Consider the following 72,089-nt stretch of genomic DNA (forward strand, 5'->3'; position numbering starts at 1 on the left):
GTTCTTTCATCATTCATTCGCTCCACATGACCGAACCATCGCAAAAGACCTTTCTTAATTTTGTCGATAATGCTTAACTCAGCCTTGCATTCTGCTCTAATTTCGACATTAGGGCACCTATCATACATTGTTTTTCCGCACATTCGCCTGAGGGATCGCATTTCAACAGCATTCAGTCTACTTTCGTCCCTTTTTTTCCAACTCCATGCTTCGCTTCCATACATTAGGGTTGGTACCAGAACTCCATTATGAACTGCTAATTTAGCCTCTTGCGATAGACACTTATTTGCTACGACAGACTTTAAGGCACCATTAACTCTGTTACCGGCACTAACCCTCCTTTCAATATCCTTGTCCATATTTCCATCTCTAGTAAACATACTACCCAGATATACAAATTCTTCGACCTGTTTCAAACTATCTCCATTTACTACAATCTTACATTCAGTCATAGTTACATTTCTTTCAAAGACCATGACGTTCGACTTGTGCACATTCATTAGCAAATCACTCTCCTTGCACACTTCGTAAACCTTTGTAACCAAGGATTGCAGTTCCTCTTCGCTGTCAGCTAGGAGGACTGCGTCATCGGCGTACAGAAGTAGTAATGAAATAAAAACTACCTAGAGGTAATTACTTAAATTCTAGGAAACCTCAAAACATGTTTTGTAACTTACTGTTTAAAAGTTATGAAAGGCCAAATATTAATTTATCCTCGGAGTTCTATTCACCCCATTTTAAGGTTAAATAATTCTAAAGAAACTGCGTAATAAAATGGTTTTATGAAACTGTGACTAGTATTATATATTTGCCTGAAAATTAAAACTGGTTTTAATTACTCAAAAATTGTTTTACGAATGAACGAAAGTAATTAAACCATACTATTAAATGAAATGTTAGTTAATACTTGTTTATAACCACTCACCGGCTTTTTTATCTACCGGTTTCGAGACGAGCCCATCTCACCGTCAGTACAATGATGAATTTTGAGTTGTCCTATTATAATTGTGAAAGATATAAACATGTCTAAACGGACTTTGTTATTATACATGTGAGGGTCAAAGTCCATTGATCGATAATACTCACACGTGCAAAATGATTTTACATGAAATCTAGGGCAACGACCCAAGAAGCAACTCAGTATTTATTATAGCACCAGCAACTCAGTATATTTAATGAATTATCGAATACAATAATATTATGTTCTACAAGACTAACACAGTATTACAAACAGGACATCAACTTTTCAAAGACATTGAATGACATATGCAAAGCAACGTTCTGCGCTGATATTCTAAACGCTCTCGCGGCGTAAAAAACACTTTTATCTCGCGTATTTTGTCTGTAAACACGGGAGATAAAAGCTTTTTCTACAGCCACGAGCGCGTTTGGAATAGCATCCTTGGGCTTTGATTACAATGGGAAGTTAAAAGAGTTATCTTCGACTTTCTTTAAAGGGAAAACAATATTTGTGTACGAAAATGAGTAAATTTGCATGAACATTTAAAGTATCTTCATCGGTAACCTATAATAAAACATGTTAAGAAGAAAATTTGTATATATATTCTGCTTTTCATACAGAAAACCTGATTTTACTTTGTAGACAAAAATTGTTAATTGGGGCCTTGAAGTACATTAATTTCATTCAGCTATGAAGACATGAAAAACAAAGAAACATGCCCCATAAAATGACCAAAGGGTGTGGTATCGTCAGTTCAACTCATCGTCGCCGTTACTCTTGCGCTACATAACAAAGCGCTACATCTTTTTTGCCATGTAATAAATACGCATCTAACATCCAACATAGTCCCTTCTGTCAATCTCCAACTGCAGCCTACCGCATCTCCTAAGCTCCTAAGCTTCAACCCCCTTACAACCAGCGACATTCTAGATATACATATATTGTATAAACTATTTGTAACTTCCTGTTGGCCAACCGACCAAATAAATAAATAAAATACTTTTGGTAAAAGGTTCATCAATTACTATGCAATTAAAACCTGCAATTTGCTTCCACTGTTCATTACAAAGGTAAGTTAATAGGTCTTGACTAGAATAATCCCAGTTTATTAAGCCACATAACTCAATGTATGTATAGAGGCATTCAAATTTATTTGCTACCTACTGGGTCTTAGTTAAAATGTTGCAATGCCTACCGCGGGTACCAATTTTTGTCCCGGCCGCAGAATAACAACTGAACTGGTCATATGTGCATGTGTTTTTAATATTTTCACCATGATCGCGACTAAGTTATTTTTGCGATCCTTCTTTATTCAATGCCGTTCTTTAATTATAAATATCCGTGTTTTTAATTATGTTTATTGTGTTAGTTATATTTGCGGTGTTACTTTAGTTTTAAGTCATTTAAGTTTGTATATTTGTGTAAGCTTATTTGTGTAAATTATTTGTGTAAATAATTACTTTTGAACAAAATAAAAAAAAACAGAGGCATTGAGGGATCCTGAGGGGTAGGGACGACGTGTTGGCCTCTGTCAATTCATTCTTCTCCCCCTTCCTTAATAGTTTGTATTCTTGAGGAATATTCAGAATAACTTTCTTCTATGTGCAACTAACAGAGAGTCTCCTACGACTCTATTACAGCTGCGGGTGGATGGTGGGCTTAAGGCTCCCCCTCAATATGATTTTTCTCAAGCCTTGATGTTCTGTGTAATAATTCACCACTGTAACTGGGCCTCCTGGCCTGTTGTGGTGCAAATTGAAAATAATAAAAATACGGTTGAATTTCTGTCCTTGTCTACAAATGTTGAGACAAAGTCCTGGTATTGTAAAATAAATATAAATAATTAATGTGTATTTTTACACAATTTTTTTTTTATGTCTTCTAGAAAGATTCCGGAAACCAGCTTGTATGTCTATGGATACATTTGCGGGCGCCTATAGACCTCTTATTGCACCGAGAGTACCATTTTCTATTACGTTACCACTCCAGATGTCGTCCTTGCAAAAATAAAAGTGTTTCAGTTTTCTACAGGATGTTTCAATTTTAGGTCACGGATTTATAAATGTAATTTTAAAATTATTATTGAAAATTAATAGTGCACTTTGCAAAAAACACTTCTTGCAAAGTGCTTTCATAAAACATTGACTTAATAGGGAAATACCACTTTTTGAAAAACATTTTTAAAGTAATAAAGGTCTATAAAATACAGTCGAGTGAAAAAAATTTTTTGCTAATAATTAGTGCCAAAAAAAATATTTTGAAATTTGTTTATGTCATTATTTATTTATTTATCAATTAACGGACATTGTCCATGTTATCAATTTATAGGGTTAAAATATAACAATAAAAGAATAGTTAAAAACATTTAAAAAAAGAAAGGAAAGATTGACAAACATACGGGACATCATGACAAAATCTGGACTCTTTATTTAGTGCTCGTTTAAATCGTTGTAAACTTAAACCAAAAAAATCCGGATCTTGTCTTGTGTTAACAATGCGACAAAGACGGGTGATTGGAGAATTGAGGCCATAGTTTGTTCTATGCTGATCGATGAACAGTACTTCATTGTTTCTCAACCTACGAGTCGGGATATTGAATTTTACTTGTCCCAGTAATTATGAAATATCGATTGTACTATTTATTTATTTTATTTATTTAACTTTTTTTACATTACTTTATTTGTACATTGGCGGGCTTATTGCCAAATGGAAATTTCTTCCAACCAACCAATAGAATAAAAGTTTTATTTTTAAAATTCAAGTTACAGAACATACTCAATAGAAAAAAACATTAACAAGCTAAAGATATACAAAAATAGAAATAAACGTATTAGTTTATTAATTACCTTAAATTGCAACTATTACTCAATGGGAAAAAGGAAAAAGAGGAAAAAATAAAGGAGGATAGATTAAAGAAGAGAAAGGAGATGTTAAGACGTGATTTAAACAGAGATAATGTAGTAACATCTTTGATGCTGGATGGGAGATGATTCCACAGTCAAGCCGCATGGACACTATATGAGTTAGAGAAGAAAGAGGAATTGTGGATGGGTATTAAGAGAGTGCCTTGAGAATAAGAACAAAGAGGTTAACCATGAACTTATAAGCGTTAAAATTTTTCACTCGGGTATATAAGAGCCTTAGGACTATAAAGTACATTGAACAGAAGTGAGAGGGAGTGATAGTCTCTCCGCTGTCTAATTTTGAGCCATTTCAGTTACCTACGATAATCAGAAATGTGGTCATATTTTCTTAGACCAAAAATGTACCTTATGCATGTATTCTGAAGTTGTTCAAGTTTATCGAGTTGCTCACAGCTTAAATCAGTCATGAAAACATCAGCGTAATCTAAAATGGGTAGTAGTTATGCTTGTACAAGGGTTATTACTATTAAGTATGTCGAACATATATATGGAATCAATATAAGTTCTACGTTTTTGTAGACTAGAAATATTAAACATTGACTTCATATCAACAAAAGAAAAAATAATTACCTCTCTCTAGTTCAAGCATCCACGCTACTTTTCAAAACAAGCGATGTTGGACTGTTTCAATGTGATTTATGCGATTGACATAGAAGACTATTGACATGGAGACTAGACAACGTAGGCATATTCTAGAAGAGGGCGAACAGTTGAGCAATAAAAAGTTTTAATTGTACAGACAATAGTAAAATCAGAGGATATTCTGTTAATGAAGCCAAGTAATTTCAGTGATTTATTTACTCTACTATATATAGTCATTGTATATCAGTTTAAAATCCAAAACAACTTTAAAATCTCTTATGGACTTAACAACATCAATTTTGAGGTTTTCTATTAGGTATTCGAAGGAAATTGTTTGTTTTGTTCTTTGAAATGATATTATTTTGTATTTTTTAAATCTTTAGTTCTAATTTATTGACTTAACACCATTGGTTAAAAGAGTTCATGTCTGATTGAAGAAGAAAACAGTATAATAGAGTTTGAATTGTTTTGTGAATTTTGTTGTCGTCCGCGAAGAGCCAAATTGACAAATAGTTATTTATCAGAACATTTTGTTTCCTACCAGTAAGATACAAATTAATAAATTAAAGTAATGTATCTCTTATTCCCAAGGCATGTAATTTAGGTATGAGAATTTTATAGTTTTATGACGAATCTTGACGTCGCAACTACCAAGGACAAACATTTTGCGTTTTTCTAGGGGCGAATTTTTATTAAATTTATTTTTTGTATTTATTAATGCAAAAATTTCTCCGCAATATGCATATTGATTTTGAAAACACAATTAATTATTCTAAATCCATTGCATATATTTTTATCGGTATTCTTAGTATGTGATATTTCCCTGTTAACCAAAATGAATATAATATAATAATTCATTTCAACAAATCAACGCCATTAGAATATAGGTTTTTGTAAACATACATATAAAATTAAATATTTACAAAAAAATACTTTATCATGCATATTTCCAAAAAAAAACAATTCTTTAAAAAAAACATTTTTTTTCTCTTTCCACCACGGTGGTTTCGTAGTAAAACCTAACATCCACAATTCTGTTTATTTTATTTTTTTGATTTATAAAAAGGTATTACAAAAAAAAAAAATATAGCGTATCCTGAACTTTATGAGGCCAAGAGCTGTGATGAGTTTTTTTTTTTATAAGATTTTTTTATTATTTATTTTAAATGTTCATTTGTTTGACCTTTTTATTTGTATTGGTTACAGATATTACATTTTATTGTTATTGATACTCTTAACGATTAATATTTTTGTTTTTTTTTATTACGTTAATTTTGTGTTATTATTTTTTTACTGCTTCTATTTTAATTTTAAAAAAGGTTTATTGAACAGATGTCGAAAATAAAAAAATAAAAAAAAAAAAAATTATTCTTTTTATTAAAATACAAATCATTATTTTATTCAGTTTAAAAAAAAAAATATCAATGTTATTTAAATGAACTTGAAGAAAACTTAGAATTTAAGAACAATATCACAGAACAGAATGCTTTTATTTCTTAATAAAAACCTCATTTTGAGTTTTTTCTTTAGTAACTTTCTTGTTCAATTTATAATCTTAAAATCATTCAAACAGATCATACTTAAATATTTCGTTTTTATATGAGTACAAATATACATAAGGTTAGTCTACATTTCCAGAGATATAATCTGCTGGTGAAAATGTGTTTTTTTACAATTTTATATTTATTATTAGAAATACCTTTGAAAATATTTTTATCTATTTAGTCCATATTATTTTTTTTGGCATACCGCTTTTAAAATGCCAAAACCGAATGACGTTTAAACTTTTTATCAGACTGCAGTCTAAACATCCTGTAGGTTTTAAGTTGATAGACAAATATAAATGGTATCACTTACACGTGTCCTCGTTTTCTATGGCGAGTAGAAAAGTGAAAATGTGATAGTTACAAACTATTATTGTATTACATTACCACTACCGGGCAATTTCCCTCCACTTGCTCTGCTCTAATGCAGACCTGTCTTAAAATGACAATCTAAAAGAAAATATCATATCGTTATGCGGGATTATTTTTACTTGTTGATAAATTTAATTTTGATCGTGTTATTCTTCCTAACACTCTACAGTAGACAGTCCAAGGGTATTTAACACGATGGACCGTGGAACTAAGTTTACAGAACATTTTTGGTAACATAAAATTCTAATAAGTTATTGGATACTCAAATGGGAAGAAATTGCTTTGACCAAATTTGCGTAACCTAACGAAAGTTGTGTATTGATTGTGATTTAACCATATGGCATTGTTTTAAAGAAAGAACTGCATCTTAAAATTACGTATTATTTTAGAATGTAATGAAATTTTGCAGCACAATATAATTAAATGATAATGAACAAAATTATTTAGTTATATGCGGACCTTTGTGTGAAAATCGGACATACGTCATTAAAAAAAAAATTTAAAAAAATATTTATGAAAGAAAAACCGATTTTCTTAATAGAAAACTAAAATAATTTAATTATAAAATAATAACGATTGTATAAATTTACGCTTACGTAAGTATAAAATATAAACAGATTTTAAATATTTAGTAAAACATTTAATAAATTTATGATTTGGACAACAGTTTTTATTATAAACATAAAAAAAACGTAAATTCTTCCATTTGTATTACTTTTTACTGAAATTATTTTGATTTAAACTCTTTTAATCCAATAATTATATAAAATTCTAATTTGCAACTCCTGCTTGCTTTTATAAATTTGTTTAGTCCGCCTAGATGTGAGGTGTGATTATAATCAGGACATCTAAAATGATAATTAATATACAGGTCAATGATAATTAGACAAGAGGTAATATTAGGATAAACATGTATTATAATGTTTGTACTATTTAAGACAAAAAAAAAACATTAAAACTCATGGCGTATTTTGCTATTCGTGATGTTAACCACGATTTTGATAGTAGTAATGATGTATTGTGCAAAAAACTTCGCAATTTATTTTGATTAAAAAAATATTAAAAAGTAATAGTCGCATGTTTCTGACCATGCAATTTATATAAATCAGAATACTGTCAGATCAGAAAATCGATTTGGTAAGTCAAAACCTTAAATCCAGTGAAATCCATGACAGCTAGAACACTGTCACAGCATAAGTCTTCGTGCTCGTGACAGTTACCCGAGCCAGTGTAAGCTTAGACAGTTTCACATCCCTAACCCGAAGTATGGGAAAATCTACCTGCTCTTCTGTAGTTTAGCCTCTTGGAAAAGCTTTGTCTATGCTGAAAAATATTGCCTGCAGTATTGACAAATTGTCTAACCTATTTGATATCGTTATTTCCATATGGAAAAGTTCACTATTTATTTATGAATAAAATAAAAGAAAAATGACGTAAAGGTGTGCAAAAACTGTCCGGATAAGAGAAAAAATACTTTTTATTGATATGTAGGTATCTAGGTACTTGTTAATGATTGAATTCCAAAACTCAACATTTCTAATATTTTTAAATTTATTTTTTATTTTTTATCAATAAATTTCATAAAAGGTACATGTTTAAAAAAAAATCCATACATATCTACTTTTACACATTTAGTAAATGTTATCACTGTGACTCTCCAAAAAAGAGACTAAATATTGATTTTAATTAGGTATATGGTTGAATTCCTAAACACAATTTAATTCGTTTTCAAATAAAAAATTCTTTTTTGCAAATGTCAAACTCTGCGCTACTTATTAACAGTGGTGCATTCTGTGTTAGAGTCCGTTTTTCAAAAATGTATCACATGTCTGTTAAAATTATTTAAGCATAACTATAAATCCATTGAAAATGAGTTAATATGTAGAACTTATTAAATTGTAAGGAATTTAATCAATTCAGTATTCCTTAAAAAAAATTATGTTTGTAAACGTTAAAAATTTTTTTTCTCTTCAAAAGAATTTAAATACATTTTATGTACTTAATATTACTAACTCACTACCGTTGAAATTTACAGTATTGTAATGATTTTATATTTTAAATAGTTGAAAATTGACTGCTGTTTAAATATTTTTGTTAATTTGTAAAAGAGGAAAAGAAATGTCAAAATAAATATACGTTTAATATAAATACATAAAAATTTCAAAAGTGATAGAAAACATTTTAGATAAGGAAATGTGGTAGTCACAAGCCCTGTAAATGCCAAGACTTCGATATTCCCTTCTCAAAATGTTTTCCATCTCTTTTGTAATTTAAGTGGTAATTTTTTTATGAAACAGTCACAATACATGAAAAACACCATGAATTAGTTTGTTTGATGTGCTTCCACAGAGCTTCTAAAGGTCTCAATTTGCGCATGCGTAGACTTGTGAATTCAGCACTGAACGTCCTCCTAACAGAAATAAACAGTTTAATACAGTTCCTTATTTCAGAGATAGACAAAGAGCAGTGAGTTTTTCTTCCATTTGAGCACAATTGCGCAGGAAAAAGGTTGTGTATGGGCTTGTCGCGTATTTTTAGAAGTTATTAATGAATGAAAACCGAACCCATCCCAGACCAGTCTAATACGATTGAAAAAAACTATTTAAAACGTTTGTTATGGTTAGTTACCATATGGATAATTTTGTAATAAAAAAAAATGGTACCGATTATTTAAGAGTCAAATTATTGGGAAAGCATTAGTTCTATGCAATTTATGGACCACGCACTCCTTATTAATACACCAAATGCAAAGTATTCTCAATTATCCGTAACACGAAGATAATGTGTCAGATCAGCGACTGGATTACCAATAATGTAATTTGAGAAAAAAGTTTGCATAAGTAGGAGTAAAATAAAGGTTATCGCAGGGGTAAAATAAAGGCTGGCCCAGCGCCACCCGCGGCTGACCAAACGCCATATTTGGACAAGTGCCAAAATGGCCGTACGACTTCCCGTAATCTATAGGCGTCTAAATTATCCGACCGCAAGCTGGATTTTGTTATTCCAAATTAGAATAGCGCTTAAATTCTGGGATTTGGACGGAACATTCAAAAAGGTAAAAAAAACGGCTGGTTTTTGTGTCAAATAGATTTAAAAAATCAGTCATGTAAAACAAAGACAATATCCGAAATCAGCTTTCCATATAATTCTCAAACTCACAGTAAAAAGAGACAATGAAAGCGGCAGAATTCTACTAAATTCAATGTATTCATATTTATTTATTTCAAAATGAAAAATACAGTTTGAAATATTTTTTTTTGATTTATTTCAACAATATGCACAGTGAAATTACATACCGATACCACATCATATACATACAACTTGCATATATCTTGATACAAGTTTACATACGTAGATAGATGCAACAAATAACAAATATTAAATTTACGTAGAAAATTGTACTGTACTATTAGATATTACAAATAAAAAAAAACTCTAATGTGTTCATTGCAAATTAGTAATAGCTTACAAAGTCTCACCAAATAGAACAGTAAAAAAGAGGTGGATAAGACCCTGTCACCAAGAGTATACTGTACTTTATCTGCATCACCAAAGTGACCAAATCTTTTAACTAGTTCAAATTGCACCTATAGCTCATTCGGCTCATTTAGGTCATCATATCTCCGCATCTTCGTATCATCTGTAACTTCGTATCATTTGTTTATTTGTATCTTTTGTATCTTCTTGTCATTCGTGTTTTTGGTTCGTTAAGTTTTTTGGTTTACTTGAGCGGTGTGTACGAGCTGTGAGAGAGAACACGGATGAAACAAATAATTAAATAAGCTTCAGCTTGTTTGTCAAAAAGATTTTCTCTTGTCGATTAAAAAAAAAGTTCTTTATCCATTATAGTATTAAATACCTGTAGACTACATAAAAATTATTATATTTACAAAAAGATCGTTAATACTGTAATACATTTTTTTATGGAACAAATCGGCAAGGTTCATTTCCTTTGCAGTAGCCAAATAGATAATTATTTATTTTTTGTTATACGGCACAAGTGGCTTTTACATTATAATGAAATCAGTTACACAAAAATAAAAACAATATTAAAACATGGATATGTAAAATTAAAATAACAAGAAAAATATTTTTTCAACTCTTTTATCTGTTAACTTTTGTTAAATAAGGGGGTTTTGGCCTCATGGAGTTACGAATAGGTTATTATTCGTTTTTAATGTACGAGTATCTTTAATGTAATTGAACTTGATTAAAAAAAACGTTTACATTTTCTATTTTTCATACATGAAACTGAACTTTTATTGATAAAATTGTAAACAGAATTAGGATCCTGGGCTCTGATCACAATGGGAAGTTAACAGAGTTATCTTCGACTGTCTATAAAGAAAAACCGATATATGTGTACAAAAATGAGTATATTCATTTATCAAGGAAATCATACAGTCTTTATACAAGGTACAAAAAAACAATTAAAAAAGTAAGACCAATTACAGATTTCACACTAATTTATTAGGAATGCAGGAGGAGAGGAAAAAAATAATTAAATTCTAAAAAAATAAAAATATGAATATAAAATAAAAATAAAATAAAAGGGAGAAGACATTGTATAGCTCCAACTTTACTTTCCTCCCTATCTCTTTGCTTCCATGAACATTTATATTTCTTTGTAAAAATTCACAACCAACAATTATTAATTAGATGCAGGTACAGATTCGTGTCAGATTAGATGCAGATGTACATATGAATAAGTATAAAATTAAAAGTTGAAATTAAAATTAAAAGTTTTAAATAAAATTTAAAGTAAAAAGTCAAAAGTCAAGCAGGAGATAAATTTAAAATGCCTTCTACAGATCTGATAAAAATATGGTATTTACAATGTAATATGTCAATGTTACTAAAACTGTCTATATAGGTCATCTGTATTCTTCGAAGAGTGCTATTTTTCATATAATTAGTCATTGAGTTAGGAATGTCGAAGAGTAAAGATTGACGAGTTCTACGGACAGGGACTCGATATGAAATGCCTCTAACGATTTCTGGGCTATCAATTTGGTTATAAACAATTTTGTAGAAAAAGCTCATATCCAACATGGTACGCCGAGTTGCGAGATTTTGAACCTTGTGAAAATTAGCGGACTCAGTCCTACTTAAAAATGAGACATTATTTTTGAAATCTAATTGTCTAAGAAAATAGTTTTAAATATGTTCAATACGATTTTTGTAAGTATTGTATTGAGGATTCCAAATCGGCGAACCAAACTCTAGGAAACTACGTACATATGAAAAAAAAAAATCTTAATGCGTCAGTTCTTGTGAAAGGTTTGGTTGATCGTATGACAAACCCTAACATTTTGTAAGCTTTTTCTACAGTATTTTCTATATGTTTGTTAAATGTAAGTTTACTACCAAGTACAACACCAAGGTCACGGACTTCCGTAGAAGAATTTCAAGTTAACTCGTTGATTTTATATGAATAATTTATTTTTTTAGAACAAATGCGGTAAAAAAATTTTTGCTGACTTTTGTTTTATTTGTTTACATGAACATCTTAAGTATCTTTGTCGGTTAGGTCTAATTGAACATGTTTCGGAGAAAAAACTGTATGCATGTTCTGCTTTTCATACAGAAAAATTAATTTTACTTTGAAGATAAAATTGAAGATAAATGTTAACTTCTTATTGTAATCGGGGCCCTGGTTGTATTTTTTTACCTACTAGGGAACGCCTGAAAATACATTAAAATATTTTAAACTTTTTCTTGTGCAATGTTTTGATTCTGTCTAAATATTTATAGATAGGCTGGATTTTACTTCCTCGGGACATATTGAGATCGAAATTGCTTAGAAATAACGACATTTGTAAAATATTAAACATTTTATCATTGAATATCGCCATGAATTTTTTTGAATCTAGCAAAAATAGAAATAATAGTTTTATTAGAAATTTTATTACGGGATTTAGAATGTAGTCTCTTAGTGGGCCAAAGGTTTTGTAATGTAGGAAACATTTATGGAAAGGATTTTATTTACGAAATAGGATTTTATGCCTTCTGCTAGTGGCTACAAGGATTGTTTTTCCAAGCCTTCCGGATAAACGAGTTTAAGGAGGTGATAAAATGGACGCAATTTATAGAATATCTGCCGTAGGTAAATACGTACGTACTGAGCTGCAAATTGTTCAGAACGATAAAAATGCAAGTCGTGTTTAGATATTAATAAAAAAATCAACAATGCATATTTTACTTAATCAAGTACGTCTATACGAGTATATTAAAAATAATATGTTCCCAGAAGGAACTTTGATGGTCTGAATTTCAATTTTATTGTTGTTTAAGAGATTCTACCAAATCATTTTTATTATCATCAGTGTATGTTCAGAATGTGTAGATAAGTCAATTTGTGGCACAACTTGGAGTTTTTTAGGAGAGATTTTTCCGTTTTTCGTATATCTCTTTGCCATTAATAGCCATACCATTTGGTTATTATTAAAAAAATAGGTTAAAAATCATAAAGTTTTTTTCATAAGATTTCTCAATAACAATACTTATTTGCAGGACACGCATTTTAATAAGCACATACGCTGATTAGGACAAACATTTTTTTTTCAACTGTTTCTCAAACAACATAAATAATTTTCATGATCTAATCAGTGCATGTTTGTCCTTATCAGTGCGTGTGCTTATTAAAATGCATGTCGTGATGGTTTTATATTTTTGTGAAACAACTATGGTAAAGCTGTATAGTGGGTTTCGCATGTTGGTTTAATTAGTGTTCTGGCAAAGAGACGGGTACGTTTCGAAACCGGTAGACAAAGAAAAGTCGGTAAGTGGTTTTTTACAAATATTTAAAAACATTTAGTAAAATGTTTGACCACAAAGTTAATGCTTTCAATATTAATAGTATTTTATACCGTTGAAATAAAAAAAATAGTACCTAAAAGTATCAGACAATGATTCTTACACATTGATATTGCATTTTAATCGTGACTCTTAAAATATTTACGTATTTTAAGGTATTTATCTTTATTTAATTACATGGTTTATAATCCAACTTTTTTTCTATTAAGTGTTAGAATGGTGAATGTTACACAGTGTGTTCAGTAATGACAGGTTATAAGCCACGTAAATGCCTAGATTTCTATAATTTCTTATCTTAAATGTTCTTCATCGCCATTGTAAGATGTTAAAAATTGTTTTTTTGACCAACAAACGCCTTTGCCTAACCAGTAAGCAGACATTTCATATGATATGTACCTAAATATTGAATTATGTAGCAATTTCAGTACAAAATATTTCTTTAAATTCAATACATTCAACTAAAATTCGAAAATTTAACTTGTAGCAAATAAAAAACAGCGTAAAAAATCGCTACATACAGCTTTAAATTCACAGTAAACTGGCATAGATAGTTAGTTTTTTTAAATTTACTACGCGTTTTGCACGATGTTGACACAACAGCGCTCATTTTTCAAAACATAATTTCTAAGTATCGTTTGATGAAGCATTATCTTTATAGCGTTTCATCCGCTTTCCCTTTTTACTTTCTTTATTATTTACTTGAACCTTGCGTACATACGGCTTAGAAATGTGGGCACCGCTATAAATTTTTATATCGGCCAATTCCTTAGAATGAAATGAATCTTCGAAAGGGATGGCAAAGAGCTTTAATGAGTTTTTCTTACTCTTCCAAAGAATTTTAATACATTTTATGCACTTAATATTACTAACTTACTACTGTAGTAATTTACATTATTATAATGATTTCATATTTTAAATAGTAAGGATTCTGACTGCTGTTAAAATATTTATGTTCATTTGTAAAATAGGAAAATAAATGTATAAATAAATAAACGTTTAATAATAATACATACAAATTATAACATAGATGGAGAACATTTTAGAGAAGGGAATATGGTAGTCAGAAGCCCTGTAAATGCCTAGACTTAACCTAACCTAACCTAACCCGAACGGATTATTACAGTTATTTTACAAAAAATAATATATCATTTTCAATTCATACTCTGTTTTTGATAATAATATTTTTTGCGCCTTTTATAAAGTCTTTTGTTTAAATTTGTAAGGTAGTTTATTGTATGATTTTAGTCCCTGATTTATTAGTTTCGATTGTTCTTGTCTTGTTTTGAAATGTTGTTTGTGATATTGTTCTGATATTCTTGAATTATATCCATGTTTATTACCATTTTATCGAAGTTTTAGTTCTTTGTCCATAATGATATTACTGGCTGACTTATGTATAAATTTCAAAGATTCTAGTTGAAAAAGATCATTATCGTTCTTTAGTTGGCGTTAATCTAAATGACTCCCAATGCGGTGAAATCTAGTGTTTTGTCTACAAACATTTAGAGAGTCTCAAAATATTGTCTTAATAAATAAGACGTAGGATTAGATTTTTGATTTTCGTAGTTGTTTTTATTTTTTTTTACTTAATTTTTAATTTTTAAGAGTTGGTTATTTTGAAATGTTTTATTTTAAAACTGTTGAGAATTCCTGAGTTTTTAGCATAGTAAAGTTTGTATTATACCAAGAGCATTCAATATACATTGCAACAATACACAAAAATTAAGAATTCATGATTGTTGCTATTTCTAATTTACTTTGTTTTGTATTTTTTTCTTTGTTCGCGTTTTTCTAGCAACGTATTTTTATTAATTTTTTTTAATTACCTATGTACAAAAATATTCCTCCATAATATCCATACTGATTTTGAAAATATAATTATCCTAACTCAATTTGATATATTTTTATCGGTATTCGTAGTATGTAATATTTTCTATTGAATCCTTTAATTTTTACTGCGCGTAAGAAAACGTTTTTTGTATCCAATTCCTGTTAGGCTGAAGTTTTTTGAAGAAATTGATTAATCGTTGATATGATGTGTTTGCAAGTAAGCTGTTTGCTATTTGGTCGCTATTTTTAGCCATAATCACAAAAATTAGGATTTCGTGCTTTGCGTTTTACATGCATTCCCCCTTCCAACTCTTTCTTGAACCTCCACGCTGTCAGGTGGCGCGACATAAGAACTGTGTTGTTCAACGTGTTACACCGAGAGCGTCGCGATATTTTATAGCGTTCTCTCGCAAAAATGTAAAGATGTTTGGATTTCGTAGAAAACTAGAATTATTACGGAACAGTTTTATAAACGCTACCATGACAATCATAATGACCTCCGTGGTGAAGTGGTCAAGACGCTTGACACATATACGGAAGGTTCCGGGTTCGATTCCCAGTGTGAACACAAAAACGAAATCTGATTTTTCTCAAGTCTGGGTGTTTGCGATGAAATTCACCACTGTAATTAGGCCTCCTGGCCTGTTGTAGTGCAAAAAAAATAAATATATCTATATGGTTATGAATACATATCAGTGGCGAATGGTGATTTTAATTACAGGTAAGCTTTAAAAAACAACAACATATATTTGTACCTACATAGGAGGTACATAATGTATACTATGAATTGATATTTTTCTGTGGTTCTGTGTGATACAACAACTCTCATCCATGGAATCAACTCAAACAGTTTAACTTCGTGATATTTTATATTTTTTGGATTTATTATCCATTACTTAAATATATAACTCATTAAAAATTATATAAATAATACCACTATGAATTCAGTCAATATTAGGTATTTAATTGAAATGTCAACTAGCCGAACTGTTCTAGTAATTAATAGTGCTAAAAACGGCCGCGTCGAGCGCTTTATGTCCTGCAATATGACGCATGAAAGTAGTAGCCTTATGTCAAAAGTACCATCTAAAAGGAAAATAGTTCTTAAGAAATAATGTTGGAAATACTGTTTTCCAAATCAAGAATCTTCAAAAAAATTGTGTAATCTGCAAGTTTAATCTAGGAGAAAAAACCCGCACTGGGGTTAAGACATTCAAAATAAAGTATACTTATTTGTATGAAAAAATATGCTAGAATAATCGGAAAGTTTTTTAACTCACCTCAGGCGCTGGGCGCGTTTTATTAAAATTATAAATTTATATTAGGATAAAAATACAAACGGTGGAAATGATTTAAAATAAATGTTAATTATTTATTTGTTTTTCTGTAAATTAAGTTACAATAAAACATTATTATGGTTAGTCAAATACAATGGTAAGCTGCGCATAATCGCTTCTATACACGGTTTGCCCCTGGAGTATATATAAAAATGAAAATGGCTTTTTAAAAAAGCTGCATTTACAGTATTTTAACCTGTATAACTGGTACCTTCTCAAGAAGTTATATTAAAGTTTTTTCACAAAAGACTTTGAATTAATTCGCCGAAATAATTAATTAATTCGTAAAATAAATTAGACGTAGACAAAACATACCTTCAATGAGATTAATGATTTAAAGATTAACGAATTAATTAAATTAGATATAAATTTTTCGACATATTTTCTTATCGGTCATTGTAAATAAATGATGTCATTTTTCATGCAAACACTCGGCAATAAAAATAATCGATCATTTTTTTATCGTTGATGCATATCATATTATTAATTTAATTGTTAAGTGCTATTGCTACTGGCTAAAAAAATTCTCAGAAAATATTTTGATAAGCGTTAAATAATTACTTAAACGGAAACGGCTTTATGTTAAAACGTTTTGTTTTAATAACTAAGATAGACAATCTCTTAGTTCTTACCGTCAGGAATTATGTTTATCTACATATTTAGAATTACTCGTGTCACTATTTACATTATAAAATATTAAAAGAAAACTTTCTGAATTTTCTTTTTTTTTCAGTTATATTTATTCATATATATGTACATTATACAATGGAATATCTAAGTTCATACATATAGAATAACAAGGTACATAAATAACACATGGGGATACATTTATTTATTTTTATTTCACGTTTACATAACACCTGCGTCGAGGCATTCATTTACATGATTTAAAATATACTTATGGTGTCATAAAATAACACATATTCATGCTTATCCCCACAGTAAAATATATACATAAATTAAAGTAAGAAAAAAAAGAAGGAAAAGAAAACAAAATTATATTATTAGTACAGCTCACATACTAAACTACTGTGCAGACATTAGGTCAAGTAACAAACCACCGTCAGCTCCCGGTGGCCCAACATCCGCACAAATGCCAAATATACGAGTAAATGACATATTCATCGAGACACTGTGTGGATACAAATACAAAACAAGAAACGCAAAAATAATATAAACAAGTCTACTGCTTTAGTGGGGTGAACATTTCAAGACAGTTCTCGGGACCCAAATCAAGTAGCCATTTTTTTACAAATAACTTTTATTGCTCAAGATTTTTATGTACTTTTGAGGCAAGTGGTACATTGTTATTTTCTAGGAGCAAGGTATATTTGACTCTTTTGACCAAATGATATTGTCATTTTAGGTGCCATGTTTAACTGTTTAGTTTTAAGTCGCGTTTCAGAGCGAGTATTGTATCTTTATCCTTCTACTTTCCTTACCATCCCCTCTCCTCTCTTTAAAGTAGTATTAATATATTTTTTTTGTATATCTTTGTTTTTCTTTTTTGTACAAAATTGTAAGATTCAATATGTCCATGTACGAGACTGAACGGTTTGGGTAGGTAGGAAGAAATTGCCTAAAGGCAATTTGCCCGCCCTTATATGTATATAAATATTGTATATGTATATCAAGTGTCAAATAAATAAAATAAATATTGCAAAATTTATTTCCACCATGTTTATGAGTGTGAACAAGAAATGCCTTAGCATACAGCTGCCTGACGTTCAGAACACCTACTCGTTCATTATCTAGAGAAAAATGTGTTAAAAAAGTGAGATAATCTGGTCACGAAAAACTCCCTCAGAGATGTGAAAAATGTCAACGGCCAAAGACATCATGTTCAACATAGTGATAGTTCTTCCTACAGGCATAACCCATGCATTCCAAAATTATTGCCCCGCAAAATTTCAGAGTTGTCAACAATACCGCGCAACAATAAAAAAATGCTTAGTAAAATACACACTCCTTCTGGTCTTCAAACTGCTGTAACCAAGCATACATAAGCCATGGATAATATCCATAGAGAAACCGAAGAAATTTCCCCTGAACCTTCTCCACCATAAGATAGTACTTCAACTAACACCGTCTCCACATCATCGAGTCACTCTCAAGTCTACTTCGCGTCAACGAGTTGTAAAGAATTCTCAGTACTCGTGTATTACTAAAAACCCTGGCAGTACACAGGACAAATCTTAACATCTTCAATGAATTACTACAAACTGTTTCGATCTAATCTTAAAATGTCAGGAACCCACAAAAGTAATGCCCAAATCCTCAACCTTCGAAGCCTGCATCAGGTTCTGGTCATTCATTCTATAGCTGATATTGGTGCTGACGTTCAATTTCTGAGATGCTAAATGAAACTTATATAAAATGCGTTGTAAATCATTTTGATTGTGTCACTATGATTGCATCGTCTGCGAAACATGTGATTTGAACGACTTTATCTCTCTTAGTATTAGATTTGCTATTTATAGCGTGTTTATTTGTTTATTTTGTTTGTGTTAGAGACTGTTCAAGTTTTTTGGTTTTTATTTTGTTTTGATATCCTTAGTTATATAGATTTGTTTTGTTTTTTATTGTTATAAATATGTGCATTTAATTTTTTTAATCCGGTTTGCGTTCCGTAGTTCTGACATGAACTGCCGACAAATAGTCAGCAGCGGACGTCCAGGACTTCGAGAACCTAAAAGTTGGCGAGCGTGGTTAAGGCTCTGAGGAGGCATCCGCAGTATACAGCTCAGCCAATTTTATCGTCTCCGCTTGATGACAGTAGTTGTCTCTGGATTTTGCTTCATCCATATTCTATTTTTTTATTCCTTACATAGTCAAACCACAGCACACCCAAGATTCCTCTGAGATATCTATTCTCAAAACTCTTTTTTTTTCTTTTATGAGTAGAGAGGTACCATGATTAGCATCCACAGAGGAGAATAGGTGATATTCAGGCGTCATATAGGTGGCATTTGGTTTTTACTGAGTAAATATCCGATCTTCAGACAACCTTTATAATGCTGAATGCGGCGCCTGCTATTCTTAGGCGCACTACCAGCTCATTTGAAAACTGCCATTTTCCGTAACATTTTCTCCTAATAATTTGAAACTCTCGACCCTTTCAATGACTTGGTTTATCAGATTCAGGGGGTTTTTCAGAGAGTCCTTGAATCAAAATACTTAGTGTTTTTTTAAAAATATTTTAAACTTTGAATGAGCGAATACACAATGATTTTTATTTATTATTATCAATGCATATGTAGTTGTTGAAAAATCAAATAAACTCATTACTGATGGAAATCAGAGATACAAACAAATAATGATTGATTATGATTTTTATAAACAAGGAAGTGACTGATTTAAAATTGATTTATCGAAGAAAAAATAGTTTAATTATAAATGACAATATCAGATTTATATCGACAACATTAACAATCAGAATTGACAGTTTTGATTTTCGTAATTATTATTTTTTTTATATGTTTTAAAAGTATTATTTTCGAGTAAATGTCTGATAACCTTATCGTTGTGTCAAAATGCATTCAAATGACGCCAATAACGTTTTTTTGTTGAATTCCTTTATGTTGCAATTTCGTCTATATTTTTTTAGGTTTTCGCCGGGTTTTTTTTACCAAGATACAAATTTTCATAAGACTATTTTAATATTTTGAATAGTTTTGAAAAAAGAATCAATATCAAAATTATTTTAGAAAAATATCACACAAAATAATGTCAATAATATTTTAAGTTTGTCCAAATTTTTGTAGACAAGGAATGGATTGAACTCCCTTGGGAGCTGTTTATATCAACATATTACAACAGATATGAAGAACATATGAGAGAAGGTTATATTGAAGTCTAGGCATCTACAAGGCTTATGACCTGTCAATGGTTGGTTTAAGTGGCCACTTTTCACACTGTGTAACATTCATTATTCTGCGCATATTTGAACATCTATATTCGTTCAATTCTTTCACCTGTTGATGCTTACATATTGTGATATAAATGTCACACTTCAGTTGTCTACCGTTTTATTTTAATTTATTATAAATATTCAAAATAAAAATCAAAAAAATACGTATTTCATTTTTATATCATATTTCAGAAAAGGGTTAAAAAACACTTGGTATTTTTTTATTTTAATGAATTCGAGTCGTTAGGGCTTGACTAAATATGTAAAATGCACTTGATGCCGTTAATTTAAATTAAATTTTTCAAAGGTTTTTTTATTTTAATAACTTGAATTAGAAAAAAAATGCGTTTTAAAATTGCAAAATCGTATAATTTTCTTACTTTTTAGACAACAGCCTAAAATACACTGCAACAGTGAAAACAAGAAGAGATATATATTATTTTATTTGTAAATTCAATCAGATTAATTGAATATGTAAATTATCAGTTACGTTTTTTAAGTATATTTTACACAATTTGAATTTGCTATACGAAACAGAACTTACGATTTTCTTGTTATATTACTTTAATTTTTTTTATTTATTTAATTGGTTTTTAATTTATCCTTAAATTGTTAAAACTTTCTACCGAATCTGTTGTATAACATTTGGTTATTTTTTTTTTATAAATCTTGTATAATTTTTGGGTTCAATTTTTTAGAAACCTTGGGTAAATGGAAATTTATCTATTTATTTTTAAATATCAAGCCAACTATGTTGGTATTATAAATTTTTGTAAGAGGCAGATTTGCCATTTATATTAATAAAATAACAATGTTTGAGCTTGCAGACTGGCTGGATTTCCTCCCTAGGGAGCTATTCATATTTAAATTTCTTAAAACGAAGAGATAAAACATTTTTGAGAAGATAATATAGAAGTCTAGGCATTTACAAGGGTTATGACCTGTCATTGGCTGGTTTAAGTGGCCACTTTACACACTGATAAAGGTTTCAGCTCTTTTACTTCACAAAAGTCAACAGATGGAAGAGTTGAGGAAATGTGGGTGTTCAAACATGGGCAGAATCGTGAATGTTACACAGTATGTAAAATGGCCTCTTAAACCAGCCAATGACAAGTCATAAGCCCTGTAAATGCCTAGACTTCTATATTCCCTTCTCAAAAATGTTTTCCCCCTGTGTTGAAATGAATTTAAATTTAAAATAAAATAAAAAGAATTTTCAGAACCTTAAACAATACACTGATTTACATCCCATTCACACACGAATGTTTGCATGTGTATTCTTATTTGCTTTCTCTCCTAAGAGAAATATTTTACAACTTTAATACTGTTAAAGGCAAAGCAATATTGCCTAAATCCGATATATAACTGTAAAGTGAATGACGTGTCTATTTATTATACGTCAGTGCATAAATGTAATATTATTTCGCTTATCATAATTTAATGAGATTAGATTTTTGAAGTGGGTATGTAGGTTATTAAAATAATTACAAAAACAATCGCAAAACAAGAATATTTCAACAGATAAGAATGATGTCAAGATTGGTATCCATTATCAGATTGATCCATATTAATTTATTGTCATTATTCGCTGTTGAAAATTGACTAATGTTTCTTTTTATTACATTACATTAAACCAAGTAATTTATCATCGAAACAAATTGACAAAAATAGTTTTTTCTATCTTTATTCTATTCTATTTTAGTTATTTCCTATCCTATGACAGTAAATTTATTAAACTGTTAAATAGCGATGTTTGGCAAAGATTTGGTACGAAACTTCATTTTCTTCACACGTTATATATGCATTTTGTTTTATGATCGGGTAATGTGAGAACATTTTTTTATTTTTTAAAATTTATTTACAATTTTAAAAAACCCGTTAGGGTTCTATTAGAAATTTAATATTGCCTAGTCATTTTATGTCTCGTCTAGTCTAGTTAGTTCAGTCATCATGTGCTTTTTCAGATTGATTTTAAATTTGTCTCCAGTAAAAGTTTTCAAGTGGTAAGGTAGGTCGTTGTAGTGTTCAAGTCCATTATGTAGTATTTTTGACTGTCCTGTGTTTGTCTTTGCTTTTTCAATATGATAGTGTTGTTGTTGTCTGGTGTTATATTTGTGTATGTCAGCATTTTTGACTAATATTATGTCGTCGTCTTGTATGTTTCCCAGTGTTATTTTGTGCACAATTTTTAAGGTCTCAATTTTAGTCAAGTAGTTTATGTCAAACTGGCGTTTTTTTGTACAGTTCAGTCGTAGAGGTCAGGTAGGGTAGGTTGTATGTTAGTTTAAGAATTTTATTTTGTTGTCTTTGTATTCTTGTTATGTCTGTCTTGTTACCAGTTCCCCAGAAGGCGATCATGTAACTCAATTTACTTTTGACATAGGCTTCGTACATCATAATTTTTTCCTTTCTCGGTATAAAATCTTTAATTTTGTAGAAGAGGCTATGTAGTGATGCCATTACTTTAGTGAGTCCGTCTATGTGTTTAGTCCATTTTTATTGTCTGTCCATTGTGAAACCTAGATAAGTGACATGTTCTAGTTCTTTAAGAGTTTCGTTGTTTATTTTTATGTTCATGTTATGGTTCTTCTTTTGTGTTTCGAAATGTATTATATTGCATTTCTTGGCATTTAGTGTTAAGAAGTTTTTGTTTGTCCATTCTAATAGTTTTTGCACGTCATTGTTGATGGTTTTAGTCGTTTCAATGTCATTTTTGTTTTCATTTAAAATTCCTAAGTCGTCCGCATAGATTGTTTTATTTCCCATTATGTCACTGTGTATATAATTTTATTCAGTAAATGTCTAGCGCCTAATTGAAAAAACATTATCATTAAATGTGAGTATATATTTTTTTGAATACCGGTTTCAAAACTGACTGACGAGAGTATTTTTTTTTGACCAGTCGGTTTCCAGGTCGACTGGAAAATACTGCTTTTAGCAAACATCATCATTCCATGTCTGCTCCCTATTTGGAGCATATGGCGTCGGTTTTGTCAGCTGCCAGCTCCTGTGTATCTTCCCAGTCAGGTTCGCGTCCGGTAGTTCTGACACAAAATGCCAACGGACAGTTAACAGTGGACAAGTAAAGTAAAAGAACTTGTAAAGAAGGCAAGCGTGGTTAAGGCTCTTGGGAAACATCCGCAGTATATGGCCCAGCTAACCGTATCGCCTCCGCTTGATGACAGTTGTAACCGGAGTTTGCTGCGTCCGTTTTCTTATTACTTTATTCCTTACAAAGTTAAACCACCGCATCTCCAATATTCTTTTGAGACACATAATCTCAAAACTCAAAAATTTACTGTTTTGGGCAAGGTCACAAAGCTCAGCTTTGCCAAAAGGAAAATAAGAAGCAGAACCCTTCATGTATGGAACGATCGTTATTTAAGTGAACCTACCGAAAGTATAACTAAAATGTTTTTCCCTACCATTTTCCATGCCTATGATTTTAGGAGAATGCAGAATGCTGGCTACGAGCTCACGCAGATGCTTACGGGTCATGGTTAGTTTATGAGCTACCTGCATGCTTCAAGCTCTCCGAAATCGAAGACTGCCTATGCAACGATGAAACTCCTCAAGATGTCCCTCACCTGTTGATGCATTGCCCCCTTTTCAGCTTTCAAAGACAACAGCTGGAGGCGCGATGCAAAAACTTGGGTGAAGATCTATGCGACATCCCATCGGTGATAGGTAATAAAGAACTCACACGAGAGGTAGTATTATACATTATCAATATAGTGCAGGCTATTGGTAAAATAAACCAAAGTAGGGAAGAAAATGCTGAACACTCCTCTAGTGGAACGAAAGGCCTGTTGACTACTGCCAACAGTAATCTTCTAAATAATCCCCTCTTTCCTCCCTGCTGACAAGACTCAAAATAGAAGCTGAGCGGGTTATTCCTTTAAAATAAAAAACCCTTGCACGCGGAGTATCAATTTAGCCTATCTACAGTGACCTGAAGACCCCTGACTGAATCGTCAATTTTAACCACGTCATCGGCATACTCTAGGTAACAGAATTTTTGGAAGAAGGAGATGGATATATCCCGATCCAGTGGAATTGACTATTAAAATAAAGATACATTGATAACATAATAAAAATCTTTATTTGGCATTAAAAAAAAAAACAAATTTACAAAGCAAACAATGAAAAATACAATGCGCACAATTAAAAAAACATTTAAGTTTAATTAGGATAAGAAATGTTCTTTGTTTATTTTTTAATGATTGTTTTTGTTGCATCTACCTACGTAGGTAAACCCGTTTCAAGATAGATGCAAAATGTATGTGCGTGATTGTGGTGTGGTATCGGTGGGGCATCACACCCGTGGGCAAAACAGCAAGAAACGACAGCTAGGCGATCCATGATCGCTAGCTCAAGATACGCTCTAATTGCAGTACCAATGCAGCGCCCTATGCACCATTGGCCTTGTGGTGTATTGTTTAGTGCATTTGTCTACCATGCAAAAGGTCTCGAGTTCAAATCTTGACATGGTTGACATGAAATTTTAATTTAAAAAGGCGTTTTTACTCTACAATATTTCATCATCTTACCTTCATGTATCAAAAATGATCAAAGTACAATGTTATTGGTGTACCAATGCAGTGGCCTGTGCATCCTAGCGGAATGGAAGTGTTGACGATGATAGTAACATTTCATAATTTGTGTCAATTTTTTTTTATCCTGCTTTTAAATATTCGAAAACATTGGTTTGGTACCTGCTTAGTCCATGTCCGCTCGCATATTATGTCATGGTGTGCATAAATTGCCTTTAGTTTCTTTGTCTGTAGCTGAATTTTACGCGTTCTTCTAAGTCAAGTCCACCTTCTATAGTTCTGACGTGAATTTCCAACGATCTGTCAGTGTGCGTCCAGGACTCTGATGCCTTGTGAAGAAGGCAAGCTTGGTTAAGACTGTCAGCAGGCACTCGCAATATGTGATCTATTCAAATTAATCACTTGGCTTGATAAGTATAACTTTAGGTTATTTCGCATGACTACAACCTAAAGATAATCTTTACACGCGGATTTAACTAGGTACTTCCAATTATAAGCTACTTAAATATTTGTCATTAGAATGTCAATAAAATAAACGTTCTATCATATTATTGTTGAATGGGCTTGATTACACTCAGACATTGATCATTTGAAGATTTATAGAATTAGTGTTATAGTAAATAATACGGTGGTCTAAAAGATAAATATTTTTTTTTTTATTTTTGTTTTATATTTTAAATACATTCACCACCACTAGGGTTTTTAAAATACAAATTTGTTTCCATAATACATAACGAGGTTTAAAAACAATAATAGGTGGCATTTATACAAAGGTTTAAAAAGTAAGATAATAAAAACATTTAAAAAATGATCCAATAGAAGTCATTTAAAAGTACGCAATTTACTTCTTTTTAAAAAAAATAAAACCAAAAATAAAGAAATAAAAATTCACGGACATATTATGTATATTTATACAAATAAAGAAAGATTATTTCATCAATATGATAATTTAGTTGCAAAAAAGTGACTAATTTAAACATTGTTTTTATTTACTTATTATAATGTACTTGACATAATTTTTGATTTAATTAACGCAGGCGAAATATTGAATATATCAAAAAGACCACTTAATTTATTGACATTTAGATGTAATCGCACGAACCGAGAGAACTGAGGATAATTTGTTTGAAATGATTTTGTGTGGAAAGTACATCTAAGTCGGTTTTAAATGAAACCCTAAAATTTATAATAAAAATTTAATACAAAATGCAGGTATTATAACTTTTATTGTATATACGTTTTTTTCTGTAAATATTAAGTATAAAGAACTTCAGCCCTACGAGAAATGAGATACAATAAATGTTTACTTGCGCGCGGTAAAAATTGGAGCACTAAATTGTACGTCAAAGTTTCCTGAAAATGTATGGAAAACATAATACAAAATATTTTTATAAAAATGAACTTTTTCGAACAACGTCATTAGTTCACATGAATTAATCAATCATAAGAGAATTATGGAAGATTTCCGGCTTGCTTGCTGTCAATAGGCCAATGAGCCGAACTGATAAAAAATAAGCGAAAGAGAACCTCTGACGTCACACGCGAAATTATTTCAGAAATACAAAACTTAAAAAATCATAGCGCTGATAATACGATATACAAAATTTAAAAAAAAATAATTTGGATTAGTTTAATCGCCTATTAACAAATGGAAAAAGACCACTGAGCTTCCTCAATCTTCAGATCGGGTGTAGACAGAGGTATTAAGATTACTAAGTATATATATAACTGGTTTAACACGTACCCGTTTCTTCTTCAGGACACTAATTACAATCACATGAAAATACAACTATACACTGTCATCCAGGAGCGAGCGGTGATTTATTTTATGGGTAATCTTCAACAAAATGTTCATTCATTTGTACTTGCATATAAGTACATAATATATAAGTACCCAATATAATTAAAAATTGCTATTTTTTCTATAGTTCTGTGGAAATCAACTAATAAAAAAAAATATTATCAACTTCGCGATATACGTTGCTTTATTCTACACTATTTTAATGTAACACTTGTACAAAAGTTTATTGAAAAACATCTCAATGACAATCAGCAGATATTTCCACTGTGAATAAAATCTCACCACTGAGCACTGGCCAATTCCTTTTAAAACGAATAATGCCAAAAGGCCACTTCAAACGCCACATGTCCTTTGTGATACAAAATATGTCAACGGTATCAAAGAAAAATAGTCCTTTGGAAATAGTGTTCGAAATACTAGTTTCCAAATACTAAATCTTCAAATATTTTTTGTAATCTGTAAGCTTGTTTTAGTACTGAAAAAACGCGACTAGGTTAAAGATGTAAATGTAAAATATATGGTACCTTTTTGTATGTAGGAATAAGTTCAGGTAATCGGCTAGTTCTACCGTTCGGTGAGAACGGGCTGGCCGCTGTCAAATAAGTCAAATATAATGGTAAGCTGTGCATAATAACTTATTTGGACGATTTGCCCCTACTATCACTTAAACAGTGTCGAACAAAATTTGTATCTTAATAAATTTCCTTGCAAAAAGACGGGTACATCTCGAAACAGGCAAATATGGCCAAGTAGAAAAATAACGAAATGCTGATTATTCAACTCTTGTATAATGCCAGTAGTCCTAAATGGGTGCGAATTTCAGCACCATGCCAAAGTTCAGAACACCAAACTTCTGAGTTTTGATAGTAAGTGCTTGAGGAGAATATTGGACATAAGGTGGTTTGATTTTACAAATAACATTTTAGTCCGGGAATAGACGCAGCAGCCTCCTATAACAAGTGTCCTGAGGATGCGGCAGTGGACCTGGCTTGGGCATGTGCTGCGCATGTCTCAGGAGAACCTAAACCCAAGTTGCCTCTTCTTTAAACCTGTGGGCTCACGCCGTCCTGGAAGGCCGTCGATGAAGATCTTTCGACTTTATTTGACGGAATTAAGGAGCACTGGATTGACATGGGATGAAGCGAGAGTGTTATTGTTTTTTTTTTAACCACAACAGGCCAGGAGGCCCCATTACAGTGGTGAGTTACATCACAGAACACCCAGGCTTGAGAAAAATCTCATCGATTTTTTTTTGTGTTCTCACCGGGAATTGAACCCGGAACCTACCGTGCGTGAGTCAAGCGTCTGGCAAGCGTGTAGGCTGGCGATAGGGTTTCCTGGAGGCAACTGCTGATGTCCAAATGCTCCACCTAGGACCGGATGTGGAAAAAAAAGAGAGATAAGTTTTTATATGCGAATATTCACTATAAATAACATTTGTAACAAAAATTGTGTACAAAAATAATTTTTCACGATATTTTCATTTAAAATCCATAATTACTCCGATAATGTAAATTTAACCGAAGATTCATTGACCTAGCTAAATATCGTAACTTCGACCAGGGGTGGTATTCCAAATGCTCTCGCGGCCGTATTTTTTTGTGTATTTACATACAAAATACACGAGAAAATCTTTTTTCTCGTGCCACGAGAGCGGTTCAGAATAGCACCCCAAAGTTGTATTTTTTGTTATTGAGTCAACCAAAAAGTCGTTTTTTCAAAACTGTAATTTTATGGTTTAGTTCTTTTACCACAACAACAACACCAACAAATCGTCACGCATTTCCTTGTAAGGGTAGACGGAAAAGATTGAACGCCGTGTCACCCTTTCTTTGCATACAGTCCTCGCTTCCTTTACATTATTACATCTTCTCATGCGCACACGCCGATTATTCCCTCGATATGCAAATTTTTAAGTATTGGTTGTATTTAATCTTACCATTTCTTTCTAGGGCTTCCTCATTTTCTGCATCCATCAACATTCTTCAATCGTCATTTCACTGTCCATTCATTCTACATTACCAAACTCATGCAGTACCCCTTTCTTAATTTTGTCGATATTTCTTGTCTCAGTCTTGCATGGTGCACGGATCACGATATTTGTGCACCTATCATACATCGTTTTACCACACATTCGCCTGAAAAATCACATTTCGACTGCATTCATCCTATTTTCATAATTATTCTTCTAATTTCATGCTTCACTCCCATACATTGGCATCAGCACCAGAACTTCAATCCACAAGTCAGGAAAATAAAACACTTTTTTTTTGCCCATCTTGTACCAAAAAATGACCAATAGATTGCTTACAACATACTTTTATTAAGAGACAAATAACAGCTTTGCGAATGACCACGTGATAAACAGTTTTTTTGCGATTGTAGATAAGATTTGGAGCATATAAAAAGACCGTAATTTTAATAAGAATTTGTATTCCATCTGCAAGTGATTCAATCAATTCATTAATAGTTTTCTCTAATACAAAGAACTAATTAACAATGTTTGGTAAGTACAAATAATTGTTTTGTTACAAAAAAAGAAACAACATCACATATAAAGTATTAAACTACAATTCAAATCAAGAATAATATTTCAGTCATTGGTGTATTTTTCATATTGCATAAGCAGGACTTCCGCAAGGAGTTTATTTTGGTCTACCATAAAAAAAAACATTAGCAGTTTTTGCAAAGTTAGAGCACAGAACACACAGGCTTGATAAAAATAGCAATGTATTATTTTTATTTCACCTGGGATCGAACCCAATATTGCCATGCCTGAGCCAAGTTTCTTTGCCAAGGTGTATTGGAAGAAGTTTTCTTTTTAAATACCATAAGTAAATGTTTAATAATAATTGTGTAAAACTTGTTTACTTTAAAAAAAAAAATTCTAGTTTGGTTTTTCTTCAAAATTGTATAAAAACGAGTGAAATATGTTTTTAAAAATTTCATTGTTACATGCTATTTAAAATGCATTTACATGTATTTTTTTTCATACAAGTAAAACTAGAAATAAGTGAAGCCTTTGAAAAACTGTCCCATAGTAAATAGTTGATTGAATTTAACTTCGAGTCCTCTTTTCAAAATATTTCCATTCTGATTCATATAATCCTTTTTATTCCTGCATTTTTCTTTCTTACAATATTTTATAATATGATTAGCAACACGAATAATTTGAGGCTGTTCAAGTCCTGACGATAAGGAACTTATCTTGAAACCGGTCGATGTATGACTCAAAAGTTAATGTAGTTTATGCAAATTTACACATAAATAAATATCTATTTACATAGAATGAAAGCTTTATGAAATTAAAAATGAAACGTTTTTGGTTTTACTATCAGTGGCGGCAAGCAGCGCCAGTGCCATGTTGTGATTTCGTTATACCTATAATATTATAATTTCCTATAAAATTAATTTCCATTTATTACTAAATGGAAAGTGTAAAATCTATAAATTCATTGAGATTATCTATAATCCAGTCTGACCGTCAAAGAATTAGATATAAATATATATTTTTATATTGAATCGGCATTCACTTCGTAACACTTCATTATAAATTATTATGAAAATAAAACTTTGTTATTAGTGAAACCCCTCTCACCCTACTCACCCTCTTATACCCGTATGCAGAGACAAACCTTAAGGTGAGGAAAGTACATTCTATTGTCTTCACCTTCGGGTTATTCTCTGCATTTGAAATTAGAATTTACTTTCCTCACCTTTAGTTTTGTCTCTGCATACAGGTATTAGACCCGCGTCTGTTTACACTCTCTTAGCCGAGCGATGTCTTCCCATACATTAAATCTTAGACTTAATTATTGTAACTTCCACTTATGTGCTAAATTTAAAAAAATAATTTCTACTTAATCTCTTGTCCTTCATTGATCATGTTTTCATATCCGTACTTTAGATAAATATCCATTCATATGCTAACACCTTAGATAAGTGGAAAAAACTCCCCTGCTCTAAGTTTCACTGATTAATTTGTTTATTTTTTGTTTAAATTCTATTACATTGTGAACAATATTCTGTTTACTTTATTCGTTTTCTATCACCCGTCGATGGGAGGAGTGCTCTCTTGAAACTATAGTAGTGTTCTTGTAAAATAATAAAAATTGTGTAACACTAATAACGAAATTTATTTTCAAAATAATTTAGATATAATATCTTTTAATGATTAATGGCGGTCAATTTAAAAGCCTTAAATATTTATGAAGTAAATTTTTACATAATTTTTATTTGAATTAATTTTTGAATAATTTTATATTTTCAGCTAAAGTAGCTTTCCTGTTTGTTGGACTTTTTTTGGTGGTATCAGCACAAAGGCCAAATGGAGGAGTAAGTACAAAAGCTATCAAAAGTTTATTTTTTCTTACCAACTACAGATAGAACCTGCTTTGCTCGGTTAGCAGTGTGCAGAATCTAGATTGACGATGGGTTGAAGCTTTTATTTTTGCCGATAAAGGTAATATATAGATATTATTGGGAAAAAAACACACACAAATCGGGCATTCATACAATATTTTGGTGTCTTAAAACCTTAAAAAGTGTTTTTAAAATTTTAAAATGCAGTAAGTCAGCATTTGATTCTCGCGAATAAAAACTTGTCGAAATCTGCCGCTGCTCAAACACTAGGTTCGGAAATTGTGCTTTTGCCGTTGCCGGCCCCTCTGGAAGCAATTATTGCCTTCATATTTGTGAATTATCGACAATTCCAGTCTGTTCAGATCTGAACTGAAATTTCACTTTTATCGTAAACTTACAATTTATAATTGAATTTAAAGTAAATTTGACATTGAAACTGAAAATAAAATCAGGAAACGTTACAATTAAAATTTACATTTAAAATTGTAAAGCGCACTTGAGGAAGTTTTTTACGAAAATTGCACTATGTAAATAAGTCAAATATTATTATAATTATTAATTAAAATCAAATTCGCGTTATTATCGTATTTGAATACAAAGCTTGCAGTCCTGGTTTAAGGTTTAACATAATCATTCCCTTTTCGCACCTAATGGTGCATAGAACACTAGATAAGTACCCTAATCACAGCACGTTTCGATCGAAAGAAGGTGATCAGTCTTACGCTTCAGGTACCAGTCGAGGGACTATGAAATATTTTAATGTGAAAACACCCTTTTATAAAATTATTTCATATCAACCATGTCGCGAAACGAACCCGAGACCTCTTGCACGGTAGGTAAACGCGATAACATCATGATTTAAAGGTCTAACATGGATAATATAATTATTATTTTTTAAATTTGACTTTTTCTCTACTGTATTTCATCGTTTACCTTTTAAAACAGTAAATATACAATACGCAGATATTATCAAGTAAATACTGATTTCAGTATTTTGAATTTTTCAAAATCTTTGTAGACTAGATATCACCCCTATCAAGGTTAAAATTACAACCGAGATGAATACCATTTTAGAGAGGGGAATTTGAAAGTCCAACTGGTCCAAGGAGAAGTTTAAAAATTGGAAAATTGTTTTCCGGTGTTGCCTTGTACGTGAAATAATTCTGTCGAAGTAATTTTTTCACAACAATAAAGGTTTCAGCTCTTAAACTTAACTAAAATAAACAGATGGAATAAATATGGATTTTCAAACATAGGCAAAATGGTGAATGTAACAGTGTGTAAAATGGCCATTTAAACTGCCCAATGACAGGTCATAAGCCCTGTAAATGCCTGAACTGCCATATTCCCTTCTCTGAAATATTATCCATCTCTGTTGTAATTTGTTAATCAATACTGATTATCTACTAACCTAAATGCAAAATGATATAAGTATTGAGTAAATGATTTTGTAAAATAAATAAATAAATAAATTACGAAATTATTTTAGTATCGCAATATTATTTTTAATATTTCTATAACAAACAATGAAACAGAAACAGAATTCGCGAAAACGATACAATATACTGATTTGAACGTATTTTTTTAACCATAGAGTAATTCTGCCAATGATGCTGCCAAATAAACCAATGATGATAGAATTCATATGTAAGCAAATAAAGTATATTATTAAAGTTTTAAATATGTTTACTTCCATACGCATATTATTTTTCTTCAATTCTCTCAAAAGAAGTTCTCCAAAATGAAAATATTATACTAGCATCAATAAACAAGTGGTTTGTTACAGCGGGGTAGCGTAAATAATTTTCATATGTATTTAAATTATTTTATATTTAATTGATAACTCGTCAAGGCATGATCAGGTGTGATCATGCATTGTCCTTTTTGGCGAGTGTGCACTTTAGCTCATTATAGATACATTTACATGAAAGAGTTTATTAAATCGGGTAACCCGGCCAGGCACACGCACATTTATTTGTTGTAACAGTTGGGCACAGTCAAATATTGAATTAAATATTTTTAATTAAAAAAAAACACTATTTTCTTTATATTTTCCAGTTTTTGTACATTTATATACTTTATTAAGTGTTATTAAATATTCGTATAAAACCTCTAACCGACTTTTCTTTGTCTGCCGGTTTTAAGACGTACCCTCCTAGCCAGGACACTAATAAAACCGGTACACATAGAAATGTTGGTGTGTGATTATATACAAATATTTAATAGAATTTTGTTAAATGTTTGACCACAAAGTTAATGCTTGAAATATTATAATTATTTAAATATTTATTTGGGTACGTATAAATAATATTCCAACTCTAATATCTAATTTAAAATTACTGAAACGTAATAAATTTACGTTGAATTTTTTCGCTTTTATTTATGTGCACTTTATAATATTGTAACCATTAAACCGAGTTGTGTTAAGTTGGCTGCGTATGAGTGTTAAAACAATATATGTATTATTTTTTTTTAAGCAAGTTTCATTTTATTTTTAAATGGGAGTTGCTTATTATGACCAGGCTTATATTTTCTGCAATAATAATGTTCATTCCAACTACCACAACCATTGTGTAAGGATCTGGCAGGATGGTTGGCTGCGGTCTTCTTAATCATATTAAAATACACAACGATCTTCATTGTGCGTTATTGTTTCCAGCCATGCCCAGAAAACGAAGCCTTCCACCCACATGAGAATGACTGCTCTAAGTTTTACAAGTGCGATCACAATGAGCTGATCCTCTTCAACTGTCCAGCTGGACTTGAATGGAGTCAGTCAGAAAGCGTAAGAATTTTGATAAATAATATTCATGGACAAAATATTTGTAAACAATCATTTTCTTTAATTCTTATTTAAGAGAGTCTCGATTATTTTATTGATTGCAAGTAAAAAAACTAATAGGTATCTTAAAACCGTGTTATTTTGATTGCCGTTTATCAATATTTTAATAAATGTTTTATTTCAACCAATTTACGGCTATTTAAAAAAAACATTTTTAGGAAAAGGGAAGTAGAAATATAAAGTTAAATAAAACTAGAAACAAACCAACAAAACGAAAAGCAAAGATAAATAAATATTATAGACAATCATGATGAGATCCAGGTTAAAAAAATGTATTAAAAATTATAATGATTTTTGATTGATTCGTTAGGCTGTTATATTTGCGACGAAAAATTTTCATATTTAATATTCGCCAGCTCCAAAGTTTAAACACCTTAAAAAGTTGACAATAAACATGAAATTTAGTAAAAAAAAAATCCTATTTATCAATAATGTTTCATAGACTATGAAACGGGCAAAGAAAAAAAAACGTTTTTTTTTTCTATTTGTTATTAACTAGACTTAGTATAAATTCTTAAAGAGTTTTCTCTTACCCGTCATTGATGTAAAGAGAAGATAAAAAAAGTAAAAAAACTGTGCATTAACATTTATATTTCATATAAAAACATGTCCAAAAATATTGAATATGACCATTTGCACTTGGTTTCAGCAAAGAATACAGGAGTGGACGTTGATATTTCCATGTTTATTTTGTTTTTACACGTACTAGTTTAGGAAAAAAGTAAAGTGTATTTATTTTAATTTTGATACAATTACAAATAACCACACAACAAAGGCTCGAAACATACATTTTATATTTTACTGTATTCAGTTCATTTATTTGAACGCTGAACGATACCGCAGATAAATTTAGTGCAGTTGATAAAAAATATATTTCTGGTTTTTAGATTTGTAATTGGCCCGCTCTCGCTGGATGCAACCTTGCTGTAACCGAAACTCCTGGAACTTGTGATCCAAATGCCCCAGCACCAATCTGCCCAGAACACGACCCCAACGGTCTCGCCGTTCATCTTCCGCATCAGAGCGATTGCTCCAAATTCTACGAATGCGACTGGGGAGTAAAGTACGAGTTTAGCTGCCCTGCTTCCCTGCACTTCAACCCAACTCTTCAAGTCTGCGACTACCCAGAAAGGGCTGGATGCCTCTGCGCTTAAATGGGACCAATTTTTTCAACGAACATATGCGGATTCATTGAATACAAACGCAAATATCATTGACTATTTGGAGGCTGACAGTATATAACATTTATCAGCGATGAATTCAAACTAACGCATTAAAGAAACCTTGCAAACCAAATTGTTTTTCATTATGTTGACCAAAACATGTTTTGTCAGGTGTCCCCCAGAGAGTTAACCCGAGCCACCTTTTCTTTTTAATTATGATGAAAATGGTGTAATGCAGGTTGATTTTTATTACAACAAATATCTTACTGAGTTTTATACATACAGGATGGATATCGATTTTTATGTGTTTTAATTCAATAATGGCTCTTGACGGCCGTTCACATGATCTAAATTTCCGTTTTAATAAAATTTGAGGCTCTACTTTTATAGATAATTTAACGAGAATAAAATGCATTCAGGGGATAAAAGGTGGATGCCAGTTAAATACTGGAAATAGCAAGCAATAAATAAATATTACCGAAAACCATTTTAGATTATAAAACAATATATGTTATGTAACGTGTTTATTGAGATAATTGTACAAATACAATTTGAACCCAAGGTTAAACCTTAACTTATAAACAATATATAATTACAAAAATGATTTCGAAAACTAAACTTTGTTATAAAATCCAGACGCTTTCCGATGACACTCTATATACCTTCATGGATGTTTGTTTTTAACAAAAATCATAGCCATCCCACGAAACTATGCTATATACCCAGCATCTCTCATCTCTTTTGGCAACTCATTAAACATCTTAAGTCCTTTGTGATACAGATTTTTTTGTGTTGCACGGATTCTTGTTTTGGGGAGTCTAAAACCTTTACCTCCCCTCATAGAATAGCGATGAATTTCGTTATTATACTGAACATCACAAAACATGTAGGTATTCGAGCCATAATTTATTTTTTAACTTAAATAATAACACTAAAATAATAAAAATAACTTTGTTTGGTAATGAAAGTTTAGGTTATTAACATTAAGGAGGTTTCTTCATATCCATAAGTTTATTTTAATGTTATCTCTTAAAACCTCATTTTTCGACATGCATCCTTTATATCTTGTACTGTTTTGATATTCTAAGTCAGTGTCCATGCAAATGAAGAACACTGTGTTAGTTAGTGTGAGGGTAACAATAGATAGTTACGGAAAACACCTCACAATTAAAATATGTAAATATATTAATATTGAATCAATTTTGGGAATCCCAAATGAGCAATTATAAAAAAAAACTTAACTAAAATAAATTCAATTTCAACTCGTGAGTCATGAGTCATTTATTTACTAAGACCCAGACGCTTTGTCATATTTACACACAAAATATTGTACCTAATCTAATAACTTCTAAATTGAAATTGTTTTAACTGCTTTTACTGGATTTTTTGAATAATAATAACTTTGGAATTTTCAAAATTGATTGAATGTTAATGTACCCACCTCAAAGAGGTTTGATGGAGAGATGTTTTCCATTACTCTTCATTCTTACCCTCTAATTAAGTTTTTTTTGTTCAACAATTTGTAAATTTAAAAATACTGTATTAATTTGTAAATTGAACAAAAATCAACGATCACTTCTCTAACGTTTGACGTCTCATAAGTCATCAGTAATGAAAATGCTTTAAGTTATTAATGATGTTATTTATTATTTATAATGCTTACAATTATAAGTATAAAAACTTTAACCGCCCTGCTCTGATTCGAATTTGAATCGTGCAACAGAGACGATGCTCTACAATGTCAAGTTTGATGAAATGGCCGACAGATTCTTTCTAACTGCCGATGTACGATATATAATGCCGGGAACTGTACATATTTTATTTTTTATATTAAAATCAAAATCTTATTTGAGTCTACAATTTTTGTTTATTTTATTTTAAAAAACCACAAAATCGGATCACAGTTTCGCCTTGTTAGGGCATTTTCAAACGAACGCGAAAAATAGGTAGACTGAAGGTCTTCATATACAGGTATACAAGTCTATGTGGCTAATATGTAACAGAGCTTTAAACTAATTAGTATTTTATGTTTTCAGTCAATTAATTAATTTTTTGCAAATAGATTTTGTGTGAAAAATACGTATGCTTCTAGTTCTTAACCTTTATAAAGATTTTTAAATTTATATAATTTCCTTAACTTTTTTTCTTTGTTAAGGAAAAAAAAGAAACTTGCTGACAAGCTGGTTTCACGGTTTAGTGGGTTTCATTATTTTTCATATTTTCTGTTCATGATTACCTTTGTTAATAGAAAAAATCAAAATAATAAAGCACAGTACTTGGCTTGACTATGGGAATAACCAACAATGTAAGATCAGATGGTTACTTAATGATGGGAAATTAAGACTTTTATCTATGTGTTTTAAAGAGATATCTAGTATTAAAACACACACATACATATATATGTAATTATAACAACTTATTTATTTATCCATTCAAAATTACACTAGTTTAAATATTAATGAACTTATTAGGGCTTTTTAGGCTATGCCCGTGTCAAGCCACAATAAATAACAATAAAAAAAATTGTAAAATTAATTAGATTAAATTACAATGACATGTGATGCAATACAATAACAATCTAGAAAAAAAGGTATTGGTAATAAATAATACAATTGCAAAGAATAAAATGCAAAAAAGAAAATCAGAAATAATTTTTAAAATATAAATTATACAAATTAAGAATCACACATAATCAAATATACAAAATAGTGGTATCATTAAAATCAACAAAATAATAGTAAAATATAGTAGTATAAAAAAAAAATGAAATAAGAGTATCATTGAAATCAACAGAAAAATAATATATATATAAAAACATAATTGAAATGATAATTGAGATATGTTTTCTAGAAACTCACTCAATACTATAGTAAGAAATATAAGAAATAGGAGCAATAAATAATGTGCGAAATAATAGTACGTAATAAATTAAATAATACAAAATACATAATAAAAAACTTATAAATATCAAAATATATAAATAGTAAATAAAAGTAAAAGTATGGAAGGAAAGCAGATTTGTAAAAATTCAACAAAATTAACACTTACACTTACTTCATCCACATTACACAATAAATAAATAAATTCTAATTATTTAATATTTATACCGAGAATACTAATTTAAATTCAGAAAATATAAATTAGTTTTGGCAGTACCGCTGTTTGGTTTTCTTTGTCGAGTTTTATCTTATGTCCAAGATATATACATTCATCTACCATTTTGAGGTTTTAATTGTTAACAGTGATGATCTTGTTTTCTGTACTTATAATTTTTGTTTTTGTTGTGTTCATATTCAGACTGATTTTACTAGAAGTCTCATGCAATTCATTAAATATTAGACTCAATTCATAGATGCTTTCACTTCTGACTATTATGTCTTCAGCAAATCTAAGGTGACTCAGATATGTGCCATCTATTTTCAGCTCCTTGTTATTCCAGTTGAGGGTTTTAAATATATCTTCTAGGGCTAACGTAATTAGCTTTGGTGAAATTGTGTCACCTTGTCGCACACCTTTTTGTCTCTCTTATCTCTTTTGTAATATGTTAATATTAACAGCTCCCCAGGGAGTTGAATCCAGTCTTTCTCTTCAAAAATTTGGACAAAGGGGGGCCCCGACGGGAATATTTGGAGCAAGTGTGCAAAGATTTCAACTGCGCCTCATATGTCGAGCTGAAGAGTGCTGCAGAAAATAGAGACCAATGGAGGATGAGATGCAGGACTTTGCTGCAAACCAATCCCCAAGATTGAGACTGCAAAGAAGAAGAGTACCTGCTGTCAACACTAGGAGTACTTTATTGTTTCATTGCTCCAGTACTTCTTTCAACCAACAAAACAATTCATTGATACCGAGACTGCATAGGTTAGGTAACACTTATGGAACGGCTGCAGACATTCTGTACAATTCTTTATTATCTTATAAGTCCACAATATCACGTTTATTTGTAGCTGCTCGTCAAAAATTATTGACAATCCAATTCCATAAATTAAAAAAATACTTACTTGTTTATTTTTATAACCTTATACTTGTATTTTTTTTTACTATTATATCGAATTGGATTGTATTATTGGCAAATACGCATTTCATATATACATATTTTTATTTCTTTCTTTTTCGCGATAATTTGTGCTTGCTGTTTATTAATTTAACTTAAATTTGTCTTTCTTACTTACCGTAACACTTTGTTTACTGTGTTTGCTTTACAGAATTTATTTTAAAAGCTTATCTCTTTGCATTTTTTGTTTATATGCTTACTGTGTTTCTTGCATACCTTTGTTATTATTGTTTTTTTTTTTACTTTGTAAAACTTTTTATTATATCCTTTCTAACTAATTTGACATATTTTTTCTGTATGTGTTTATTATTTAGTATGTTAGCATGAATTTCATTTTTATTTTTTGTAAATGCCTTTTGGGCGTTAGTGAAAAAATAAATAATTAAAAAACAAATAAATAAATATCTAAATAAAATATGTAAAAATAAATAAAATAATCAAGATTCGCTGCGATTGGTGTACCAATGCAGTGTTCTATGCGTGATTAAGTGCGGAAAGGGAATGATGATAAATTATAATAATTATAAAAGTTTTAAAAAATTCATGAAAATATTTTATACTCAAGTTAGTAAAGTACAAACTTTTTTAGGAATAAAGACAAATCAAAAATGAAGCCTCACGAAGAAAATATAATTTTAATTGATGAATAATGGACGAAACACGGTATTCCACTTAACAACAAATTTGCGTTGAATATCCAATTACTGTACTATGGAGGTGTAACGATAAATATGATTTAATTCACGGCACATCATTTTCTTAAAGTTAATAAAGTAATTAAGTGCCTTATCTTGTTTTTCGTTCCACGTACAAAGGAAAACGACAAATCTAAACACTCTAGGTGTCCTGGTACATCTAAAACTTTAATATTTTATTCGGTTGTTGTGATTTTGCACCGAGTCTTTAGAATAATAAGTATTTTCCTATCTGTACCCTGTGACTGAAATTTTCAACTAACCAACCAATTAAAGGGTGTATGATTTATATGTATTATAAAATGTGAAGTTGTCTTAAAATTAGAGTTTAAACTGAATTTCGCTGTTGTCGAAAAAAGTTGCTCTAAAGCAGTCTCTATTTTATTTTATTAGCGAATTCTGTGACAAGCTAGATGCATCTTTTGACAGCTTGATTTTGGCACAAAGAATTCATGATTTTGGTGCCCTATGGACCATTGAGTATGAATCATGATAATGATAATGCCAAGCAAACGCTGTAACTTGCCACTTGATTTCCTTTTTCAGGATTTTTACCTGAGAGAAGCCGAAAAAAAGCCTGTAACAGTTGAAAATACTCATCGAGGGTTCTTGATCTAATTCGCATACAGAACTGTATTTTTCATTTGGCTGATCATAGACAAACCAATATATACATAAAAAGAGTGAGGATTTTACTCAAATGTAACGAATACTTGATAAATGCAGTGGCAAATTGGTGGACAAACGTGCTAAATTTGGTGTCCATTCGATAGGACTATTGACCATTTGAGTCGGTCCAACACTTTTTCCTACGAAAAAAGACATGGTTGCTCGGGGTGCAAAGGGGTAATTCGTTTTATTTTGAAATATAGTAATCTATCTGTCTCCATTGTAGGCACGCAGAACTAAAATATACCTTATATGCATATTCAAAATACTTAATGCTATCTCTGTTGTAATCAATTTCTTCTCATGGTCCTTACCATGTCATGGCAATTTAAAATCTGCTATATATCAGATCTTCTAAGAGCGACTATTATTTTTATGCCTCAATGTCCAGAATGTGTAGATAAGTCAATTCGTCACACAACTTGGATTTCTTTGGGATATATATTTCAGGTTTTCGTAGATCTCTTCGCCACTTAAACAGTGTGGGATGAATGTGGATAAGCATGGGTTAGCTTAAAGTCTTTTAGTAGATTATGTTAATCGTGTTATTGAATATATTGTATATCATTATTTTATTGGCGATTTTTGTCTTTGATACAAAGTTTTATGTTTCGTTCAATTTCCTGCACACATCTTTCTTCATGTAATTAGCTTAGGCCGTATATATTATAAATAAATAAAAATGCGTCGTTTTGTGTAAAAATGGAAAGCAAAAATAGTAGAAGTGTATAGAAAATACAAATTGTGAACGTAAAAAAAACTGGTCAAGTCAGAATTTTCGTTTTTTGGCAAATTAACATTGAAGTTTTTACGTAGTCACACACTTATTGTTTTTCTCTTTGGAACACCTTTGATTTAAAGTTTATTTTACAACATGTATATAGGCAAAAAAAAAAAGTGTGTTTAGTTTGTAAGGAAGTGATAAGATTTTGTCAATATTTCCTGTACCGGATGTTCATTCACTGACTTTATCAATATGCAATAATAATTATCCATTTTGTGAAAAAAACTTTTAAAGTGGACATTAAAAATTTTGAAAATGAGTAGTTTTTATCATTAAACCTTACATTGGCCGTATCTTTGTCAATATTTTGTTTGATAAAATTGTTTAAAATTCCACTGTTCCTTCCTTTCACCAAACAAATTCGGTAAAAGTTGTGTTTTCGATGCTGGCCGAATGAATACAGATTGCGCCTACAAACGAGTGGTTTATTTATTTCTAACAGACAAAACGGGGAACATGCATACTTTAAAAAAAAAAATTACTGCTTATTAGCACATGAGTATAATAATACTTTAGCTAAAAACAAATATTTTAAGCACTAAATTTTATTTGTTGCAACAGAGAAGGAAAGCTTTTTAAAACTGCAACATGGAAGTAGGAGATTTGGTGTAGCTGGATGAATCTCACCCACATGTCAAAAGTCGACAGATAGAAGAGTTAAGAAGCTGTGAATGTTTAAACATGAGCAGAATGGTGAAAATTACACAGTGTGTAAGGTGGCCACTCAAACCAGCCAATGACAGGTCATAAGCCTTGTAAATGCCCAGACTTTCATATTTCCTTCTCAAAAAAAAATTTCCTGTCTGTTGCAATAAATTTAGATTGATATAACCCCCTAGGGAGAAAATCCGGCCTGTATGCAAACATTTGGACATACTGAAAACCATGTTTACTAAAATATGTGATAAATATTCGTTGAAAGGTTTTTTAGGCTATATTTAAGAAGAAACACATTACATTCATGAACCATTATTGAAAAAAAATAGCGTTCAGTAAAATACCGTTACTTTTCATTACTGTTAATTGCAAAACAAGCAATCTTTGGGTGCAATGACATTAGTGTGTGGGATTCATTGTAAACTATCGATGACACATACACGTGCTAATTTATTTCCGCTGGAGGTTCTACCACTAACTGGCGTCGGGCTCCAACAACCCTCAACAAAATAATTCCTACAAGTGTAATTTTTATTTTTAATAAAAAAAAAACAACTAAGTAAGTAACTTATTATAATATGTTACTAAAAATACCAAATAAACGCTGCTCTGCAGCACTGAAGTTGAAAAAAAAAGTTGTTCCCATAACCTCAATCATGATGGGCGAACGAGCAAACCACTATATTACGAGACGGATTTTTCTCCACTCGATTACTTTTTTCAAGATTTCTTTCTGAGAGTAGCTATCAAGTCACTTGTTAAGGATTCAGGTTTTATTTCACATTTAATCCGCATCATTTATGACACAGAATTTAAAAAATATGATATTATAATTTAAAGAATCAATTTTTGTTACACTATATGCTGTTTATTACACATTATTTGAGACGGAAGTCCTAATTCCATGAAACTTTAACTTTTGTGTTGAGTTTAGACAAGCAATTAGTTGACACAGACACATGAGTATATCACCAAAAATATTATTGTACGAGACGCGTTTCCGCGTCGTATAAAGAATAGTGAGACTGTAAAAATCTCGGCATGGCGCTGATATTCTACTGCGATCTGCGACATATATCAGTAGCCCGTAGGTATGAATATTTATTCTAAACACTGTCGGCTGACAGTCCAGGAAAAGTCAGTGAAGATCTGAAGACGAAGTGGCAGAGTAATTGGGCAGAGTAGAGTTAAACGAGAGTGTTCACTGTTTTTAATCGATGTCTTTATTTTTCACATGGGCACATATTTATACAGTTTTACAGAATCTGACCCTACGGTTAACCTGGGTATGGGAATCGTTCCGGCCTCCTACTCTTGCCAAGTATTCTCCTGAACGGCCTACGTAAATAGGCACCCTCTAACCAACGTATAAGCCACGACCCTCTCCCCCGTTCCTCCATTGCACATTCAAGCGCTGACTAGAGTGGACGTGAAAGGGCCGCTAGCTTGACACGCTTTGCTCAGTTCGTCCTATATACGGCAGCGGCCGGTTAGACTCGGAATTAGCCTCGCAGACTCATACATATTTATCGGTAACATATTAAATACAACTAAAAAAAAAATCAAAGCATTTTACTAAGCATACAATAATAAACAAAAAGACAACGACAAAAAACGTCGGCTACAATTATATAGGATCAAAAACATAAGTATTATAAAAAAAACCCAAAATATAAAGCACATCAATATGGTTAACAGATAACTCAAACATTTGGAAAATCATCAAGGAGTGTCCCACTCAAATCTCTCCCACTAAGGAAAATCCAGTCCTTAATTTCTCTCTAGAAAATAGTGTACTGAGTTGTAAAATATCGCTAAACTATAAAACATATCCGTATTTTATAAATAATTGATAAGATTTTATTATTTCTTATAAAAGTGCGCATCATCCCCATTACATTTCTTCCCTCAGTTCGAGCGATACCGTAGGGTTGGATCGGGACCAAATTCTATTTGATTAAGTCTCCAATTTATCGGAAAAACAAGAACGGTTTATTTAAGGATGATTACTTTAGACTTAAACCTTCCAGGAGGAAGGGAGAGGGGGTGTAAGGAAAGAAATTTAATAAAAAGGAAACGGTAGATTTTCCGAAATTACAACCGGATAGTTAACGAGGGCTGTGCTAAATCATTTGTAAAAAAATAACAGTAAATTAAAATCTAGTACAACATATTTAAATATTCATTATAAGTGGATTTTTATAGTTGAAACTCCAAAAGATTGCCCTAAGTCTTCTTCCTAGCCTCTTAGCCTCTTCCCAGTTTATTTAGGGTTGGACCTTCCGAGACGCAGTCTCCAAGTCTTCCTGTCTTGTGTAATCTCATTGATTTTATTTCATTAATTTATTTTCATTTATTATTTTTTTAGTAACATTGAGAACATTCAAGAGTATCCAGTTCATTCTCAATACATTAAAAATATGCACAAGATTGATAAAATACAAAAGAAAAAAAAGGCAAGTAAAATAAATATACATATTTCAATTTGGAAATTGCCGTCCTAAGAAAAAATAGAATGTCATGAAATATATCGATATCCGAGGCGAAACAATTGAATAACATGATTGCTCTAACCATTGGCAGGTTGGTTCTGCATCATGGTAGGTAGAAAACACTATAATGCTCACTTGTTCGTTCTCTTTTAGAATACGCCTCTGTCATCTGGTTTTCTTTCTATGTAGGCCGGATAAATCATATTGAATCGACATCGTTTGTTAAGAAAAGTAGCATGGATAATTGGCCTCAAAAAAGAAGACTACACTTACGGAGAAATGAAGTCAATGTTAAAATTGTCAAGTCTACAAAAACGTAGAAATAACATTGACTCCATATTTATGTTAAATTTACTGAATGGCTTAATTGATGTACTATCGTTACCTAAACTAGTGGCATTCAATGTTCCGATCCGCCAGTTGCAAAATAATAATGTGCTGTTCCTTGATCAACACAGCACAAACTATGGCTTGCATGCACCAATGTCTCGATTGTGTCGTACTGTAAACTCGAGATAAGATCTGGAATTTTTTGGTGCAAGTCCTAATAGATTTAAAAAATCGTTAAGATAGACAGGATCTTGTCTTGAGGTGGTAATTTTTTTTTGTCCTAACTTTAGTTGTATTTAATTGTATTTTAATTTAATTTAGTTTTATTGTAAGAAATTGCATTTACCATTGTAATAATGGACTGCATAAGTCCGTAAATAAATAAATAAACAACCTGTGTTGCCTTTGTCAAAGATAATTATTAGGAACAAATATACCGAATTCATTCATAATATTGGCATTACGTATACGACCACCAATGAGTTGAAAAAATTGAACATCCAAATATATATCCCTACTCTTCAACAATGATTGGTAGTCCGGCATTCCTAGTAATCAGCTGTATCAGCTGCTCCGTCTCAATATTGGTCCACCAGGACCGCGATTACAATAGAAAGTTTAGGACATCATACTTTCACCATGACTGTATAGTTGAAGATAAATTCTCTCAAGCGATAACGAAGATACACTACCGACCAACTTCAAGATTAAGGTAAGTACATCGTTATGTACTAACGGGTTAAGTATCTCAAGGTACACATATCGACTCTTTAAAAGTGACAAAAATTTTACTACACCATGCAGTTTTTGCTTTGACTACAATTTACTAAATGTTTTAATCGTTTTGAGGTGGCCAGTTTTTCCCTTAAAAGTATATTAAGTCTAGAGAAATCAGTCAATTTTGAAGTTGAATTAAATTTTGACATAACGGTCAGATTTAAAATGATAGGTGCACAGACAATATGACTTCAATCTGCCCTATTAACATTAATGGGCATGTAGCCGTAAAAGTGTTGCCAATTTAAAGCATAAATTAAGTTATTATGTTTTTTCCATCTGTTTTACTATCTTTCCGAGTGTACATATCGAAATATAAAAAAAAAACCGGCCTCGGTAGATAAAAACGGACAAAAGTTGTCTATACCGTCTTGGTAGTTGTCAAAAGTAATATAAAAATCATATTCAAGCGAGCATTTTTTTGCTGAAATTGGAATTTATTGTAAAATAAAATCCCGGAATTTAAAAAAAAATACTCAAATAGATTTATGTGGAAAAAGGGAGAATAAGATATAGAAAAAAAACATTTGAGTAATTTGATTAATTAAATTAAATTAAATAAAAAAAAGTACGTTTCTTCAACTGAGTTATCAGTATGACCTACATTTATGGAAAAAAAACGTATTTTGTTATTTCACCATATGTCCTTAGAGGTAAATTTAAAAATTGCATCTAAGCCCTAATCTTTGTAGACCAGAAATTTGTAAAATGTACTTAAAAAATATACATGATTGAATTATAATTTGACTAACAAAAAACATAGAACTAGTTCCATCCTTGATAATCTACCCCCAAACTCTGAATACAAATTTCATATCCTCTATCGATTGTAAGAAATTTAATCTCAAAGTCAACGGCCTTTTCCAGAGGAAACAAAAAAATGTTTGACCTGCCCTGGTCTCTATTTTACTTTGTATGCCTACTTTTATACTGAAGGGAGAAAACGTGGATAAAAAAATCTCATTCTGATAGGAAGTATACCTGCTTTTATTTAGTATGACTTTAAGTGGTGGTGAGATTATTTAGGAATGTTTGTTATGTAGAATTTTTGATTGTTGATGAAGGGAATTTTTACATCGGTTGGAGATGACAATATAGCAAATAATCACTAATGGAACTATCCGCACCACTGAATATCAGATTTAAAATTGTTGCAACAGTGGGAAAATATTTTTGAAAAGAGAGTATGAAATTCTAGTCATTTACAGGGCTTATAACCTGTCATTGTGTGGTTTAAGTGGCAACTCTGTTGTAAAACTTAAGATCTAAATATCTCCCCAATGAGAAAATTTAGCCTGTACGTAATTATTTGGACATACCCAAAGCGTTGTTGATTAAACTAACTGGTATTAGAAGTATATTGTTAAAAGTGGAATGGTTCCGCTGGATGAATCTCACCAACATGACAAAAGTTTCAGCACTATTACTTCACAAAAGTCAACAAATGGAAGAGTTGAGGAAATGCCACTTAAACCAGCTAATGACACGTCATAATTTCTCATGACTTCTAAAAATGTTTTCCCTCGGTTGCAACAAATGTATATCTAAACTATCAGACCCGGCAGACGTTGTCCTGTCCAAACGCTGGTTTGCCTGTTTATTACCTTAGTAAAGATTCGTTGATAAGTTGGTACCTAGATACTTGTTTATAATTGAATTTCAAAACTTAAAATTGTTTAAATTCAAATATTGAATTTAACTAGGTACCTGAGTATTTGTTTAAAGTTGAATCCCAAAACATAAAAAAAATATTTTTTCAAATATGACATTCTTTTTCCAAACGTCAAACTCCGGTCTTCTCACCAACAGAGGGGTGTTCTTATGTAGGAATACGATTTTGAAATATGTATTGAATTTAATTTTATTTTAGTGTTACCAAAAATCCAGTAAAAATAAACAAACGGGAAGAAATTATAAAGAACGTAACGAAAGAATCTGATTAAAATTCATAAAAAGCGAATGTTGTATGTAAACATTAAAAAACAAACTTTTTTTAATACTAAAAAACAACATTTTTCAATTTTTTTGTACATGCATTCTCTTCAAATGCAACCCTGGTAGATTGATAAATAAAACATTTATGCTTCTTACTTCTTTTTTACATATCAGATTGAAGATTTTAATATCTACAAACACGCACAGCGCAAAGATCTACATTTCTCTGAAAACCGGACGTAAATTGGTTTAGCCGCTTAGAAAAAGTTCAGTGACATCACACGTACAGAGGAATTATATATATAAAGATGACGCCCTAGCGAGGAAATCCAGCATTTCTTCAAACATTTATATATACTCAAAGCTTTGTTAAATAATAAAATATTCCTTATTGAATTGGAATTCACTTGTAACACTTCAAAATTATCATTTATTTAAAAATAATCTACTTCGTGACTGAATTGAATTACTGCTGGTGGTACCGCTTTGAAAGTAGTTGTTTATATGCCAAAAGTGTTCACATTACTTTTAAATTGTATTTCGCGCAAACAAACAACAATCAGCTTTCCTTACTCTTTTAATAATACCCCGATCTCTATAACAGATAGTCAAATTCGCGACTTAGGTGTTATTATTGACTCAAAACTAATGTTTAATATTCATATTGAATCAGTCCTAAAAAAAGCATATAAAATGGTTGGACTTATTATGCGAGTATCAAAACCTTTTAAACATGCGGAGACATATGAAAAACTCTACAAAACATTTGTTCGTCCCCAGGTAGAATACTGTACTCCTATTTGGTCACCTTACTATAATGTAAGTATTAATAGACTAGAAAGGGTCCAACAAAAATTTTTTAAGCAGGTCGACTACCGTTTAAACATTAACCTTTCTAATCATTCTGAAAGTATGCAGTACCATGGAATAAACTCTCTTAAAAATCGAAGAATAATGTTGGACCAGTTATTTTTATTCAAATTAATTAATAATAAAATTGATTCTCCTAACCTACTAGAAAGACTTCCATTCCGTGTGCCATCTAGACCGACAAGACAAAATCTTTTGTTTTACACTGAAAACGCGTCAACAAACTATTTTAAACAATCTACAATACCTAGAATATGCGACCAGTATAACAATATATTTACCGAGGCTGATATTTTTTGTGACAATGTATGTAAATTTAGGTAAAAAGTTATTGAAATTTTGAGAGAAGCAGACATTTAACATTATTATTATATAAATATTTTTTCATTTCGTTACTTTTACATTTATTATATTGAACATAATTTAAATTATTGTATTAAGTGTAAACAATTTTTTTGGTGTGTGCATGAGTTTCTTACTCTAATATACAAAGAAATTGGCAATATATGTGTACATATTGTTTGTTTACCTAATAAAATAAATAAATAAATAAATGGGAAATTGAGATCATTTTCTATTTTCCTTCATAATCATCATTCCTATCTCCACACTCACTGGTACATATGGCACTGCATTTGTGAACCAACTGCTTTATGGTAGTAATCCTTTGAAATATATATTGCACGTCCACCCTGCCAGGAGTCGAATCTAGAACCTCAAGGATAATTGGCAAACGCGCCACCCACTAAGCAACGAGGTAGAGTTGTTATTTCAATTTGATTTTCTGATTCTGGATTTTTACTGTTTCCCTCTCTGTCAGCAATTTGATATCCCTACTTGGAAATCGGTATTTTGAAAGTTTTTATTATTTTGTTATTTAAGTAGAGGAAATGCACTATTCTGATTCTGCACTCTCCCTAAGACAATAGCAGGTCAAATAACAAATGGAATTTGTTTCCAGGTGAATCCCACCCTTATAAAATATAATTTAAGTACGATTCCTCGATTTCGTCACCTCACTAGTTTGTACATTGTCGTTAAATTGAAAACAAAGTAAATTTTAAATTATATTTCATCATAACTCCACATTCGCTCCCTAGTTAGAGTATATGGTATCCACAAACAGCCTCCAGTCCTCTCTGTCGGTTTCCAGTTTTGCATTTTCTCGAGTAAAGTTCGCGTTTTATAGTTCTGATATGAATAATTTTCAACAGACATTGAGCGGCGGGCGTCCAGGGGTGCTATTCTTAACCACTCTCGTGGCAGGAGAAAACAGTATTTCTTTTGTATTTTGTATGGAAATATACAAGATAATACGGTCGCAAGAGCATTTAGAATACCAGCCCAGTATGTCGAGAACCTGATGCCCCTGTAAAGTGCCTATTTTATAAAGTAGGCAAGCGTGATAGATGTTGCCGGAGTTAGATCAGTCCATTTTTTCGTTAATTTAAACGAATGCTATTTTTAGAGTTTACAAGTTTAGATTTTGTCTAAGGGAAGAGATCATTGCAGGAGACTGCTGCGAGATATCGCATAGATGTATATACTATTAAGCGTGTTGTCAACATGTTTTTTCAAATATATGTTTATGTGATCATTTGAAATTTTTATTTTTGCTATTATTTAAAAGTGTACATGCTTCCACTGATTTGCGCTACTTCCTTGCTAGAAGATAAACGCTCAAAATGCTGGTTCGTGAAATGCGTTATCCTTTATTCGCTTTGCCATGGAACCCAAAATACAATAAATGCAATAACCTTCCTTACTCTGGGTTATGGCACTTTTACTGTCTGGAACTTCTGTCATGGCAGTCAAGATTAGATCTGATCTTATGGTCAGGAAGAAAGGGCACTTGATAATTACACGACAGAGTGAATTTAATGATTTATTGATTGTAAAAATAACTTATTTACGATCGCGGTGAGAATATAAAAAGCGCATGCACACACGATCAGTTCAGATGTTATTATGGGGCCGGGACAATAATTATTGGTTACCACGGTAAGCAATTGCAACATCTTAACCAAGGTCCAGTAGGTAGCAAATAAATTTGAACGCCTCATCCTAGTAAAAATGCTATGTATATATGTGTGTACACATATAGTAAATGTGTAACCATCCATTTTTCATTATGTTTTATCCCTGTCATTGGCTGGTTTAAGTGGCCGCTTTACACACTGTGTAACATTCACCATTAAGCCTATGTTTGAACATCCATATTTCTTCAATTCTTCCATTTGTTGATTTTAGTGAAGTTAAAGAGCTGAAACCTTTATTGTTGTGGAGAGATTCATCTGACTAAATTTTTTCACATACTAGGCTACGCCTAAAATCAATTTTTAAACTTTTTGGACCAGTTGGTTTCATTACTATATTTGAGTTTGTAAAAATGTTCGTTTTGTTGATTTCAGTGAAGTTAAAGAGCTGAAACCTTTATTGTTGTAAAGAGATTCATCTGACTAAATTATTAATAAATTATTGTCTACGAACATTTGGACAAACTCAAATATTGTAATAAAAATATATGTTTTTAAAAACAATAAAATACAGAGAGTTTAGGATTCGAAGGATATATAGTAATATTTCAGGCGTTTCTTGAAGGAGACTAGAGAAGGTGCCTTTTTATATGAAGAGATTGCTTTCCAAAGTCTAGCACCTTGAACAGAAAAATAATATCTACAAAATACGAGTATATGCTATGCCGAGGAATGGAAAGTGTTCTCTCCTGAGAAGGGAGGATAATCATCACTTTACATGCTTTGTAACATTTACAATTTTGAAGATGCTTGAACATCCATATTTCTTAAAATCTGCTGACTTAATTGAATTAAAAGATCCGATACAATAACTGTGTTGTGATATTGTGGCTAGAGTCAAGAATTCACGGATCAGGGGTCCGAGGTTCAAACCCGCTCTAATACTTGATTCCCATTTTCTAATAACGAGTTATGTACGACTCGTTGAAAATGGCTGACAAAGTTAAAATATTTCCGTAAATCATAAGAACGCCAATATTCATTTTCTTAGACTGGCACCTGAAGCGTAACACTAAATATCTTACCGTTCATACAACAGAAATGATCCAGATACGCTGCGACCGGAATACTTACCAATGCAGTGTCCTATGCACCACGGGGTGTGGTTTGGTTAGGTTAGGTTAGAAAGCTGTAATGATCAGAGTTATTTTTTAAAAACCCGATACGCAAGTGTAAATTCGGCCTTGAGTGAATTAAAAGTTCCAACATATAAGCAAATAATGTATACGACGATATTTGTAAAGAGTATTATTTATTCTTAAAAAATATAGAATTTTGGAATTAAATTGATCAAAACCAACATAAACACGATCACAAAACCACAGAAAAGGTCAAAATCAGAGTCACAAAATTCAGCTTTAAACCTATACAAAGCAGTAAAAATTATTATGATACGGGAAAAAACATTGACGGAGATAAAAAATAAATAAACAGAATGTTAAGAACAAGATGAGATCTAAGGAGTTTTCAAAAATCTTTTATGGGATTGGGTTGTGGTCTCAGGCTAGTGTTGTGGACTCATGGATAAGAATCCCAATCAGAGTAATTTACAGCTTGTTGAAAATGGACTCATACTAATAAATCAGGAGAACGCAAATATTTATTTAAAAAAATGAAATATTTCTAAATTTTAATTTTTAAACCTTCTGGTTAACATCGAAAAATACATTTCGATTTCCAGGAAATAAATCAGACTCTTATCACGAATTCCGAATTATTTTCGTTGTTATAATCAAAATAAAGTGTCTACAAACAGAAATTATTCAAATTTTATATTGAACGAAACGAATCAATTTAATTGTAAATCATTCTCTAATGAAGAGTTATTTGAACAAGCTTCGATGTTATCTAGAGTAATTGATTTAATATTGAGACATTTCATCCTGAATTGTATTGTTTGATGTCACCCGCGAATCGACAAATTCTGATAAAGATTTAATTCGCAAAAGGTTTTTGTGTCGCTTTTGCAAAGGAAATACAGTCGATTGTTTGAATTTGATTGATTCATTTTGAATTTTATTGTTTACATAATTACAGATTAAAATTTATTGAGAGATATTTATAGAAGGGAATTTGTGTACCTAAAATGTACTGATTTTTGAATTGTGTTTTTATTTTATTGAAATAAACAACACAAATGCCTTTAAACTATTAGTTTAAAAATACAACAAAAAACATAGATGTAAATAGACTTTAGTTAAAATGTTTTAAGTAAAAGACACAACTTAAGATAAGTTAATATTAACAGTTATTTACCAATTAAGAAGTCAAAAAAGATAAACAGTATAAAATATATATTAAACCAGTTATTCATTTATTAATAATAAAAAAATATTAAATAAATTTATTAAATATATAAAATCAATAATTAAGTAAAAACAATTTTAAATAACATTTAAGGAAAAAATATATTTATTATTATTTTCTAAAACAACTACATCAGGCAATAAGGTGGTAGTTGCACAGTGTGTAAAGTGGCCACTTAAATCAGCCAATGACAGGTCATAAACCCAGTAAATGCCCAGACTTCCATATTCCCTTCTCTAAAATGTTCTCTATCACTGCTGTAATTTGTTAATACTAAATAATAGTTTGTTAACGGGTGCTCAGACATTAGTTTTAATTAAGATTCAAGTAAAAGAGGACAGAAATAATATTGTGCATTTATAAAATAATGTACATGCATTTTGTTTTTGATGAAAGTATTAGGAAGAAAAAACAAGCTCAACAAAACTTAAACAAAATGGTAGAAGTCTTGTCCACAAATATTCAAAACAATCAGTTTAATTGAAAAATAAAAGAAGTTAAAATCGAGTTCCTACATGTCTACAAATTTTGAGATACGAATTTTTATCATATAACAGAGTTCGTAAAGTGACGACCGACACCAATTGACGAGTCATAAGTCTTGTAAATGCCTTAACTTTCTTGTTTCGTCTCATAAATATTTTCCGACTATTGTATTAATACTCACTCGGATGCTTTTATTGAATTATGCTCGACACGTCCTATTTACATCTTTATAAGGTTCGTTTTCGCTAACATTGCATTTCTGATGCACAAAAAGACCCAGCAATACATTACTGTATTATGTGCATAAAACCTTAGCGTTCTTATTGTTAAAATTTAAATACGTTATATATTCATTCGAGAAAATTTTATGAAAAGCTGCCAAAGCGCTGAAAACTCGCCTTAAATTAGGGATGTCACAGACAAAGATTATAAAGATAAAATTACAAAAAGTTTAGCAAACTGAATAGCTCAGTATTTTTTTAAAACTATTTTAACTCTTAAAAGACTGTGGTAAATAATCCCTTTGTGCGCGGTGATGTAAAATTTGGTTACCATTAGTAACAAGTTAAGTTAAGTTCAGAAAAAATTAAAAACATGGAGACATATTGTTTAATATTTTTTTTTCTATAATTTATGTTAATAAACATATAATTTAGCTCTGTTTTAGCAAAATAAATAAAACATTTAAGTTTTTAAGTGAAAATTCTTGATGGAAGTTCATTGTTATTTATTATATAAATAAATAAAACATCACAAATACGCCGCTCGTGTTACGCGCGTGCACCCCCCATCATTGTCATCAACCGACTGAATACTAAATCTGTTTTAGACGATACCCTCCGTAGAACAGCGTCTCTGTTTTCCTTGTTATGACTTCTATCTTCGTGCTCTCTCTTGTATAAGGTATCTGTGTTGCTGAATTACCGGACATTCATTCTTTGCGTGGCAAGGATATATATTATTATTATTATACTAAATTAACTTTCCAAACTGGATGTGAAATTGTCAATTTAAAGATAGGAAAAAATACGAATTCATCATTTAAAAAAATAAGAGAGATATATCAAGTCTTATGTCCACTAATGTGACATCACAGCCACACAAGAGTTAATAAAATCACAAAAAATCATTTTCACCCTCCGTTTCCCGTGAGATAAAGACCCTAGATTGACATAAGAAGCAAAAGCCAGACCTTATTTTAAAAAAAAATACTAGCAGGCATTTAATAGTCAGCTATCAGAGACTATTACTTGCTACGAAATTTGGCTCTTCGGCGTTCGGCCTAGTATAATTGGCCCTCCGGGGATAGTTTTATCGGCACTACGGGCCACCGTTGATCGGCCCTTTGCGCCTTGGTTCATTATGATCTCAGGCACCTAAAAACATCGTCCCTTTGGGTATCAAAATTTATTTTTTGCTATTCGGAGCAGACTAAACGTGAAAATGAAGAGTTTCTTACTTAAATAATGCTACCAATATCAAAAAAGTTAAAAGACATATTAAATATCTACACACAAAGTTAGTAAGTAAGCTATTTAAATTGAAAAATATCTCATTTAAACAAACAACACTTGGCGACAGCTGACATTATAGTGAATTCGGCCCTTAGGGCTGCAATAAGTCAGCCTTGCGGGTCTTTATGAATATATCCTCTTGGACTTATTAAATCAGCCTTACTAATTAATCTGTCCTGATGGTATTATTAAGTGGGCCCTACGGGCTTCAGTTGATCGGCTCTCAGGACTTTGGCTCATTAGGATCTAAGATGCGCTGTTTAAGTTATCCATGTATAAACATTGAATGAATCCAATAAAGTACATATTATGTACTTCTGGATTATTTTCTTTCAGCACAAAAAAGTTAGGGCTACCAGATTACAAAGAGCTCCTTCGGGCAGCTTTTCTCGTTTGATAATGAACAAATTTTCCGTGTATGTGGGCACCGCCAACAAGATTTATGTCCTCAGATGCGGTGTGCGGTAAACGGTGGGCAAGCTATCCATTATTTAAATAAAAATCAATATCTGTGAATTAAGTCACTATTTTTTTTTTTTTTTTTTTTTTTTTTTTTTTTGAAAAAAAGAAATATTTGCGTTCTTATGATTTACCCAAATATTTAATTTTGAGGGCCATTCTCAACGAGTTGTAAATAACTCACTATTAGAAAATGGAATCAAGTTGGGGTAGAGTGGGATTCGAACCACGGACCTTTTGGTCTGTGAGTCCGAGACACTAGCCACGGGACCACAACCCGACTAAATATATAAGTTTTCCGAAATAATGATAAAAAAAATATATAAATATTATGTTATTTAGGAAGCAACTTAAAAAAGAAAGAAAACATAACATTGATATTGTTTTGTTGCCAGCCCTGAAATATGCCATGATTGCGAGTTTGCACTTGTCAGGGTTGCGTCTAGTCGTAACAAGCCCTCTACCGGGCCGGATGCAAATCGGCCTTCGGAAGTCAGACCCGGAAATAAGGAAACGGACTCTAAAACGCCCTGTAAAAACTACACCCCCGAGAGGAAAATGGAAAACGGATATAAGAAGCGAACAAAGGTGATATGTTAGAGGATATTTGAATATGTAATGCGCGGAATGTTGAACCAGCTTACCTTGTTTCAAAATCGTAAGTTTTCCATAAATCTACACATAAAGAAAATAGTCTAATCCTTTGTCCGCGACAGTGTTCATTTAATGCTACATTTCGTTGAACCTTTCTTTATTTATTTATCGTCGGCATTTATAGTCGGCCTCATGGTGTAATAGTCTACTGCATTTGCCTACCATACAAGAGGTCTCGGGTTCGATTCCCGACATGGTTGATATGAAATATTATTTCAAATGGTGTTTTTACGCTAGAATATTTTCATAGTCCCTAGACTGGTACCTGAAGCGTAGCTTTGATCACCTTACGTTCTTGTTACAAAAAAACCTAAGTTTATTTTTTATTTTATTTTATTATTTTTTCACGCCCATAAGGCTTTTACATACATGAAAGTTTTACAAAATATAAGTATATAAACAACATTAAATTTAAAAAATACAATATAAAGCAACAAAAGATAGAACGGTGTTAAGAAGTAAAGTTGGAATAAAAAAAGAAGATGAGTATATAAACAACATAGATTTAAAAAAAAAAACACAATATAAAGAAATAAAATAAAGGAACAAAATAAAGGAACAGTGTTAAGAAGTATAGTTGGTATAAAAATAAAAAGATGAGTGTATTAACAACATAAATTTAAAAAAAATACAATATACTGTAATAAAGTATAGAACTGTGTATAAAAGTTAAGTTGGTTTTAAAAAAATTAAAGCAATATATATATATTTCTATTTTTTTTAATAAGCTAAAGAAATACAATTAAAGGTTTAAAGCAGCTAGGTACATAATGTTATAAAATACAATATGAACAGAATATTAAGTTCTATTTGATAAGGAACATATACATTGATATTTAAAATTTACAAGACTCACGCTAAAGACATCGATGTTGTTAGCATATTGGTTCGCGAGTACATGCATCCGCATTACTGGCGAATTCGCGCTGTAATTGGTCGATGATGGACCGCAGTAGAACAAAGTATTACATCGGGTAACTCGACCAGGCACTCGCACATTAATCAAATTGATAAGTTCACAACAATCGAACATCGACATTATTATTTTAAACAAAAAAAGCAAGTCATTTAATTTTCGTCTGTTTTCTAATGTTTGGATGTTTAAATAATCATTTAAGTATGAGTAATTTATGTGTTCAATCGGTATACTTAATTTAAAATTGATAAAACGCAAAAGTTATAATATTTATTTAATAAAACACTTTGTTCATAAACCACTTGAGTTTATTTCAAAGCACAAGGTGTAATAAGTTTACAATAACACCTGAAAATTACTTAATTGGTCTAAAAAAAATTTTTAATTAAATTTATTCATTAAGTTACTTTTATTATTACATGCATATTTTTTATTTCTGATCTTTTATATTTGTAATAAATAAAATAATTTTAATTAATGTCTTAGGTGGAAACATTTTTTTAGTGTGTGCATGAGTGCCCTACACTAATTATACAAAGAAATTGTCAATATTTCTGTACATACTGTTTGTTTTCCCAATAAAATGAATTAAGAAAAAATCAAAGTGTTCTATCAATTATATTTTTTATCGTATTATTCTACAAATTTAAAACCAAATCAATCAATAATATGAATCCTGTGTCCATTACAGTATTTTTATTTATTTAATAACACCAAATTACGTCATTTTTTTAGATTTTCCTTAAGTTTTTTAACTCCTTTTAAGATGCCTTTCATACAAGTTGCCAAAAGATAAATTCCACAATCACGCATCTAGTTACTAGTACCCTTTATTTAAATGTTTTTAACTCCACTTATTTAATCAAGTCACAGTGAAAGGATTGTTTGTAGATACCACGTTTGACTATTTCAACACCAAGCGTTAGAAAGGCAATACTACTTCCATTTTTGAATTTATTTTTTCACGCAAATATGTATTTAACAAAAAAAAACCTTATCTCTAACTCTAGAGGTTAAGAGTCCTGTGTTGAGTTGGGATACAACATAATGGAAAGTGGAAGCATGCACATTATTAAACATAGGAAAAATAAATATGATTACATTAACATTTATTTTAATAAACATCTGGAAAACATGATTAATAGTATGTAAATCTATGCAATATCTTGCAGCAGTCTTTTATAATGGCTTCTTTCTTAAGACAAAATCTAAACTTATACACATCTTCTAAAAATAGCTTTCGTTTTGGAGATCTTAATAATATTAACAATGTTTTAAATATGTCCTAATGCTTGCAGACTGGCTGAATTTTCTCCCAAGGGAGTTGTTCATATTTTGTAACACTCTTGAGAAGGGAATATAACAGTCTAGACATTTACAGCGCTTATGACCTGTCATTGGCTGGTATAAGTGGCCTAAGTGTATAAAGATTTCAGCTATTTTACTTCACAAAAGTCAACAGATGGAAGAGTTGAAGAAATGTGGGTGTTCAATCATAAACATAATGGTGAATGTTTCACAGTGCGTAAAGTGGCCACTTAAATCAGCCAATGACAGGTCATAAGCCCTGTAAATGCCTTGACTCTCATATTCCAACTAATTGAAAACCTAATAATATGTTTTTCCATAGTGGTTCATTCATAGTTCATTACAGAGAGATGGCTCTTTTGACAATATATATAAAATTAATCAACATTCTGCACATTCTCTCAAATAAGAGAGTTTGGCAAATATTTGTCTTTCTTCAATACATGTCTCATGTCCGAGGATGGCGATCACGCCTGACTCCAGGCATGACTCACCTGTGGACAGTCTCTCTCCATCTGGAACGGTCTTGTGCTTTTCTGCAGGCTTTCGTCAGTGAGCCAGCTGCTCCATCTTGTCCTTTGACGTCGACGCAACTTTGTCCGTTTAACACTTCCCGGAAGGATAGTTTTCTCAAAACGATCAGAGTTCCTCCTTGAAGTATGTTCAAAGAACAGCAAACATAAGTTGCCATATTATGAGGCACCCCGGGGAGAATCTCCCATTTTCAACCCAAGAGCTAACAAACTGATTGAATAATCTGAAATTCCTACTGCTATTGTATTTAAATTAAGTCATTTAAATAATTTTGATTAAGGATAAAACTATTATCAAATAAAGCTTCCTATTAAAATGGTAAGGTTATGTATAAAGACCGCGCAGCAAAATGAAAATTCAATTTACTATCTACCAGTAGAAATTGAATTTCTTACTTTTTGCAATTCTTCTTTTGCTCTCATCATTTATTCTTCACAACTTCTTACTATTAAAGCTGTTGCCATTTCCAATAACTCGCTTCTTTGAAACACTTTTCAACAAAAATTCCCCGAAGATACTCGTCGATACCTTTTTTTTAAGCATGCGCTTTTAGGATTTCTTTACACAGATATTCAATTGATTTAATTTAATTTAATTTATTTATTTCAGCACAATATACGGTTTACATACATATGCATGAGAGCGGGCATATTGTCTTAAAGCTATTTCTTCCTACCCACCCAAACCATTCGATTTGAGAAAATCAATAATATATGAACATATTGTAGGTACAAACATTCAATTTGAGAAAATTAATGGTACATAAACATATTGAATAGGTACGAACATTCAATTTGAGAAAATCAATATAATATGAACATATTATAGATATAAACAATCAATTTGAGAAAATCAATAGTATATGAACATATTGTAGGTACAAACATTTAATTTCAGAAAATCAATGGTTTATGAACATATTGTAGGTACGAACATTCAATTTGAGAAAATCAATGGTATATGAACATATTGTAGGTACAAACATTCAATTTTAGAAAATCAATGGTATATGAACATATTGTAGGTACAAACATTCAATTTTAGAAAATCAATGGTACATAAACGTATTGTAGGTACGAACATTCAATTTGAGAAAATTAATGGTACATCAACATATTGCAGGTATATTATAATATTTTCAGTATAAAACAAAACATTTATACACATCTGTATTTTTTTAGGAACTAAATTTTGACTAAATATCTACACTAAAATATGAAGAGATGAGGGGGTAACAAGGAAGAAAAGAGGGAGGAAAAAAGAAAAACTAAAACATTTATACGTGATTTGAATGTAAATAGAAGAGGCGTCTCTGACATAAGTGGGTAGATTATTTCACAACCGTAGTGTAAAGAGGTTGTTTAAATCACCCTACGACAGGTCATAAGCCCTGTAAATGCCTAGATGTATATATTTCCTTCTATGAAATGTCCTTCATATCTTTTGTAATATATTAATATTAATGACTCCCAAGGGGGTTTGATTTAGTTTTCATCCACAAAAAATTGGATCGACTCAAAACATTGTTTTTAGTATGTCTAAGTGTTTGCAGACTAGCTAGATTTCCTTTGTAGGGAGTTATTTAGATCTGAATTTTTAGCAACGGAGAGTAAAAACATTTTTGAGATGGGGATCCGGCAGTTTAAGCATTTACAGGGCTTATGACCTGTCATTGGCCAGTTAAAGTGGCCACTTTTTACACACAGTTCAACTCGTGAAGAATAAAATTGAAAAAAGGTGAATTCAAATTTTAAACAATGAAACTACTCTGGAATCCTGGAATACAACTGGAATAAAAAGACATGGCAATTATTCTCAAGCCGATTGCTAATAAACATCGTCACATAAATGTTAAGTTTCACAATGAAGAAAAGCAAAAAAAGAAACATAATAAACTGCCTGATGAGCTAAGACACAAAAAACTTAATAAAAAATCCAGAAGTGTCGCAATCAATTTTTGAAAAAAAAAATCTTTTTGATTGTGAACATTATTTATGTAGTTTATATAAGATGGTTTATGTTTCTTATACAATAATGTTTTCTTTTTACTTCGGTTGTATTAACTTGATATTATGTATTGTCAAAAATGTTTTTTCTTTTGTACGGTCCCAAATGAGTTTCTAATAACTCCTGGGAGTATAATACGTGGTTTTTGTGTTAAATGTTTTGTTAATAATATATATATATATTTTTTTTTTTAATGAATTCAAAAACCAATCTACAAATCATAAAACAACTTAGTGCAGATGACACCAAAATTTTCATAAATGAAGCCCAAACCAAGTATAATATACTATACTATTTACAAAGCAATTATTGAACCACACGTTAACTCCTGTAGTAGCATTTTATTTTTATCAAACAAAGAAAACATAGATAAACTAACTGTATTACAAAATAAAGCCTTTAGAATAATTTAGAAAAAAAACAGATACACGAGGGTAAAGTCGATGGTAAATGAAATGAAATTATTAACATATAAACAAAGAATATTTTACAATACAATGATATTTGTTCATAAAATTATAAACTCTAATAAAAAAACAGAATTTTGGAAAAAAATTGATCGGAACCAGCATGAACACGATCACAATACTAGAGAAAAGAACAAAATTAGACTTCCATTTAGGAAAAAGGCAAAGTCACAAAATTCAATTTTATTTAAAGCAATTAAAAAGTATTACGAAATGGAAAAAAATATTTATAAAGAAAAAAACATTTCAAAATTTAAAATAATGGTCAAGACATATGTGATAAACAATTTATAAATTAAATATATTTGCAATGTTATTATAAGAACACACATAACAATATGTATGATATGTGTGCCCTACTTTAAGATTTAAATAAATAAATAAATAAAGAACTTTTCTGGAAAACAAAAATAGCGTCAAATGATAAAAATTATAAATTTGTTTGGTTTAAAAATGGAAAAGTACTAGCGAGAAAAACAGATGACACTTAAATCATACATATTAAACACGCTAATGACAGATATTTTTATTAAATTAAAATATGTAAAACATTCTTCAAGCATCAATTATTATTACATTTTTTACTATGAAGCCACAGCTATGCAAATAATGCACCCTTTCACAATCTCTCGAGAAGATCCTAGAAGAAAACAAACATTCGAATCAAATTGTCTTAGCCGGAGACATCAACATAAATATTTTAAGCTAAAAATCTGTTGTAATTGAATACACTAAACTTCTTATGCACTATGGATTTATATAATTCATAAATGTACCAACAAGAGTGGCGCATGGGGCAAAGACTTGTATCGACCACATTTTTCTAAAAAAATAACCTCACTGTATCTCCTGCGCTTCACACCTCTATTACTGATCATTTCACTCAATTTCGTATTAATTTTCTTGAGACATCTTTAGTAAAAATATGCCGTATTTTATATAAAAATGAAAAAAAAATGCTGTTCACCTCAGAACAGGTATTTACTATACCTAGTGAGAAGAGACAGTGCTTACCTTAGACTATATACTTTAAGGTGCTTACTATGTTTGCTTATATTTTAATTTTGCTTATTTGTATATTTTTTACTCTCTTCACTGTTTTGAAAACAGGATATTAAATTTATACTATGCTTATAATAAACGCCGATTTTCGGCACTGAACTGAACTGTGCAACATTCACCATTTTGCCCATGCTTGAACATCTACATTTGTCGACTTTTGTTGGTAAATGTTATACAGGGTGTAATGTGGCCAATTAAATCAGCCGATGACAGGTCGTGAGCCCAGTAAATGCCTAGACTTCCATATTCCTTCGGCAAAAATGTTTTCCCTCTCTGTTGCAACAAATCGAGATCTTAATAATTGTTTTTCTGGGTATAAACATGGTGGTGAACTCTTAGGACTTTCTACATTCCACCGAAAGCTAAATATATTTATAATTTTCTGAAACTGAACGGTTTGGGTAGGTAGGAAGAAATTGCCTTAAGGCAATATGCCCGCCCTTATATGTATATTTATTGTATATGTATATAAAGTGTCAATAAATAAATAAATAAAAGCCCTTACGTAAGTTCAAAAGTACTTTGATATTTTTATTTTCTTCTTTAAAAGGATCTCCATTGTTGATGAATCATCATAAATATGTTTTTCTTCTTCTCTTAGTGTCCTGTCAGGTATCCCAAACGTTGGCTATCACTCTGGCAAAAGTCTCTCTGTTCTGTGCTGCCTGGAAAATCTGCTCTTCAGCCCTGAAGCCAGTCCAGTCTCCTATATTTCTCAGCCAGGACATCTGTCTTCTTCCAACTCCTATGTGACCCTCAATCTTGCTTTCCAAAATTAAATAAAGCAACTGGTACTTTTTTCAGTTAAGAGTTCTCTGTTCATTCTAGCTCAACTTAAGACTTCTGAGTTTGTTATCATGTCTGTCCAAGATATCTTAAGCATTCTGCTATGTAACCACATCTCTAAAGCCTCCAACCTGTTCATAGTGTTAAATTTCAGAGTCCAAGTCTCACAGCCATACAACAATACAGACCAAACACAACAGTTTACCAATCTTCGCCTCATTTTGAGTTTAGATTATATTGCAAAAGAGAGATATCATTTTATTAAAAACAGCTCTTGCTGCCTCAATTTTGCATTTAATTTATATATCTGGGTCGAGGGTCTCTGTTAGAATGCTGCCGAGATACTTAAACTTGTCCACTTTTTCAAAGTCACTATCCTTTAATTTAAGAGAAAATGCCGAGTTATCAAGTCGGCCAAATGTTATCCATTTTGTTTAACCTACATAAATGGTTCAACCCAGTTCTTCGCCAATGGCATCCACACTATTTAACAGCTCCCAAAGATCGAAAAAAAAATTTTTTTTTAAGAAGTTATTATTTCCATTTAAAGCATTTCTTTAATGTCAAAATTTTCTATGCAAACGTCATAATCAAGTTACGTATCTTTCGGTACGCGACTTTGGACTTTAGCGGTGGATATTTAACTTACACTTCCAATAATCTACGTGACGAAAGTTTCGAACAGCTGTAAGTTTAGTAAATTCGCTATGTGGCGCAGCGATGATTCTCAAACTAGCAAAAAATGAAATACCTTCTCTTTATATGAAAACCTGAATAGTGAATAACCACTTACCGACTTTTCTTTGTCTACCGGTTTCGAGACGTACCCGTCTCTTAGTCAGGATACCAACTAACGAATGAATGAATTCGCAAATCACCTTATCAATTTAAATCATGACTTCAATAAAAATACAGAAACATATTACAACAGGAATGAAGAATATTTAAAAAAAGATAATACAGAAGTCTAGGCATCTACAGGGCTTATGACCTGTCAATGGCTGATTTAAGTCCCCAGTTTACACAATGTGTAACATTCACCATTCTACCCATATTCGAACATCTATATTCCTTCAATTCTTTCATCTGTTGATGTTTGTGAAGTTAAAGAGCTGAAATCTTTATTTATGCGGGTGAGATTCATCTAATTGAATTATTTCACATACATATTAGGCAACGCCTGAAAATCTTATTTTTTAAATTTCTTCTTCATGGACCAGGTGGATTTATCAACAATATTTTGAGTTCGTCCAAAGATTTCCGCCATACGATGTCCCACTGTAATGGTCACCCTAAACCTATTAAGCTCACCCCCTTCCTCCACCCCCTCCACCTTTTCTAAAACTATTTCTCAAACAACAGAATATTTTCATAATTTAATCAGTGCATATTTGTCCTAACCAGTTCATGTGAGTATTAAAATGCATGTCGTGTTGGTTTTATATTTTTGTGCGACAACCATAATCATATTGTATAATGGGTTTTGCTTGTTGCTTTAATTGGCGTCCTGACGAAGAGACGGGTACGTCTCGAAACTGGTAGGCATAGAAAAGTCGGTAAGACGTTTTATACGAAAATAAAAGAACACTTAGTTTTATTTATCAGTCTTACTGTTGTATTATGTATTTAAATTTTATTATTTATTAACATTTCGACTGTGCTTTAAGACGTTATTGCCACAAAAGAGTGGCTTTTTTTTTGGTGTGGTATTTCATTTTTTTTTGTTCAAAAAACACGTTTTTATGTAAAAAAAAAACAATAAATAAAACATTGAATAACAAAATTCATTTAAAAGAGAATTTATAATTTTGAAAATGTTACAATTTTTGAGAAGTTTCAGGATATAGTTCTATCTTACAACTTATTTTTGTTCAAAGTTTATAATGTGAAAAGATTCTGCACGTGTTCATAAAATATCATTCAAGTTGTACGGTCTTCTAGAATCTTGCTCTAGAGAACTGATGTACTTACAGAACAGTTATTGGGTAAAGTGACTATTATATCGGTTCTGAGGTCCTGGTGCTCTGATTTTTTGTTACCCACAAATCAGTCATGACTTGATCGAACTGATTTCGTAAGATATCATAATATTATGAAAAAAAATATATTTAACCATTTCAGTGGTTATATGAAATTATTATCTACAACCCTGATACATTGAATAATTATTTTTATAATAAAATGAATAAAACAACTTTGTTTTTAACCATTATTTTTTTCGCTGAAAGGTTTCAAAGCAAACAAGCTTCTTTGTTAAGGTTTACGTAACTAATGAATTCTTTCCCATTTTATTTTTATCATGTTTACTAAATACTACACGTGAAGCCATTACATCAAGTCATTTATCATTTTTTCCTAAAAGGGTGGTAATTTGAGATGAATATTTTCGAAGCTAGACAGAAGTGGACAAAAATAAATATTGTTTATTTGGTTATTCATTATTTTTTTCTTATTATAAATCGCATTTTTAATATCTTAGATTTCTCAGTTTTCTAATTATAAGTCATTTTTTCGAGTGCCTTTATTGACATTGTGACTATTTTTTATCAGATGGTTTGCGAATTCAGAAAAAATATTATTATTTAGGCACCTTAAGTGTTTTTTTACTCAGATATAAAAGTTTATTTTAGTTTTTCTAATGTTGATTGAATCGCAATCATTACAATTTAATACATATGCAAGAGTAATAAGTTAGTACATAATACACTTTACTTTACGCTAAATTAAAACATTTTTTCTGTTTTTTTTTTTTAGTTCACATTTTTAAATATTCTGATGAGTTACTTGTATGTTTTTGTATCTATATATTGGTTTAATTACTAAGTAAAATAAAATAAATAAATATATGGATAAACAAAAATAATATTATTTAATTAGTTTTTGGATTGGCATTTATTTTGTTTATGATAAATTATTAAAGAATATTATTTTATGTTATTTTAATAGAAAAAACCTGTAACGCTTGTAACGAAATGTTTATTTTTATAATAATTTATAATACTATTATCTCTCATCAACTTCAAATATGCCAGATTTATTATATTCATGGGCTTTGTTTTTGTGATTTTTTAATAATGTTTCTACATTATTAGTTGTGTAGAATGCACGTTTTATGTTTGATGGTAGGGAATAAGATAATTGTTTGGAAAAAATGACATTTATAAAAATAATCCGCCTCCATTGTTAAGGTGGGTAAGCTTTATTTACTGTGGTAGTAGAATATAAATTTAAATTATTTTTCTTTTCAGTGTATGCCCTGTCATTGTTCACAATGGAGACACATATTACGAAGATCCATTTTTTGGATTATTTTTTTACTCAAACTAATCTACAGGTTTCAAATAAATCATTATGGATTGGTATTATAGCAGTTCATTAATTTAAGGTATAAAAAGTATCTTAATTTGTTGCAACTGAAAGGGATAATATTTTCTAGAAGGAATAGGGGAGTCAAGGCATTTACAGGGCTCATGATGTGTCATTGGCTGGTTTAAGTGACCACTTTACACACTGTGTAACACTTACCATTCTGACCAAGTTTATTTTATTAAATTATTTAAATGTATTGCATAAAATTAGTTAACATACTTAATAACAGGGAATCTATTTAAAACTAATTAATGTAAAATGAAAACGGAGTGTTCTCTGTTTATGATTATCTTTAACAAACATGGCTCAGCCTGTTCTAAGATGGAGATTTTTTATCTTTAGAGCATAAGTAATCCTATACTAATAAAACAATAACATTCAAAAGAAAAACTAAAACTACTTAATGCCCAGCCAATCAAATGTAAGAAATTAAAAATCATTATTATACAAATATAAAGTATATGTATGTGCCAAGAATAAATGTTACTTAAACATAAATAATAAAGTATAATAAATAATAAAAAACAAATATAAAGCAATGAAATACATAATAATATAAATAATATAAGTACCAATTTTATAAAGTACTACGTGTTTTGATTTATACACATTTAAAAAAAAAATCTCTCTTTCCACTATTTATATGTGCAGTTATTTTTACTCTAAAATTTGTTAAACATTTTGAGTCTTTTATGTTTGGCAATAAATCAATAAATATTTTTGGAGCAATTACATAATTTTTTTACAATTATGTTTAAACATCCACGTTTCCTCAATTCTTCCGTCTGTTGACTTTTGTGAAGTAAAAGAGCTGAAACCTTTATCATGTGGGTGAGATTCATCCAGCCGACCCAAATCACCTACTAGGCAACGCCTGAAAATAATTGGCAAATTTTTGTACTTTTTCTTTTACCAGTTATTTTTTTCAACAATATTTTAAGCATTTCCAAATGTTTATACACAGGCTGAATTTCTCTTCTGAGGAGTTATTTAGATCCACATTTATATTCACCACTGTAATTAGGCCTCCTGGCCTGTGGTGGTGCAAAAAAAAAGCATTCTTTACATTGTTGCTACTGAATTATTTATTCTTCCATTAGCTTTCATTTGCCGACTCGAACATTCTATATTATTTGACGCCGGTAATCTAAAGGATAGTAATACAAAACTATGAGTTGAAAAGTTTGGCGATAACCAACTGCTTTTTATTAGTTTGTAGTTGTCTACTTAAATGATGAGATCCAACTGTCCTTCCATCTTTTAACTCTTAAAATACTGTGGTAAATAATCCCTTTGTGCGCGGTGATGTAACATTGTGTTATCATTAGTAAAAGATGGAATATTCTTGAATTCAGACATTTGAAAAAAACAAGAATGTGGAGACATAATATGTAATATTTTTTTTCCATAATTTATGCTAGTAAACTTGAAAAATAAATTTGAAATCATAAATACTAAATACGCCACTCGTGTTAAGCGCGTGCGTCCCCCGTCACTGTCATCAACTGACTGAAGACCGAATTTGTTTTTTACAACACTCACCACAGAGCAACGTCTCTGTCCTTCTTGTTATGAGTTCTATCTTCATTGTTATGAGTTCTATTTTCGTGCTTTCTCTCATACAGACATGTTACTGAATTAGCGGACATTTATTTTTTGCGTAGGAAGGATAAATATTTTTTGTCTTAACTACCAGTATAGTTATTTATTTATTTATTATATATACGGCCCAAGCCAATAACAACAGTTACATGAAGAAACATAAATTCAAGAAACTGAATAAAAAATAACATAAAACCATTTAACAAAGACAAACAAGGGCAAAACAATAATCGTAAACAACATATTCATAAAAACGAAAGACCTCTGACTTCGAGCTAAACCATGCTAATCCAATTTAATCCCACACTGTTTAGTCGCGAAGAGATCTACAAAAAGCCGGAAGATCTATCTCAAAGAATTCCAAGTCATGTGATGAATTGACTAATCTACACATTCTGGACATATGGGCATAATAACCAAAGTTGCTCTTAGAAGATTTTATAAAAAGCAGATTTTGACTTCTGGTGACACGGATGGGAACATGAAAAAAAATTATTGCATCAGAGATGGGACATCAAGTATTTTGAAAATGCATATAAGGTCCATCTCAGTTCTACGTCTCTCCAATGAAGACAGATTAAGAGATTGCTCTATTTCAAAATAGGAATAATTTTCCCTTTGTAATCCAAGCATCCATGCCACTTTTCTTAGAAAACGGTGTTGGACAGACTCGATATGGTCAATATGAGTCCTGTAGAATGGAGACCAAATAGGAGAAGCGTATTCTAGATGGGGTCGAACTAGTGAGCAATAAAGAGTTTTGATGGTATTAATATTTTTGAAGTCCGCCGTAACTATATTGATCAAATCGAGAAGTTTGAGAGACGTTTGAGTTTTTGAAGTTTTAAAAATTTTACTTTCCAAATCCGGTGTGAAAGTGTTCACTTGAAGATTAAAAAAATACGAATTCATATTTTATTTCAATAAGAGAGATAAATCAAGTTGTGTGTCTTATGTCAACTAGTGTGACACCACACAATAGTAAAGTGGTCTTCCAGGCAGTCGTTGGCATTATCCAGCTATGATTGCATTCGCTGCAGCGTACACACGTCTGTCTCTGCTCATCATACCCACACGGTCTCTTCAGTATCTTCATCTAGATCTGCTCCATCTCACGATTTTCTCTATAACACACACTATTTTTCTAATTGTAGTATTACGCATTCGATCTTGGAGCGTTTTTCCAGTATTGGACCTTAATACCTTCATGTCAGCAGTTCTGAGAAGCCCATTGGTTCGAACAGTGTCAGCCCATGCGACACAGCATACGTCATCATAAGTCTCACACATGTTTTGTATGTTCTGATCTTCTCGTTGATAAACAAATGCTTTTTTCTTCATATTACATTCCTCAGACGACAGACAACCTGACACACTTGATGCATAATTTCACTTTTTTTAAATATTTATATTTACCTTAACCCACACATGAGCTGACATTAATATTATATGGATAACATTTTCGAGAAGACAATATGTAAGTGTTGGTCTCGTGGTGTTTTGGTCAGTTCGTTTGCCTACCATGCAAAAGGTCTCGGGTTCAATATGAAATATTTATTTAAAAGGGTGTTTTATACTAGAATATTTAATAGTCCCTGGACTGGCACCTGAAGCGCAAGATTGATCATCTTACCTTCATGTAACAAAAATGATAAAGATACGCTGCGATTAGTGTATCGATTCAGTGCCCTATACACCAAATGGGTTAATGGACAGGCGCCGTGGCGCAGTTGGTTAGACGGCTAACTGTGAAACTTGCGTCGCGGGTTCTATTCCTGCCAGTTGCAAGAAAAAAATAAATGAAAGATTTTTACTCAATTGGTCTGGATGTTGTGGTGTATTTTTCATTACCTCCTTCCATATCCACTCTATCCCACCTGCTGACAAGCCTTAAAATAGAGGCTTAGCGGGTTATTCTTTAAAAAAAAATTTTTTAATTATGATGATGTCGAGAATTTATGTTTAAGCATTAGTGATAATGTTTTCTTATTTTCTGGTTAAACCAATAGAAAATGTTATCTGTTTACGTATAAATATAAGTTTCATCACATTTTTACCTGAAATTCGCATTTCTAGAGCATTCAGCCAAACTTCCTCGTTGTTTTTCCAATTTCATACCTTGTTTCCATAGATAAGGCTCAAAACCGCGACTTCATTGCAACTCCACTAGTGAATATATAAAAGATATTATCATCGATTTTAATGATTTTACAGGTCATGTTTAAGAATTAAACAAAGAAAATGTGAAGGAAAATACGGACAAATGGGGTAGGTAAAATGACGTATTGCACTTTATTCAAAATACGCGGAATTTATAGTAGCAGTTTTTATTGCACCAAGTTACCTCAACATATTTTTTCCACCCGCGAAAACACTAGCGCACTCCGCTTATTCATGTCCGTACAGTAAAAAGATGCTGGTTTTTTGCTGTTAAAGTTTATTATCTTTAAGTTTTTTTTTCCATATTTTCAACAAGTTGTCTACGTTTTTATGTATCAACTTATAACTGAACTGAAGTACTCTCTTATGATAGAGAAAATCCAAAAGAAGTTTCTGAGATATCTCTACATGAGAGAGTGCGGGTATTATCCTTGGCTCTACCCGACCGAGTTTCTCCAAGGTATGCTTGGCTACAACAGTTTAGAGACTAGAAGGAATGTGTATTTGACCACACATTTTTATCGATTGTTGCGCGGTATGATCGATAATTCTAAAATTATGATGAGCATTGGTTTGTTTGTTCCTGATAATTACCTAAGACAGCGTCAGCATAGATTGTTTCATGTTCCGATATTCAGGACCAACCTGCCTATGGTTATGCCTGTTGAAAGGGCTACCGCTATGCTGAACAACATCGCTCTGGATATTGATCTGTTCCATGTATCCGAAGGGGTTTTCCGGAGCAGGATTTTTCGACTACTTTGACATGAGTCTCTTTCCTATATTTTTTTTTCTTTTTTATAATATGTACGTATTGAATATATTTTTGTAATGTATATGTTATATTAAAATAAATAAATTGAAATTGAAAATTGAAATAAATAAATTAAAATGTAATATTGTTTTTGCTATCCAGCTGTTTTTTTTACATTTTAAATAGTTAATTTTAATGGCAAAATAATACAATTAAATGTTTCCGAGAAAAAAGAGGATTGGCTGTTATATAGGATCCTTATAAATACAAAACGGGCGATGGAATCTTTGCAACTGACACGTCAGAAGAAAACGGAGTGTGTTCGTTCATTTATTGCAACGACATTTTTACGCGCTCCATGCCCAGTAAGAGCTGGAAACGATGCAACACATCAGACTCGTGCATCCTTTATGTCGTTTTACCAATACTGTATGGACAAATTGGTTTTTGGTTTTGATTTCTTTTTTTTTGTTTTTTGGAACCAATGCCATATATTGACAACAAACCAAATATGTCTCTTTAAAAATATTTGGTGTTACATAAGTTTTGTTCATTTTTTTTCCAACTAAAGATAACAAAAGGACACAACAAATTAGTCGAAAATGCATTTTTTAAAATTATTTTACCACAAATTAGTCCATAATCTATAGCATCTTCAACGCATACTGCGCAAAGCAATTTTATTCCATTGATTGAACTCGGAACAGAATGAGGTGTCGAAAATGCTCACTTTCGTCTATTTGACGTTCCACCATTCCATTGCTTTTCTTTTGATGCTAATTTTTAATTTGGGTAAAAACGTACACAAATTATGTTAACATCTGATGCTACTGTTCTACCTTTTATGAATAAAAATATATCAATCAAAATAATATGTCATTTTGTCTATGATTTCTTTATTTGAAAAAATCAAAGCACATGCCACGTAGCATAAAAAATATTTATTTCAAAGGATTTTTCTTCCCTTATCATTTCTCGTATTCCGGATTTCGCGAATACATTTTTTTACATTCGATTAAACTCGCACCGGTTTTATTATGGATGTGTCGGATTGTATTTTATGAAAATCATCTTATTTTTGAAAATGGGAATGAATTGTGTTTTTTGAAGGGTGTTGCCAGAGTAATAAATGCGATTATCTTTCTGACTGAATGAATCGATTCCATGTGCTTACATTACCCCCTTTATTTTTACATTTTACAGAGATGTACCAGATAAAGTGCTATTTCGAGATTACAAGGTACTCATTATTATTCCCGTTCCCACATCCAATGATACTTAGGGCACGGTATTAGTAAAAAAAATGCAACCTGTTTTAAATATTACGGATACGATGAAAAGCACATGGGACTGACTTGAATAAGCTCACCCTGTTATATCTTTTATTTGTTTATTTATAGGGCCCAAA

The 72,089-nt window shown here is 31.1% G+C and overlaps 1 protein-coding gene across 1 annotated transcript; it reads left to right on the top strand.

The window, feature by feature from the left end:
- The first annotated feature begins 29,068 nt into the window (after nt 1-29,068).
- LOC148273091 (peritrophin-1-like) lies at nt 29,069-35,130 on the top strand. Its single transcript, XM_088239158.1, has 4 exons — nt 29,069-29,136; nt 30,901-30,965; nt 33,652-33,777; nt 34,722-35,130. Exons 1-4 carry the CDS (start codon nt 29,130-29,132, stop codon nt 34,986-34,988), a joined length of 465 nt encoding a protein of 154 aa, XP_088095284.1. The 5' UTR covers nt 29,069-29,129; the 3' UTR covers nt 34,989-35,130.
- Nucleotides 35,131-72,089: the final 36,959 nt, after the last annotated feature.

The sequence above is a fragment of the Micrasema longulum genome, unplaced genomic scaffold (assembly GCF_059751315.1).
Source record: "Micrasema longulum isolate JH-2025_06_02 unplaced genomic scaffold, ASM5975131v1 h1tg002082l, whole genome shotgun sequence".
Lineage (NCBI taxonomy): Eukaryota > Metazoa > Arthropoda > Insecta > Trichoptera > Brachycentridae > Micrasema > Micrasema longulum.

Coding starts and splice junctions, on each gene's coding strand:
- LOC148273091 (XM_088239158.1), top strand. Junction 30,966..33,651: donor CACAAAGGCCAAATGGAGGA/GTAAGTACAAAA, acceptor TATTGTTTCCAG/CCATGCCCAGAAAACGAAGC. Junction 33,778..34,721: donor AATGGAGTCAGTCAGAAAGC/GTAAGAATTTTG, acceptor TCTGGTTTTTAG/ATTTGTAATTGGCCCGCTCT.